Source organism: Aulostomus chinensis, chromosome 1 (genome assembly GCF_037954235.1).
Source record: "Aulostomus chinensis isolate RoL2024-O1b breed Wild chromosome 1, RoL_Achi_v1.0, whole genome shotgun sequence".
Taxonomy (NCBI): Eukaryota; Metazoa; Chordata; class Actinopteri; order Syngnathiformes; family Aulostomidae; genus Aulostomus; species Aulostomus chinensis.
This window is the reverse complement of record NC_141320.1, coordinates 237,760-309,699: the sequence shown is the minus strand read 5'-3', so window position 1 is coordinate 309,699 and position 71,940 is coordinate 237,760. Positions and strand designations below refer to the sequence as shown.

Genomic DNA, 71,940 nt, shown 5'->3' with positions numbered 1-71,940 from the left:
ATTCTTCCGACATCACTGTCGCAATATTTTGTGGTTCGTAGCAACTCTTACTACATTATTGTTGCATTATTTTAAGGTTCGTAGCAACTCTTACTACATTACTGTCAGCATCACTTTGAGTTTATTAGCAGCTATCACTACATTACTGTTAGCATCATTTTGAGTTGTTGAGATATTCTCATGACATCACTGTAGCATTAAATTCAGTTCATTAGCAACTCTATCTACATGACTGTCAGCATCACTTTAAGGTTGTTCGAAACTCTTACTACATTACTGTAAGCATTACTGAGTTTCTTAGCAACTATCACTACATTACTGTTAGCATCATCTTGAGTTCATTAGCAATTCTTCCGACATCACTGTCGCAATATTTTGAGGTTCGTAGCAACTTTTACTACATTACTTTCGCATTATTTTGAGGTTTGTAGCAACACTTACTACATGACTGTCACCATCACTTTGAGGTTATTCGAAAGTTTCACTCCATTGCTGTTAGCATCATTTTTAGTTCATTAGCAATTCTTACTATATCACTGTCACATCATTTTGAGATCATTAGCAATTTTTCCGACATCACTGTCGCATTTTTTTGAGGTTCGTAGCAACTCTTAGTACAAGACTGTCAGCATCACTTTGAGGTTATTCGAAACGTTCACTCCATTACTGTTAGCATCATTTTGAGTTCATGAGCAATTCTTACTAAATCACTTTCGCATCATTTTGAGATCTTTAGCAATTCTTCCGACATCACTGTCGCAATATTTTGAGGTTCGTAGCAACTTTTTACTTCATGACTGTCAGCATCACTTAGAGGTTATTCGAAACACTTACTACATTACTGTAAGCATCACTGACTTGATTAGCAACTATCACTACATTACTGTTAGCATCATTTTGAGTTCATGAGCAATTCTTCCGACATCACTGTCGCAATATTTTGAGGTTCGTAGCAACTTTTACTACATTACTGTCGCATTATTTTGAGGTTCGTAGCAACACTTACTACATGACTGTCAGCATCACTTTGAGGTTATTGGAAACTTTCAGTCCATTACTGTTAGCATCATTTTGAGTTCATTCGCAATTCTTCTGACATCACTGTCGCATTATTTTGAGGTTCGTAGCAACTCTTACTACATTACTGTCAGCATCATTTTGAGTTTTTGAGCAATTCTCACGACATCACTGTAGCATTAAATTGAGTTCATTAGCAACTCTTACGAAATGACTATCAGCATCACTTTGAGGTTGTTCGAAACTCTTACTACATTACTGTAAGCATCACTGAGTTGAATAGCAACTATCACTACATTACTGTTAGCATCATTTTGAGTTCATTAGCAATTCTTCCGACATCACTGTCGCAATATTTTGAGGTTCGGAGCAACTTTTACTACATTACTGTCGCCTTGTTTTGAGGTTCGTAGCAACTCTTACTACATGACTGTCAGCATCACTTTGAGGTTATTGGAGACTTTCACTCCATTACTGTTAGCATCATCTTGAGTTCATTAGCAATTCTTACTACATCACTGTCGCATCATTTTGAGATCATTACCAATTCTTCTGACATCACTGTCGCATCATTTTGACATCTTTAGCAATTCTTCTGACATCACTGTCGCAATATTTTGAGGTTCGTAGCAACTTTTACTACATTACTTTCGCATTATTTTGAGGTTTGTAGCAACACTTACTACATGACTGTCACCATCACTTTGAGGTTATTCGAAAGTTTCACTCCATTGCTGTTAGCATCATTTTTAGTTCATTAGCAATTCTTACTATATCACTGTCACATCATTTTGAGATCATTAGCAATTTTTCCGACATCACTGTCGCATTTTTTTGAGGTTCGTAGCAACTCTTAGTACAAGACTGTCAGCATCACTTTGAGGTTATTCGAAACGTTCACTCCATTACTGTTAGCATCATTTTGAGTTCATGAGCAATTCTTACTAAATCACTTTCGCATCATTTTGAGATCTTTAGCAATTCTTCCGACATCACTGTCGCAATATTTTGAGGTTCGTAGCAACTTTTTACTACATGACTGTCAGCATCACTTAGAGGTTATTCGAAACACTTACTACATTACTGTAAGCATCACTGACTTGATTAGCAACTATCACTACATTACTGTTAGCATCATTTTGAGTTCATGAGCAATTCTTCCGACATCACTGTCGCAATATTTTGAGGTTCGTAGCAACTTTTACTACATTACTGTCGCATTATTTTGAGGTTCGTAGCAACACTTACTACATGACTGTCAGCATCACTTTGAGGTTATTGGAAACTTTCAGTCCATTACTGTTAGCATCATTTTGAGTTCATTCGCAATTCTTCTGACATCACTGTCGCATTATTTTGAGGTTCGTAGCAACTCTTACTACATTACTGTCAGCATCACATTGAGTTTTTTAGCAACTATCACTACATTACTGTTAGCATCATTTTGAGTTTTTGAGCAATTCTCACGACATCACTGTAGCATTGAATTGAGTTCATTAGCAACTCTTACTCAATGACTATCAGCATCACTTTGAGGTTGTTCGAAACTCTTACTACATTACTGTAACCATCACTGAGTTGAATAGCAACTATCACTACATTACTGTTAGCATCATTTTGAGTTCATTAGCAATTCTTCCGACATCACTGTCGCAATATTTTGAGGTTCGGAGCAACTTTTACTACATTACTGTCGCCTTGTTTTGAGGTTCGTAGCAACTCTTACTACATGACTGTCAGCATCACTTTGAGGTTATTGGAGACTTTCACTCCATTACTGTTAGCATCATCTTGAGTTCATTAGCAATTCTTACTACATCACTGTCGCATCATTTTGAGATCATTACCAATTCTTCTGACATCACTGTCGCATCATTTTGACATCTTTAGCAATTCTTCTGACATCACTGTCGCAATATTTTGAGGTTCGTAGCAACTTTTACTACATTACTGTCGCCTTGTTTTGAGTTTCGTAGCAACTCTTACTACATGACTGTCAGCATCACTTTGAGGTTATTGGAAACTTTCACTCCATTACTGTTAGCATCACTTAGTTTATTAGCAACTATCACTACATTACTGTTACCATCATTTTGAGTTGTTGAGCAATTCTCACGACATCACTGTAGCATTAAATTGAGTTCATTCGCACCTCTTACTAAATGACTGTCAGCATCACTTTGAGGTTGTTCGAAACTCTTTCTACATTACTTTAAGCTTCACTGAGTTTCTTAGCAACTATCACTCCATTACTGTTAGCATCATCTTGAGTTCATTAGCAATTCTTCCGACATCACTGTCGCAATATTTTGAGGTTCGTAGCAACTTTTACTACATTACTGTCGCATTATTTTGAGGTTCGTAGCAACTCTTAGTACATGACTGTCAGCATGACTTTGAGGTTATTCGAAACGTTCACTCCATTACTGTTAGCATCATCTTGAGATCATTAGCAATTCTTCCGACATCACTTTCGCAATATTTTGAGGTTCGTAGCAACTTTTACTACATTACTGTCGCATTATTTTGAGGTTCGTAGCAACTCTTAGTACATGACTGTCAGCATGACTTTGAGGTTATTCGAAACGTTCACTCCATTACTGTTAGCATCATTTTGAGTTCATGAGCAATTCTTACTAAATCACTGTAGCATCATTTTGAGATCATTAGCAATTCTTCTGACATCACTGTCGCATTATTTTGAGGTTCGTAGCAACTCTTCCTACATGACTGTCAGCATCACTTTGAGGTTATTCGAAACACTTACTACATTACTGTTAGCATCATTTTGAGTTCATTAGCAATTCTTACTACATCACTGTCGCATCATTTTGAGATCATTAGCAATTCTTCTTACGTCACTGTCACATTATTTTGAGGTTCGTAGCAACTCTTACTACATTATTGTTGCATTATTTTAAAGTTCGTAGCAACTCTTACTACATTACTTTCAGCATCACTTTGAGTTTTTTAGCAACTATCACTACATTACTGTTAGCATCATTTTGAGTTTATGACAATTCTCACGACATCACTGTAGTATTAAATATAGTTCATTCGCAACTCTTACAAAATGACTGTCAGCATCACTTTGAGGTTGTTCGAAACACTTACTACATTACTGTAAGCATTACTGAGTTTCTTAGCAACTATCACTACATTACTGTTAGCATCATCTTGAGTTCATTAGCAATTCTTCCGACATCACTGTCGCAATATTTTGAGGTTCGTAGCAACTTTTACTACATTACTTTCGCATTATTTTGAGGTTTGTAGCAACACTTACTACATGACTGTCACCATCACTTTGAGGTTATTCGAAAGTTTCACTCCATTGCTGTTAGCATCATTTTTAGTTCATTAGCAATTCTTACTATATCACTGTCACATCATTTTGAGATCATTAGCAATTTTTCCGACATCACTGTCGCATTTTTTTGAGGTTCGTAGCAACTCTTAGTACAAGACTGTCAGCATCACTTTGAGGTTATTCGAAACGTTCACTCCATTACTGTTAGCATCATTTTGAGTTCATGAGCAATTCTTACTAAATCACTTTCGCATCATTTTGAGATCTTTAGCAATTCTTCCGACATCACTGTCGCAATATTTTGAGGTTCGTAGCAACTTTTTACTTCATGACTGTCAGCATCACTTAGAGGTTATTCGAAACACTTACTACATTACTGTAAGCATCACTGACTTGATTAGCAACTATCACTACATTACTGTTAGCATCATTTTGAGTTCATGAGCAATTCTTCCGACATCACTGTCGCAATATTTTGAGGTTCGTAGCAACTTTTACTACATTACTGTCGCATTATTTTGAGGTTCGTAGCAACACTTACTACATGACTGTCAGCATCACTTTGAGGTTATTGGAAACTTTCAGTCCATTACTGTTAGCATCATTTTGAGTTCATTCGCAATTCTTCTGACATCACTGTCGCATTATTTTGAGGTTCGTAGCAACTCTTACTACATTACTGTCAGCATCATTTTGAGTTTTTGAGCAATTCTCACGACATCACTGTAGCATTAAATTGAGTTCATTAGCAACTCTTACGAAATGACTATCAGCATCACTTTGAGGTTGTTCGAAACTCTTACTACATTACTGTAAGCATCACTGAGTTGAATAGCAACTATCACTACATTACTGTTAGCATCATTTTGAGTTCATTAGCAATTCTTCCGACATCACTGTCGCAATATTTTGAGGTTCGGAGCAACTTTTACTACATTACTGTCGCCTTGTTTTGAGGTTCGTAGCAACTCTTACTACATGACTGTCAGCATCACTTTGAGGTTATTGGAGACTTTCACTCCATTACTGTTAGCATCATCTTGAGTTCATTAGCAATTCTTACTACATCACTGTCGCATCATTTTGAGATCATTACCAATTCTTCTGACATCACTGTCGCATCATTTTGACATCTTTAGCAATTCTTCTGACATCACTGTCGCAATATTTTGAGGTTCGTAGCAACTTTTACTACATTACTTTCGCATTATTTTGAGGTTTGTAGCAACACTTACTACATGACTGTCACCATCACTTTGAGGTTATTCGAAAGTTTCACTCCATTGCTGTTAGCATCATTTTTAGTTCATTAGCAATTCTTACTATATCACTGTCACATCATTTTGAGATCATTAGCAATTTTTCCGACATCACTGTCGCATTTTTTTGAGGTTCGTAGCAACTCTTAGTACAAGACTGTCAGCATCACTTTGAGGTTATTCGAAACGTTCACTCCATTACTGTTAGCATCATTTTGAGTTCATGAGCAATTCTTACTAAATCACTTTCGCATCATTTTGAGATCTTTAGCAATTCTTCCGACATCACTGTCGCAATATTTTGAGGTTCGTAGCAACTTTTTACTACATGACTGTCAGCATCACTTAGAGGTTATTCGAAACACTTACTACATTACTGTAAGCATCACTGACTTGATTAGCAACTATCACTACATTACTGTTAGCATCATTTTGAGTTCATGAGCAATTCTTCCGACATCACTGTCGCAATATTTTGAGGTTCGTAGCAACTTTTACTACATTACTGTCGCATTATTTTGAGGTTCGTAGCAACACTTACTACATGACTGTCAGCATCACTTTGAGGTTATTGGAAACTTTCAGTCCATTACTGTTAGCATCATTTTGAGTTCATTCGCAATTCTTCTGACATCACTGTCGCATTATTTTGAGGTTCGTAGCAACTCTTACTACATTACTGTCAGCATCACATTGAGTTTTTTAGCAACTATCACTACATTACTGTTAGCATCATTTTGAGTTTTTGAGCAATTCTCACGACATCACTGTAGCATTGAATTGAGTTCATTAGCAACTCTTACTCAATGACTATCAGCATCACTTTGAGGTTGTTCGAAACTCTTACTACATTACTGTAACCATCACTGAGTTGAATAGCAACTATCACTACATTACTGTTAGCATCATTTTGAGTTCATTAGCAATTCTTCCGACATCACTGTCGCAATATTTTGAGGTTCGGAGCAACTTTTACTACATTACTGTCGCCTTGTTTTGAGGTTCGTAGCAACTCTTACTACATGACTGTCAGCATCACTTTGAGGTTATTGGAGACTTTCACTCCATTACTGTTAGCATCATCTTGAGTTCATTAGCAATTCTTACTACATCACTGTCGCATCATTTTGAGATCATTACCAATTCTTCTGACATCACTGTCGCATCATTTTGACATCTTTAGCAATTCTTCTGACATCACTGTCGCAATATTTTGAGGTTCGTAGCAACTTTTACTACATTACTGTCGCCTTGTTTTGAGTTTCGTAGCAACTCTTACTACATGACTGTCAGCATCACTTTGAGGTTATTGGAAACTTTCACTCCATTACTGTTAGCATCACTTAGTTTATTAGCAACTATCACTACATTACTGTTACCATCATTTTGAGTTGTTGAGCAATTCTCACGACATCACTGTAGCATTAAATTGAGTTCATTCGCACCTCTTACTAAATGACTGTCAGCATCACTTTGAGGTTGTTCGAAACTCTTTCTACATTACTTTAAGCTTCACTGAGTTTCTTAGCAACTATCACTCCATTACTGTTAGCATCATCTTGAGTTCATTAGCAATTCTTCCGACATCACTGTCGCAATATTTTGAGGTTCGTAGCAACTTTTACTACATTACTGTCGCATTATTTTGAGGTTCGTAGCAACTCTTAGTACATGACTGTCAGCATGACTTTGAGGTTATTCGAAACGTTCACTCCATTACTGTTAGCATCATTTTGAGATCATTAGCAATTCTTCTTACGTCACTGTCGCATTATTTTGAGGTTCGTAGCAACTCTTAGTACATGACTGTCAGCATGACTTTGAGGTTATTCGAAACGTTCACTCCATTACTGTTAGCATCATTTTGAGTTCATGAGCAATTCTTACTAAATCACTTTCGCATCATTTTGAGATCATTAGCAATTCTTCTGACATCACTGTCGCATTATTTTGAGGTTCGTAGCAACTCTTCCTACATGACTGTCAGCATCACTTTGAGGTTATTCGAAACACTTACTACATTACTGTTAGCATCATTTTGAGTTCATTAGCAATTCTTACTACATCACTGTCGCATCATTTTGAGATCATTAGCAATTCTTCTTACGTCACTGTCACATTATTTTGAGGTTCGTAGCAACTCTTACTACATTATTGTTGCATTATTTTAAAGTTCGTAGCAACTCTTACTACATTACTTTCAGCATCACTTTGAGTTTTTTAGCAACTATCACTACATTACTGTTAGCATCATTTTGAGTTTATGACAATTCTCACGACATCACTGTAGTATTAAATATAGTTCATTCGCAACTCTTACAAAATGACTGTCAGCATCACTTTGAGGTTGTTCGAAACACTTACTACATTACTGTAAGCATCACTGACTTGATTAGCAACTACCACTACATTACTGTTAGCATCATCTTGAGTTCATTAGCATTACTTCCGACATCACTGTCGCAATATTTTGAGGTTCGTAGCAACTTTTACTACATTACTGTCGCATTATTTTGAGGTTCGTAGCAACTCTTACTACATGACTGTCAGCATCACTTTGAGGTTATTCGAAACACTTACTACATTACTATAAGCATGACTGAGTTGATTAGCAACTATCACTACATTACTGTTAGCATCATCTTGAGTTCATTAGCAATTCTTCCGACATCACTGTCGCAATATTTTGAGGTTCGTAGCAACTTTTACTACATTACTGTCGCATTATTTTGAGGTTCGTAGCAACACTTACTACATGACTGTAAGCATCACTTTGGGGTTTTTTGAAAGTTTCACTGCATTACTGTTAGCATCATTTTGAGTTCATTGCCAATTCTTACTACATCACTGTCGCAACATTTTGAGGTTCGTAGCAACTCTTCCTAATGACTGTCACCATCACTTTGAGGTTATTCAAAACACTTACTACATTACTATAAGCATCACTGAGTTGATTACCAACTATCACTACATTACTGTTAGCATCATTTTAAGTTCATTAGCAATTCTTCCTACATCACTGTCGCAATATTTTGAGGTTTGTAGCAACTCTTACTACTTGACTGTCAGCATCACTTTGAGGTTATTCGAAACACTAACTACATTACTGTAAGCATCACTGAGTTGATTAGCAAGTATCACTACATTACTGTTAGCATCATTTTGAGTTCATTAGCAATTCTTCCAACATCACTGTCGCAATATGTTGAGGTTCGTAGCAACTTTTACTACATTACTGTCGCATTATTTTGAGGTTCATAGCAACTTTTACTACATGACTTTCAGCATCATTTGAAATTGTTCGAAACTCTTACTACATAACTGTAAGCCTCACTGAGTTTATTAGCAACTATCACTACATTACTGTTAGTGATGGAGTCAGAATTGCTAATGAACTCAAAATGATGCTGTCACATCATTTTGAGATCATTAGCAATTCTTCCGACATCACTGTCGCATTTTTTGGAGGTTCGTAGCAACTCTTACTACATTACAATTGCATTGTTTTGAGGTTAGTAGCAACTCTTACTACATGACTGTCAGCATCACTTTGAGGTTGTTCGAAACTTTCACTTCATTACTGAAAGAATCACTGAGTTTATAGCAACTATCACTACATTACTGTTAGCATCATTTTGAGTTCATTAGCAATTCTTCCGACATCACTGTAGCATTATTTTGTGGTTAGTAGCAACTCTTACTACACGACTGTCAGCATCACTTTGAGGTTGTTCGAAACACTTTCTACATTACATTTAGCATCTTTTTTAGTTCATTTGCAATTCTTAATCCATTACTGTCACATCACTTTGAGATCATTAGCAATTCTTCAAACATTACTGTTGCATTATTTTGAGGTTGGTAGCAACTCTTACTACATTAGTGTCAGCATCACTTTGAGTTTTTTAGCAACTATCACTACATTACTGTTAGCATCATTTTTAGTTCATTAGCAATTCTTATGACATCACTGTCGCATCATTTTCAGATCATTAGGAATTCTTCCGACATCACTGTCGCATTATTTTGAGGTTCGTAGCAACTTTTACTCCATTACTGTAGCATTATTTTTAGGTTAGTAGCAACTCTTACTACATGACTGTCAGCATCACTTTGAGGTTATTCGAAACTTTCACTACATTTCTGTTCGCCTCATTTTGAGTTCATGAGCAGTTTTTACAACATCATTGTAGCATTATTTTGAGGTTATTAGCAACTCTTCCTCCATTACTGTCGCATCATTTTGAGTTCATTAGCAATTCTTCCGACATCACTGTAGCATTATTTTGAGGTTTTGAGGTACCTTTGTTTGGAACCGATCTGCTGACCAGCGAGACGCCACCACGCACGGCTGTCGGCTCTGTAAAGGAGGGAGAGGAAGTGGAAAGGACGGAGAAGGGTCGGACCAGGTCTACTTCTAGGTGACCACTCACTATCGTCGGCCACACTGCCCCTCACGGTGGGGAGTGTAGCGCCATCCTGCCACAGTACATTTGTTTCATTCTTTTGCTCTTGCACTTTAATTAAAATGGACTGGACTTGAGAATGTTTTGTTTCAAAATATAGATGAATTCCCAGATTTATAGGTAGCATGAGTATGAAGTTGCACTTGCACCCGGTGGGAAAATGTCCTCTGCATTTGACTCTCACTATGTAGGAGCAGTGGTAGCAGTGTCAGCCTGGGGGCTTGGTCAAGATCAATGACAGGAGTAGCAGACAGGTAATATCCATAGCATGCTTGTTGTTTGAGAGGAGTAAGGGTACACTGTTGGTCTCTCACCTGATGCGCTGTCATCAGCACAAATGATCTGTTCCTAAACATCAAAATCTACCATCCCCCCTGATTGTTTTTTACAACTGGAGTACTGGTTAACACTTTAGAAAGCCTTCATTCAGAGCTGTGAAGAACCTTGAACCTGATATCCCAGACATCAAAGTGGGCCACTAACTGGCCAGATGAAGCTATGCTAGGCTGCTGTACTCTGAAGAGCTAAAGTAGCAGCTTCTGAGAGGGATGCTAACCTGGATGTGTTCATCTCCTGCTTGAATATCAGCGGCCCAACTTGGAGCTCTGACAGCCTCCAGCTTGTTGTTCCTGTTTCTGCTTCAGTCAACAGGGAACTCCAACCTGCAGTAGAATCTTCAACAACAATGGAATAGAAAAGTGAGGAAGAAAAACTAGAATAAAATTACAAAGCTGAGAAATGTTCATGAAGAAGAAAGGCACACGTTATGATTGAGGCCAGAAACTAAAACTCCACACCAAATGTACTTTGACTTGTAGGGTAATGAACTTGAATGTGTTGAAACAGCAGATCAATGAATCCACTACCACACAACAAGATGATGACCCCCTACCACAAGATGGCGTCACAGATCCTGACGGTCTGTGCAGGAAACACCGAGCAAAACATTACAACAAAGCTCCTGTTGTTCCCTACAGGAAAAACTGTGGCTCTGATGAGAAGAAGGATCCCAGCGTCCTCTGAGGATCCATGGCCGCACCATTGGGTAGCAGGATGATGGGGTCGGCACCAGGAGGAACGCTGGTGTCTCCGATGCAGGGAAGATGGAGCAGTGAAGAGGCCACATTGTGGCGTCCTAAAGAGGACATTTGGTGGAGCCTGAGACAGCAAACATCACGCCCCCTTCATCAGAAGAACCACAGCACCAGAAGAAAGAATCCTGGCAGTGACGACAGGGAGGATCAGGGTGACCTCCTCACCTCCACCTTTGAACCTTCAAATGAACTTCAAAAAGCTTTAGAGTGGAGAAGGATTTTAAAACATTTTATTGTTTTTTCCTTTCATTCTCATTTGTGCGATTGTCTGATTTATTAGAAATAAACACTGTCTGCTGGGTTTACATTGACTGTGATTCTCTTTTTGCATGCAAGTTGAAAGTTCTGCCAATAAAAACGACAAGTATTTGAAGACCAAAGGAAGAACCCCCAAAGTCAGGACCCTGAGATCAAAGTGAGAGCTCTGATCTCAGAGGTCTGGGATATTTCCCATCCCATGGCCCTTCAAATAAGAGCCCTGTGTCACTGTCTCAAAGTTTTCAACCGTATTTGTTTGTTAAATTAAAACCAGACGACCACTGTGGTCCTTTTTACACGGTAAGTAAAGCACAGATGCCCTGGTGGACCTGTTGGCACCCTGGACTTTGAATCCAGTGACCTGAGTCCAAGTCTCAGTTCCAGCAGATCTCCTGCAGCCTTCAGCAGAGCTGCCATGTTTCTCTGTAGAGAACTAAGTGATGCTCTCAGCAGGTTGAGGGCACCACCAACAAGTGAGGTATGAACCTCTGACTTCCTTCTTGTCAAACAGGAAACTCCTAATACCTCATTTGAGTAAAGTACCTCATATTCCTGACATCCAAGTAGTAGTGAAGTGGAGGAAGAAGGGAGGAGATCTCCAACAGGATCCTTCTTTCCTCTGTCCTCCTTGATCTCATGGATCACCACAGTCAAGGGGAGACCCAAGCTCCTGGATGGATCTGGCACTCAGGAACTGCTGAGTTTTCCAGTGGACTTTGTTCCATCCATGGTTCAGGAACAGGACTCCTCCTGGTTAACCTGGTATCTTTCCACCCAACTGTGGGTTCTTGGAGAATTTTTCATGTCGTGTCAAGAAATCAGGCTGGTGGGTTTTTCAATGAGAGAAATTCTGGTAACTTAATTAAGTGGCATGTTTGTTGAAGCCGTAATTAACTGATAAATTAAGGAAGGCCTGGCCAGTCTTTGCTCCCAGGTCATACGATGGAGTTAGAAAGTCCTGAATAAATCTGGAGTTCCTTGATTTCCTTGTGGTTCATGATCCTTTTGCCAATGTAGTCTGGAACAAGAGCAAGATGAACCTCCAAATATCAACAGGTTGATTGCAGGTGATGTCAAGTGGTATTTTGAGGAACCACCTCCTTGTGTTTGGTTCCATGGTGGAAGGGTGAGAACTCTGGATCCAGTGATCCCAGTTCAAGTCTTGGTGGGACCTTCCTGTCTGGAAGGTGTCCCATGTAACAAACTGATCAAGAGATGCAATGTGGTTCTAATGTTCTGGTTCATTTCTTGTCCTTTAGAAAAATGAAAATCATTTCTTACTGCCATGAACTCAGACTGTGTGTTTAATGTTAACAATAAATGCAACAACTAAGGAGCCAGTAGCTCCTGTGGAAAAAATTCTACTTTGTCAGTGAATTAATTCAGTCTGCAACTGTCAGTGTCTGTCAGGATGGCCGAGCGGTCTAAGGCGCTGCGTTCAGGTCGCAGTCTCTCCTGGAGGCGTGGGTTCGAATCCCACTTCTGACAAAGGACATTTTCTCCACATTCCTATGCATCCACAGTGGTAAATTCCAAACCCAGTTGAAGCTGCTCTCCACTGATGGGAGTGAGTGGTTGAACTGGCAGCAGAGGAGGCAAAGGAGTTTCCCTGTGATGTCCCAACATCGCCTGGTTTCCTCCAACATGGAGCAGCCACCAAACTCTAACTTCAATGTTGGATCAAAGTCTGCTGAAGAAATGTGTTTTCTCTCAATTCACATTTTGTCCATTAACTTCATAATCAGAGTCTCCATCTCATCACATGACTAAAGTCTGGGTTCTGTATTGGTGGTAAAATATCCTTCCATGCCCCTCACTAGTTTGCACACAGAAAAGCATATTTTACTGGTTTCAGATCTCTTAGCTTGTTCTCTCTCTTAAAGCAGCTGAGGCAGCTTTCATTGTGTGATTTATTTTGAAATATAAATATGGAACAGAACCATTGGAATAAGATGTCAGGACATTTGAAGGAATGTCAATCTCCTGTTGAAATGTTGCAGTGTGCAGCTGAGGCTCTCTGGCAGTGGCACCAGGAGCCACAATGGCAGAACCTGGACCCTCCTGGAGGAGAACCACAGGTGAGGGCCTTCTTGGCTCCAGATTGATGGAAATCAAGTGTCTGAGGCTGTTAGCAGCCATGAAGTTGATCTGGTTGGCACTGGTATTTGTTCTTGCTGCAGCTCAGGAGTGATTCAGGAGAAGAGTTTCAGAACAGCCAAGGTTGGGGACTGGAATTTTAGAATTTCCCCTGGAACCAAACAACCTTGGAGGGTAAAAGCTCCAATCATAGCCACTCAGATGCAGCAGCAGAAGAAGCTGTCATCCACCCTGACAGTCAGAGCATCAAGTCAAGGAAACATCACCATCTTGTAGTTCCAAACCTCCACCTGTCAGATTCAGCTACGTCTTATTGTGGGACTTTAAACTTGAACACAATGGAATTTGGACAAGGAGTTTTCCTTCCAGTCCAAACATCATCGTCCAGCCTCCAACCAGAGGTCCATCAGTTATCATGGAGCCACAGGTGGAGTCTGGGTTCTTTTCAAGAAGGAGACGGCAATGACAGTCCTGCCAAGTGACATGACTGACATGACTGGATGACTTCAGTCACGTGACTGGATGACTTCAGTCACATGACTATATGACAGTGTAGATGCCAATGTAGAGGTTGGGGAAATAGTCTCTGAGAATCCAGCTTGAACCCACAGCCTCCTTGTTTTCCAAAAACCCAAACAGCGACCATCAGTCTCCCTCCAATCCTGTACTTGGGTAAACAACAAAAACAGAGTCAAAGTCTCTGGCAACATATTTGTTTCCTGTAGGGTTTCTTCATGTATGTGTGGTGTACCTGCTTTCCCAGAGGACTGCCATCTTTGTTCTGTGGGCTGACATGTTTTAGTGTCAGCACAGGTCATAGCGCTGAGACTGAACTCTCATTCTCCTCCAAGTAGTATTTCCACCTCACACTCCTGCAGATATTCAAGTGAACAGGGAACACAAATTTATGCACAACTTCTCCTGTGTATTCATCCACAGTCACTAAACAACAACCAAACCAAACAAAAGGGGGTTTGCTAGCATGGCGATCAGCTGTAGTTCACCATCTTATCCAGGTCACATGACTCAGGAGTAGCGTGGCCGTCTGGCAACCAAAGGGTGGCTGGTTTGATCCTCACTTTCTCCAGTGACCATGTCAAAGTGTCCTTGAGTGAGATACTGAACCCCTAAATACTTCTGATGAGTAGGTTGGCTCCTTGCATGGCAGCCTTCAGCATCAGTGTGTGAGTGTGTGAATGAGAGGACATTGTTCAGCTCTTTGAGTGCTGCTGAGGTAGAAAGGCTCTGTACAAACTGAGTCCTTTTACCATTTCTTTCCTGCTTCTAGCAGCGCTGTTGTCACTTCCTGTGACCGTGGAGGAAAGGGGTCCCCCTTCAGAATCAGTTTGATATCATTGTTACTTCCTCTTCAACATGCCTTTAGCAGACCAATTCACTGACTAGCTCAGTGAGGTAGTGTGGCCGAGTGGTCTAAGGCGCTGGATTAAGGCTCCAGTCTCTGAGGAGGCGTGGGTTCAAATCCCACCACTGCCATCATGTCACTGGAGAGGTGTGGCAGGTCTCTTACAGCCTCTACTCTCTCTTCCACTGAGGTCTTCAAACCTGTGACCAAAAGAAGAACCCTCCTCTGAGTCCACAGACCTGAGCACCACTGCTCTGACTACCAGGTTACCTCTTGGTTATCAGGGTGAAGTCATGGTGAGGTAGTCAGTTGTTCCTTTGTTTTTTGACAGAGGCTTCATTGTGAATTAAATAATTTTAATTCTTTACTTGTAGTTTCACGCTGTTTCGACTGAAAAAGGCCAGTTCCTGGAGAAGATCTTCTAGGGGTCCAGGTTAAAGCGGTGCCCCAGCTGGCACCAGGTGCTGACCCAGGTCCTGCATGAGAGATACTGTCAGTTCTGTTCTGCCCTGCTCACAACCACAGGCTGGTGTTGAGGCCTGCAGCAACCAGGGCCCCAGTCACCAAGAGTATAAAAGCTGGTCATTGTGGCAGTGGGAGGAGTCAAAATGAAGACAGACCAATGTGAGCAGGACGTTACTGGAGAAGTCAGAAGAACTTGACCATGTTTCCTACAGTACCCAGGAGGCCTGGTAGTTGTTGAAGGAAGCTCCAAAAGCAAAGAGCAGACAGCAGGACATCAAAAGAAAAGATCCAGACACTAAAACTACAAGTAGAAACAAGAAGAAATACTAAAAGCTTTGGAAAGATACTACAAGGTTGGATATACATTATTATATACACTACTATTCTCATTGAACCTCCTCCCGTGGGACTGGACGGGCGGAGCAGGGAGCCAGCAAAATTCTAGTTCCTGCTAACAGCGATCGTGACAAAGACCACGTCATTGTCCAAACACCAAACTGTTCCTTTAATGAGAGGCTACATTCAAAGATACATTTCTTCATAGTGACACAATCAGACATTTTAAAAAGGAATGAACCCGTTTTTCAAAATAAAGCTTTAAAGATGTTCAAATGTTGAGTTACTGCAAAAATACCCAAAGTACTTCATACTGACTACTAATCTCCACCTTCATTTCTGAAATGTTGAGATGCTCTAGAACTCAAACACATCACAAGTTGCTTTGAAAGCAAATCTTTTCCCATTCCCAGCGTTGAGCTGCCATCTCAGGGTTTCCATGAGCGATCAGTGGCATTAAAGTACGAGTGTAGGATTTTTAGCAGGTACCATGAATGCTAACACAGAGAGAACCAGGTCATTACTTCCACCAGAGATTCATCAGGATTTGTTGTTTATTCTGCAGTATAATTTCATTTTAGTAACTCATAGGGGTGCCACGATACACTAATTTCACGGTACGGTACGATACACGATATGGAGGTCACGATAACGATACGATACGATATTAAAGAAATGTTTTTTTAAGGTAATTTTTTGGAATATATTTTATTTAAAAGATACAAAATATTAAACAAAAGTGCTTTTGCCATATTTTTCAATTTAGTTACACTTTATGTAACAGGCAAGCCTGGCCAACCATTATGAATAAACTTGACACAAGTAGCTCACAAACTTAACTAAAAGCATGCATCATCAGTTTCTTCTTTCCTTAAAAGTAAAATTATTTTGCTACAAACTCAGCTTAATAGTGTGTCTTCCAGAAATTGAACAAGTACAACAAAAAATAAATTAACTGTTACTATGAAACGTCCAAAACTCAAAATGCCAACATATCAATTAGCAGTAGGCTGATCAATGATCAATGATCACTTATTATCAGTAGGCTTTGTTAAAGCTCATCACAGAGCTAAGGGTATCAAGCCACATGCCCCAGCCTCGTCAGGAGGGAGGACCACATTCTTCTTGAGGAATACTAGCATGTCCACATTTTCTGGCAGCAGTTGGGATCTTTGGGCAGTAACGATGTCCCCTGCAGTAGAAAATACACGTTCACTTGGAACTGAGGTAGCAGGGATGGAAAGATAAGCTTTCGCAAGACGAGACAGCAAAGGACACTGAAAACAGTTCTCTTTCCACCACTTCAAGGGGCAACTGGTGAGTGGGATGGATGCCTCTCTTCTGTACATGCCAATCTCTCTCTCTACTCCCTCTCTGAACAGTTCTTCTGGCACAGCAGAAATTGAGTCCCCAAGTAGATCTTCAAGTGCTGTCTTCTTGGAAGCAGGCTCTTCCAGTTGCAGCCCAGCCCCCTGTCCTTCATCTGGCGGATCTTCACCGGCTGCTCCCCTGGCATTAGTCTCCTCATCTGTGGTCTAAGAGTAGAAAGACTGGCATCAGTGCATGATCCTTCCTTTAGACAAGCAACAAAGCCCCCCTCCTCAACACACATTTACTCTGAAACTGTCTCGAAACACACACACACACACACACACACACACACACACACACACACACACACACGATTAACCAACGAAGGAATTGTGGAAGATGAAAAGAAGAAAGACATGGGCCTACCAGATTTACTGTTTCCTGGATCCTGAGGAAGACAGCCTCACGCTGGTCATGGTTTAGCTGAGGTAGACCCCGAAACCTGGGGTCCAGCGCTGTGCACTCCAGCAGACGGTCATACACACCCCCCTGTATCTTTCTGAGATATTGTTGAGGATTTCTCTCGTTGTTTCAGCTATGGCAGGGGAATCATCTGGGTGTGGCGCCATGCTCTGTTAGAAAAACAATAAATAACAATTTGCTTTAGTTGTAGCACTTACAATATGAACACAAAGCATTGAAACAGACAAAGCAAAAATAAGAACAGGGAAAACAGGTAAAGAACAATATAAAAAGCAGTGGTAGTATTCATTTAAATTAGGCCTACCTGTTCGATCATGCTTTTGAGTGGCACAATAAGAGACATGGTGGGAGCCTTCTCGTCACACATGACCACAGTTGCAGTTTTGAGGGGTTGGAGGAGTTTCACCAGGTCTCCAGCAAGTGAGAAGTCTCTTCTGTCCAGGGTATTGACGTCCCGGGCGTTGCGTTTGATCTCAGGGCTGGTGAGAGTTGCTCCGATGGTGGCTTGCTGCTCCAGATATCTTTCCAACATGTCCAGGCTGGAGTTCCACCGAGTTGGTACATCCGTGATCAGCTTGCGCGATGGCAGCTGTAACTGCTTCTGTTTGGACTCCAACACGGCCTCAGCAGGGGGACTCTTGTGGAAAAAAGTACTCACGCGCCTCACTCTCCCGAGTAAACGGCTGATGGGCCCAACACGAAAGCCAGCCTGAGATGCCAGATTGGCGCTATGTGCAAAGCACTTGATGTGGAGCTCGAAGCCCGCCTCGCGCACAGCCACATCCATATTGCGAGCGTTGTCAGTGACGATTGCGATCACATGGTTTGCCCTCTGAAGTTCCCATTCAGCAAGGGCTTTACACAGGACGTCTACAATGTTGACGCCGATCAGTAAATACGTACGTTTACGATTTAAATAGCACCTGTCAAGGAAAAAGTAACAAAGTGCTTCACAAAGCAATTTTCACAAAACAAGAATAATCTGCATTAACCAGCAGTACTGCATCAGCCCTACCTGTGTGGGACTCGGAGATGGGACGCGTTTGGAGCACATTTTCCATTTCCCAGTCGTTGTTGATACCGTGTGCTGTGATTGTGATGTAGCTCTTTGTGCTTCTTGAAGTCCAGCCGTCCGTTGTAATCGCGATGCTTTCTGTCTCTTGAAGGGTCTGTTTGACTCTGGCCTTCGTCTCTTCATAGATTTTAGGGACTACTTTAGTGCTAAAATGCGTACGTGATGGGACAGTGTATTTCAGGTCCATCCTCCTGAGTAAACGCCTGACCGACGGATCTTCCACAATAGAAAATGGTCTCTTACCATATGCGATCATGTAGCCAATATCCCGTGTAATTGCCATCGCTCTTGGACTTGATGGTGGAAGTTGAGGGGCAAATCTGGTTGTCAGCGTCGTCTGGCCTTTGGGGAGTGATGCTCTGTTTGCAGTAGCAGGCGCTAATTTAATTTCTCTGTGGTGGAGCTGCATATGACTGCATGTTGGACGTGTTCGAAAGGGTGTACGGCAAATCGTCTTGCAAAGTTTGCAGATCGTTCTTGTTTTGTCTGCAACTCGTTCTCCATTTTTCTTCTCAACTGGGAAACCGAAATGGTGCCATACAAGGGATTTAAAAGAAATGGGGGCATCTTCAATTTCAATGTTGTCTGAATTAGTGTCCATCTTCCATGTGCTCGCTCCGAAATGTCAACAAATTAACAGGAAGGGAGGGGTGACTGACGCGGGTCAGAGTGCAGACCACTACATAGTTCAGAGCGCCATCTTGTGTTGAAAATAAATGACTATAGTCAAGAAGAGAAGAATGGCTTTTTCAGAGATTGAAATGATCAGTTATCGCAAAACAATTTTACAGCTCTAGCACGACCTATCGTGGCACTCCTAGTAGAGAACATACACTCCAAATAGTCAAACACAAGGGTGGTGATCAAGTAGAGCCTCTACATGGAAACAAAAGCACTGACGACTTTAAAAGAGGACAGAAAGTTTATTAAAAGACAAGTTTATAAAGATCGTTAAAAGGTGTGTAGACGACTGTTTACACTTTAATTCAGCTGTAGAAGAAGAAGACCTTCACTGTGAAAACTCATCCTGTGTTACAGCCGCCCCTCCAGGACGGTCAGGGACCAACTTCAGTCCTGGTCCTGATCCACCGGAAATCCAACCAATTCCTCCCATAGGAACCATGTATTTGTTTGAGTGGTGCCCAGCAGCACAGCACCCTGCCTGAGCGTAGTAGGAAGTGTAGGAGCCAGTACTGAGCGTGTACTGCATGTGTACTACTACTAAAGGTACTTCACCGGAGGCTCCAGCTGATGTCCCATATGTCTCCATCAGCTGGATGACATCACTGATATCAGAGACTCCGCCCACTCATTTATTTTCACACATCTCAAAGACAATTCAGTGTTTGATCAGGGATCAATACATCACTATAAAGATCAGTACTTGGTGCCAAGTGGATCTTTGATGGTGACCTCAGAGAAATCAGATCAGCCCTCACACCCTCCTATCCAATGGTGGCTCCATGATTTCAGCTTCATCCTGTCTCTTTCCTGCTGTGTTTTCTCCTCTCTTTGTCTCTGTTCCTGCAGTCACACTGGATAGTTCCTGTGTGAAGGGGACCAACAAAGTGGTGGTGGATGCGTTGTCCAGAGTTCCTTCAGTGTGGAAATTGATAGTGAACTGTTTTCCTGTCTCTGGTTCTCCTCTTGTCTTTTCCTAGCCTCCTACATCATTGCTTTCTGGGTGCACCGGTCAATGCGGTACCTTGGGACAAGAGATGCTGGACCACCGGAGCAGCCACTGGTTCACCTCCTGATAGGTTTACCTCATCTGTACAGAACAATGGGTGATGTACATGGTTTGAGGGGGTTTGGTTAATCATCATTTTGGCTTTTAAAAAAAATGCATTTCAGGTACTTTGGTGCCGTGACTTGCTTCCAGACCCCTTTCTTGAGGGTGTGTGTGTGTGTGTGTGTGTGTGTGTGGGGGGGGGTATAAAGGTCCCATGGCTGGTGCCTTTCATGCTGTTCCTTGTGTTGCAGCAGGTATCTGGAGGGTGGGAGGCTGTTCGTTCCTCCTAGTTGAAGCTCCTGGGCCCAGTGCTCTCTACATACAGAACCCGCCTTGCTGGCCGGGAGCCTCTCTTCCTCCTCATCCATTGTCTCTTTTATTTTCAGCAGACAACATCTCTTCTTTCCACCTCCCTTACACACATGCACACATGAGCCCACACCACCAACTGGACTGATGTTCACATCACATTGTTGTCTGAGTTCAATTTTGGTTCATCGTTGTGTTTTTTCATGAAATAAATTCATTTTTTGGCCGTCAACCTGTGTCTCCCACTCTTGTCACGCTTCAAAGCCACATCTTGCAAAGGAGGTTTCTTCCCAGTTTGCGTTCTCATGTGTCTTTTCAGATGTCCCTTTTCTGAGAATCTTTTACCACAAACTGAGCAGGGAAATGGTTTCTCCCCAGTATGAGTTCTCATGTGTGTTTTCAGATCTCCCTGAACTGAGAATCTTTTGCCACAAAGTGAGCAGGGATATGGTTTCTCCCCAGTGTGAGTTCTCATGTGTCTTTTCAGATGCCCCTTTTCTGAAAATCTTGTGCCACAAACAGAGCAGGGAAATGGTTTCTCCCCAGTGTGTGTTCTCATGTGTCTATTCAGATATCCCTTTTCTGAAAACCTTCCGCCACAAACTGAGCAGGGAAATGGTTTCTCCCCAGTGTGTGTTCTCATGTGTGTTTTCAGATCTCCCTTAACTGAGAATCTTTTGCCACAAACTGAACAGGGATATGGTTTCTCCCCAGTGTGTGTTCTCATGTGTCTTTTCAGATGCCCCCTTTCTGAAAATCTTGTGCCACAAACTGAGCAGGGATATGGTTTCTCCCCTGTGTGATTCTAGATGTTCCTTAACTGAGAATCTTGTGCCACAAACTGAGCATGGGAATGGTTTCTCCCCAGTGTGCGTTCTCATGTGTCTTTTCAGATGCCCCTTTTCTGAAAATCTTGTGCCACAAACTGAGCAGGGGAATGGTTTCTCCCCTGTGTGTGTTCTCATGTGTCTTTTCAGATATCCCTTTTCTGAAAACCTTCCTCCACAAACTGAGCATGGGAACAGTTTCTCCCCAGTGTGTGTTCTCATGTGTACATCCAAACTCCTTCTGTTTCTAAAACCTTTACTGCATGTTGAGCACCTAAAGGGACGCTCATCCTCACTGACTTCAAGCTCAGCTTCAGAAGAGTCTGACATCTGGTCTTCAGTCTGGGGTTGTACAAGTGGATCTGGATCTACCTTGCTGGCTGGTTCTGGTTCTGGTTCTCCACTCTCTTCTCCATCAGCTTCTGTTTTCAGAGGATGAACTGGGCTGCTGCTCAGAGACTCTTCTTTCAAGTTCTCCTCAGTGAGACTCTGATGAAGCTGTGGGAACTGAGGTTTCTCTTCGTCCCCTTCACTCTTCACAGGGACCAGAGTGAAGGGGAACGTGGTGATGTCAGCCTCCTCCTACCCTTGAAGCTGCCCTCCCTCCTCACTGATCCTGAGCTCCTCCCACTCCTCTTTAATGTGGGGGGGCTCTGGGTCCTGCAGCTCAGGGGGGAATGTCTTCTTTAATCACCAGCAGCTGCTCCACATCTGCAGGACACAAACAGCAACATCAGAAATCTCTTCATTTGACTCTGAAACAGCGGAGCAACAGACAGAAACAGAAATCAACTCAATGAAAAGAGACGTCCTGCTACTGACGACCAGTCAGCAAACTGGGAATAGAAACGCTGGCTTCAGATGCTTGGATCAACGTTGTGTCACCCAGGTCAAAGGTCATAGGTCCCCTCTGCTGAATGGTTTTGTCCATTCATGATCACATCTGCTAGTCAGAATGTTCATTTCTAGAATGAGACCCTGTAGGAGAATGAGAGTTCAGTCCCTAGAACCAGAGGGAACCTGTACCGATGCTAAACATGTCAGCCCACCTACACTCACAGCCAGGGAGGTGCTGGCCACTGGGAGAAGTGGAATGATTCCCTAATGGCCAGTCCAGCCCAGGCCAACCAGGCAGGGGAGAAAAAAAGGTTGTTTTTAATGGGCTGATATAATTTCCAGTGTACAGGATCATCTTTTAACAAGGTAGCACCGTAGCAGCCTCCAGAAGAACGACACAAGGACACCAACATGCACAGCATGCTGGGCCAGCCTGTCACACACGACTCAGTTAGCAGGAGTTAGCAACACAGTGTGAATGTCCCCTCAGCTTGGTCTTGTCTTGGTTCAGTCCAATGGTAACATGCTTCTGATGCCTGTCAATGGGAGTGTTCTTAACATTGACCATTGACAGTGATTCACACCTCAAGTCTCCTAAAATGCTCTCCCTGGCGCGCGGCTGAGGGCCTCAGTAGTTGAACTTCCTGGACTGAATTAGGGGCCCAGCACGTCCCTGCACACCCACGTACAGTCAGCCAAGATCCAAGATAAGAACAATCTGGGAATGACCATCCCTTCCTGGTAGATCATCAAGCCAAACACACACACACACACACACACACACACACACACACACACACACACACACACACACACACACACACACACACACACACACAGAGCCTGTCTTCAGTATAAAGCTGTGTTCTGTCTCGTTGGAAGACATCTCTGACTGTGTTGTTAGCAGGGCTGCTGTGAATCAAGAGGTTCTCCATCGATACCTGAGTCTCCATCACTGATTCCTCTCCTCCACCTCTTTCTGACACAACAATCCTGACACTGACAGTCTGGGTTGGAGCTGAGCAAAGTTGGATCTGGTCTCTGGATCTGGACTGAAACTGCATTGAAATGATCAACAGAGCTTCATTGGTGTCTGCAGGAGTTCTACCTTTGTAGTTTGTCCACTAAAGCTGCTGTAACTTTAGTGAATTCTGACGGGACTCATTTGCATATCATGTGACTTGCTGCAGGAGACAGAGAGACTGCTGAGGTGAGTGTGTGTGTGTGTGTGTGTGTGTGTGTGTGTGTGTGTGTGTGTGTGTGTGTGTGTGTGTGTGTGCGTGCTGCCTGAGTCCCACCAACATTGTGCTGCCTGCTCTTTGACTTTGTCTCAGGGGTTTTTCCAGCTGGTCTGGACCACTTGGTCTGATGAAGCTCCAGCTAGAATTCCTGGACTGTTTCTGAGCTACGAAAACCTCCCTTTATGTTGGGAACAATGCAGCAGGTCCCTGCGGGGACTCACCTGCTCTGTCCAGCCTGACTCGGGGCTTCAGCACGGCATCGAGCAGCAACCTCTGCCGGTGGTTCTCCCGCTCGTACTCCGCCACGGTTTCCTCCAGCAGAGCCACGATCTGCTCCGCGGCCGCCGCCAGCCGCTCGGTGAGCAGCGCTCTCAGCACCGGGACTCCAGCCGCTGAGTCTCCTTCTCCCAGCTGCAGCAGGAAGTCTTCAGCGGCGGCGAGGATCCGCTCCTGGACCGACACCCGCAGCAGCTGCGCGGCGCACATGTTGAGGTTCTACCGGCTGAACTCAGAGGTGAGAGAACTTTCATTCTGATCTGAGAGCAGCAACAAAGCCACTGAGAAAAACTGAACCACTGTCAGAGTCGGCACAGCATCAGCAGTCAGGCTGTGTTCACACTGGGAGAAACCATCGGACAGAAACCTCCCTCAGTCACACTGAAGGAACCTGAACTGACTGCTGCAGCTGGGACACACACACACACACACACACACACACACACACACACACACACACACACACACACACACACACACACACACAGCAGGAAATCAGTCCATCACAGGACCAACACATAGAGACAGACAACCATTCACTCTCACAGTCACACCTACAGTCAATTTAGAGAATCAATCAGCCTCGTCCTCTCTTGATGTCTTTGGACTGTGGGAGGAAGCTGGAGAACCAGAGAGAACCCACACAGGAACAGGGAGAACATGGAGACTCACACAGAAAGATCCTGTTCTCCAGCCAGGACTGGAACCCTGAACCTTCTTGCTGTGAGGTATTTTTATCTCACAAGTGGAAAAATGTAGAATCTTCATGTCATTACATGTCGTTCTCCATTGGGTCACTGGGGGGCAGCACCTACCTGCATCACCAATATGAGCCTTCAGTCTGTCAGGGGGTAGAATTCAGTCACCACCAATGACATCAGAGTCAGAGTTTAGACATCAAAGACAGACATTAAAGCCTCTCTGATAAAACAAAAATATACTGCAATATTTTTTTTCAAAAGCGAGACCCTCTTTATTCTCTAGTTTAATCTGCTGCAATAATAATGAGCATCTTTGTCAGTCTACTGATGAATGTCAGATATCTTTGATAACCAAACCTGTACGTTTGTCTCAGTTTGACTGGAAGTCTCATTCATTCATTTCTCCTCCATGATTTCCTGCAATGATTTCCTGGTTCTGCTCCATTCAGGTTCAGAGAGCTGAGATTAAAATCACTCAGGAATAAAAGAGGAGACACCAACAAGTCAGCATGGAAGAGGAGCAGCTTTTCAAACTGGTCACCCTGGCTGCTGGTCTGGGCCTCCCTTTGCCTCGGTGCTCCTTGAACCAGTGAAGGTCCTGGTCCAGTCTTCTCCACTGAGTCCTTGTCAACAGGGAGCACCTCCCCAGCAGAGAGGTGCAGGGCAAAGGAAAGGAAAACTCCAACCAGAATGAACGCTGCACTAAAAACTGCCCTCCATTTCTTGAGGGGAACGTTGGGTCTTCCTCAGGCAAATGGCAGTCAGCAGTGGCTCAACATCTGAACTGAGCCCAGACCTGGTCAGCTGATCATTGACCAGCTCAGCCCCTCCCACTCATGACGAAGACCTTGAAAACCCCAACATCACCTCCTCCGCCTCAGTCTGGCGTGTATGGATGGAGGGCTGTGACGTCAGCAGCGATGACATCACTGACACAAACACACTGATCTCTGACTGGTTTGGTCTGAGTGGGATTCAGTGACATCACACAACCTGCACCAGATGAAGGGGCGGGGCATCCAGGAGCTGTGACATCACTGGTGACTCTTGTTGGGCCGCCTTCTTGGCCAAAGTGGAGGAGAACAGGACCCAAATACAGACGGGGGAGAGGAGCGTTCAACAAAAGGAGGCTTGAATGATGAAAAGACAAAGAACAACAAAGGAACTCAAAGTACCAACAGAGGAGAAAAGACAAAGTAGCAAACAAAAGCCAAACTTCCACTGGAAACTTGGAGGAGCTGGAACAGGAGGGAGAGAACATGAGGCTGAGAACCCTGGAGAATGAGAGGTGGACAAATCCACCAGCGCAGCATCAGGAGAGCAAAGAAACCAGAAGGAGCTTTGAGGAGCTGCTGACATGCAGCCAGGGAGCGTCTGCCTGAGATGGGAGGAGCTGCTCATCCACCCTGATGGAGAAGCAGCCATCTTGCTCTTCTGACGCCGACCGGCAGAAGGAACAGACGAGGTGAGGGGCCTCACGTTGTCATGGCAACATGGAAACATTCCACTCTGTCAGCGGTGCCTCCATCAGACGCACTTTGTCTTTGTGAAGATCAAAGTGAAAGGAAATAATAAAATAAAACAATGAAGGCTGCATGAACTGAGTGACACACTTGAGGATGACATCAGCGAAATGTGTGATGTCACACTGCTGAGTCGTGAGGTCACCACCAGAGAACAAATGAGTGATGAGATGCTGATTATTTACTCTCTACTTTAAATGATCTCACTCTCTTCCAGCTTGAAGAAGTTTGAGGATGAATGAAGTCAAGAACTGGAAAAATGTAGAACGTTCATGTCATTACATGTTGTTCTCCATTGGGTCACTAGGGGGCAGCACCTACCTGCAACTCCTGTGAGCCCTCAGTCTCACCTCATTTTCAGGCTCCAACTAAAATGAAGCTTCAACTCTTCTGAATCCTCTCCACCTGTCAGATCTGTTTGAAACTTCCAGGTTTGATCAACATCCCAGTCTGAACACATCTACAGGTCAGCAGTGACCACAGCGCCACCTACTGGCAACAGGAAATGACAGATTTGACACTGAGATGTCCTCGTCATGGCGTGATGGAGAGTTCTGATGATTCATCAGCACAATCAGACTCTGAGAACTCCTCCCTGCATGGTTGATGAGGGTCAAAGTTCCCATGTGTCTCACTTCAGGAGGAGGACCAGAGATTTTAGGCTCACGTGAGTGGTTGATTCTAATGCAAGAATAACAGACCACAGACTAGTTAGTGAATAAAACTGCCGACTTCTTTATAGACAGAAAACGTCAGAAAAACAAAAACAAGTGGTACCAAACCCTTTACATCCACACCCATTCAATAAAGGAGTCTCCCTCCAACCAACAGACAGAAACCAAACCTCAGGAGAATCAGGTTATTGACCTCTTTTGAGTCTTATTTGAAGTTAACCCGACTTATTTGAGTTGAGATTTAATTTGGTGGCTGGATTTCTATGATTGTTTGTTTACTTCACGGTGTCTATTTGAGTTTCCTCAGTCTAGGTTCTCATTTGATCTTGGTTCAGCCTATTTATGAGTTTTAGTTCTACGTTCCCTCTTCCTGTTGGTTTGTTTCACCGGCTCTATCCAAGCTTGAACTCCCTTTCAACAACCCACTCATGTAACACCGATTTGGCACACAATCAGGAAACGTGAACAAAACAAAGTCATAAAAATAAAACTCAGTGCCAAAGTATTTCAATTTACAACTCAATCTCACAAATCAATGATCAGAGTCTCTCCCGTTCATCACCAGTCTTTTCGTTCAGTCCGTTATCAGTCCAAAAGAAATTCAAGGTGTCTCTGTGAAACCTGTCAGTTCTGTCCTACCACAATCCCACCGTCAGGGTCAGTGTCACCTGGGTGGGTGAGGTTTGCAGCGCCATTTTCCACTCCGACTCTCTCTCTCCTGTGGGTGGCTCGCCATCTTTTCTCCACAGCGTCAGGTGTGTTCGCACACCAGTGATCCCGCCTACAAAACCTGGCCAAATCCTCGTTCACAACGCAATCAACACAATCCAGAATCATGGACAGCAGTTGAGTCCAGTGTCTTCTCAAAAAATGAAGGGACCAAGGAGAAGACCTCAAAAGAGTCTGCTTTGTTTACTCTTTCCTCTCTCATTCTCGAGTCGTCCGTCTGCTTTAGTTTAGTTTATTTATATTTGTACAGCACTTTTCATTCAGAGACTGCAACACAAAGTGCTTCACAGAACTGAGAGAAAACAGGCAACATTCAATAAAATATAAAACAATACAATAAATACATGTTAAGAACCCGGCCTTCCCAACCCACATGACCACATACATGCACACACTACCCCCCAGACACACACACGCATACACACAACCACACACTGACTGTAAGTAGGAACATGGCAGGGCACTGAAAATCCTAGTGAGGAAAGACCACCTATGGGAGCCATCCTCACCAGGAGGTGCCACAGCCCACAACCACAGGGAGCGCCACCACCCAGACCCCCCGACCCGGACAGACCGGGTACACTCCACATATAATGCAGAGCCCCCCAGCTCTCCGGGCCTGGACGATCCCAAGGACGACGCCCCCGCAGGCGGACCAGACACACCTCCCAGTGTGGAGGGCTCCCACCAGGAAACACTGGAGCTAAAAACTAAAAGACTAAAAGAAGGTAGAGTAGGAAAGAACAGAAATTACAATCATATTAAAATATCAGAATGACATAAAATACATATAAAATCTAAAAGTTTAAGAGCTAATAAAAAAGTAGAATAAAATAATTAAAAGACTAAAGTAACAATAAGATATCGTGATAAAATGAAAGGATAAGAGAGACTAAGTCAGTTAAAAGCTAAGCTAAAAAGGGAAGTCTTGAGCCTCCTTTTAAAAACATCAACAGTCTCGCGGTCCTGATGTTCTCTGGCAGGCTGTTCCAGAACTTTGGGCCATAATGGCTGGATGCAGCCTCCCCGTGGGTTTTAGTTCTGACTCTTGGAATGACTAAAAGGCCGGTGCCAGAGGACCTCAGGGTCCGCGAAGGTTGATATGACAAAAGCAGTTCAGATAAATAAGGTGGGCCAAGACCATTAAGACACTTAAAAACTACTAAAAGAACCTTAAAATTGATCCTGAAACACACGGGGAGCTGATGCAGCGACTTTAAAACTGGTGTAATGAGCTCCCGCCCTCTGGTCCTCGTCAGCACACGTGCTGCAGAATTCTGGAGTCATTGTAGATTGTAGATGGTTGTTTTGGGGAGACCAGAGAGCAGCAGGGCACTACAAGAATCTGAACGACTGGAAATAAAAGCATGCATCAGCACCTCCGTGTTGGCCTGAGAGGAACGGGCGATTCTGGCTCTGTTCTTAAGATGATAAAAACCTCTCTTAGTTATGTTCTTGACATGTGGAATGAAATTCAGCTCAGAGTCCAAAATGACACCCAGGTTCTTTACAGATTGTGAAGGTGATGTGATCCTTTGATGAGTTTAGGATCACTCAGAGATCAAAGACTGAAGCAGGAGATCAATGAACAAAATTCAGACATCAAAGACAGAATTCAGACATCAAAGACAGAATTCAGACATCAAACACATCCCTGATGGAGGCTACACCCCCCCCCAGACAGTTTCCATTTAAGTCGTAAGTTTTATTTGTACAGCGCCAAATCACAACAAATGTTATCTCATGACACTTCACAAGTAGAGCAGGTCCAGCGCCTCACTCCTTCAATCAGTTTCTTCTCCGCTTCGAGGACCCTGACACCCCCCCCCCCAGCACCAGACTCACACCACCACCTGACGACACGCCCCTCAGTGTGACCACAGCAGACGTGAGGAAGACCTTTCAGGGAATCAACCCTCGCAAAGCTGCAGGCCCAGACAACATCCCAGGGTGAGGACTGAAGGACTGTGCACAACAGCTGTCCAAGGTGCTGGCGGACATCTTCAACACCTCACGGGCGCTGCCATCTGTCCCCACCTGCCTAAAGACTGCCACTATTGTCCCTGTCCCCAAGTGCTCCACAGTGACAGGCCAAAATGACTACCGAACCATTGCACTCACCCCAGTAGTCATGAAGTACTTTGAGAGGCTGGTCAAGGCCCACATAGAGGCCTCCATCAGTGTCTCTGTGGACCCCCACCAGTACGCCTACAGGCAACACCGCTCCACTGATGACGCCATTTCACCAGTGGTCCACAGAGCCCTCACCCATCTGGAGAGCAGGAACTCCTATGTCCGCCATCTCTTCCTGGACTTCTCCTCTGCCTTCAACGCCATCATCTCACATGGGGGACCTGTTCAGTGGACCTGAGGACTGGTGACCTGTTCAGGGTGAACCCTGCCTCTCACCAAATGTCACCCCCCCATAACCTTTAACAAATCAGTGGTACAGAAAATGGATGGAGTGACTGATTCACTGCAGAGGCACAGTGATGTTATTAATGGAGGAGTCTTTTCATTAAAGACTGAAGCTCCATACAAGACAGAGTCTGTAGACAAGAACATCACAACCTGGGAAGCTCTCACTTCTTTGGACAGACAGCTTTGATTTCAGCTTCTACCTCTGTAAAATTGAAAGTAAAGTAAATTGAGCACCTGTGAAGGTAAAACTGATGATGTCATGACTTGTTCAGTCCTCCAACGTTAAAGTCCAACAAGCTTTTGATTGGCTCTGATTCTCTGTGGCAAAATCCTACAAGAGGAAACAGAAAATCTTGAGGTTGTCTCACTTTTTTTGAAAGAAACTCAGCACAGGACAGTGATAGGAGGCTTGTTTCCTTGATGTGGGCTTCACCTCCACTGTTGTCCACATTTAAATGCTGGCTGATGCTGGTCCCCTGTTGAAACCTGGACCAGACCAGGGACCTTCAGACCTTCAGTCTAACGCTGTTCCAGCATTGGATGAAAGAGACTGGTGCTCTCGTCTTCTTCAACATTGACTTGTTCTATCAGGACAAGAGAATCTGAGCTTGGATGTCATTTAGCAGTCAAAGGCTTGTTAAACTGGTCAACATCAGCTGGTGTTCACTCTGATGATGTAGCGATGGTCTGGATTCTTCTTTCTGGAGCACCAAGCTGCTGGGAAGAAGCCTGATGATATCAGAGTTGTGTTCAGTGGCTCCTGCTGGGTCCATTTCTGACAAATGGGCTCCAAAGAGTTCATCTGTTTCAGAGGTCAGGGTTGCTGTCGGCAGACGAGGTGGCCGAGTGGTTAAGGCGATGGACTGCTAATCCATTGTGCTCTGCACGCGTGGGTTCGAATCCCATCCTCGTCGCAAGTGTCTCTAGTTTCTGCTCCTAGATTATGGAATTACTGTGAGGCTTTTAACTGACACAGATACCAGTTGAGTCAACTTCCCTTTCATAACCTGACCAAAACAACTCTGAAATCCAGAGCTCGCATGTGTCAATCACCTCTGGAGAAGGTCCTGCCCCCTTAGAGCCATAAATCCTCCCATCAGTGAAGAAAACTGAAGACGCCTCTTGGATGAGAGCTGAAGCGTCTTCTAGAAACCTGAAACAGTCCACTCAGTACGTTTAAATAATTCTACAATCCTACAGTTTCATTGAGCTTTTGTCCAAAGCCACGTGCATGTATCACATGTATATAATATATATCTGACACTCTTTCATCTACTCATTGACCAAAAATACAGTCTAATACCAGTAAATTTGTGCAGAAGAAAACGTTATTTGTGCTGCTTCTTTATTTATTTATTTAGTTTAGTTCGTATTTTTTAATGTATTTTCTTTCAGTTCACATTTTGTCCATTAACTTCATAATCAGAGTCGCCATCTCATCACATGACTAAAGTCTGGGTTCTGTATTGGTGGTAAAATATCCTTCCATGCCCCTCACTAGTTTGCACACAGAAAAGCATTTTTTACTGGTTTCAGATCTCTTAGCTTGTTCGCTCTCTTAAACCAGCTGTGGCAGCTTTCATTGTGTGATCGTTGTCGTCATCTTCCACTTATTCCTTACTAGTAAGGGTCGCGGGGTGTAGAGCCTATACCAGCATCTACGGGCAAGAGGCGGGGTTCACCCTGGACAGGTCGCCAGTCCATCGCAGGGCCAACATACAGAGACAAACAACCATTCGCACTCACATTCATACCTACAGTCAATTTAGAGTATCAATCAGCCTCGTCCCCAAATTGCATGTCTTTGGATGGTGGGAGGAAGCTGGAGTACCAGAGAGAACCCACACAGGAACAGGGAGAACATGGAGACTCACACAGAAAGATACTGTGCCAGAGCTGGGACTCGAACCCGGAACCTTTTTGCTGTGAGGCCACAGTGCTGACCACTGCACCACTGCACCACCGTGCACCCCTCATTGTATGATATATTTTGAAATATAAATATGGAACAGAACCATTGGAATAAGATGTCAGGACATTTGAAGGAATGTCAATCTCCTGTTGAAATGTTGCAGTGTGCAGCTGAGGCTCTCTGGCAGTGGCACCAGGAGCCCCAATGGCAGAACCTGGACCCTCCTGGAGGAGAACCACAGGTGAGTGCCTTCTTGGCTCCAGATTGATGGAAATCAAGTGTCTGAGGCTGTTAGCAGCCATTAAGTTGATCTGGTTGGCACTGGTATTTGTTCTTGCTGCAGCTCAGGAGTGATTCAGGAGAAGAGTTTCAGAACAGCCAAGGTTGGGGACTGGAATTTTAAAATTTCCCCTGGAACCAGACAACCTTGGGAGGTAAAACCTCCAATCCTAGCCACTCAGATGCAGCAGCAGAAGAAGCTGTCATCCACCCTGACAGTCAGAGCATCAAGTCAAGGAAACATCACCATCTTGTAGTTCCAAACCTTCACCTGTCAGATTCAGCTACTTCTTATTGTGGGACTTTAAACTTGAACACAATGGAATTTGGACAAGGAGTTTTCCTTCCAGTCCAAACATCATCGTCCAGCCTCCAACCAGAGGTCCATCAGTTATCATGGAGCCACAGGTGGAGTCTGGATTCTTTTCTAGAATGAGACGGCAATGACAGTCCTGCCAAATGACATCACTGACATGACAGGATGACTTCAGTCACGTGACTGGATGACTTCAGTCACGTGACTGGATGACTTCAGTCACATGACTGGATGACTTCAGTCACATGACTGGATGACTTCAGTCACGTGACTGGATGACTTCAGTCACATGACAGGATGACTTCAGTCACGTGACTGGATGACTTCAGTCACATGACTGGATGACAGTGTAGATGCAAATGTAGAGGTTGGGGAAATCGTCTCTGAGAATCCAGCTTGAACCCACAGCCTCCTTGTTTTCCAAAAACCCAAACAGCGACCATCAGTCTCCCTCCAATCCTGTACTTGGGTAAACAACAAAAACAGAGTAAAAGTCTCTGGCAACATATTTGTTTCCTGTAGGGTTTCTTCATGTATGTGTGGTGTACCTGCTTTCCCAGAGGACTGCCATCTTTGTTCTGTGGGCTGACATGTTTTAGTGTCAGCACAGGTCATAGCGCTGAGACTGAACTCTCATTCTCCTCCAAGTATTATTTCCACCTCACACTCCTGCATATATTCAAGTGAACAGGGAACACAAATTTATGCTCAACTTCTCCTGTGTATTCATCCACAGTCACTAAACAACAACCAAACCAAACAAAAGGGGTTTGCTAGCATGGCGATCAGCTGTAGTTCACCATCTTATCCAGGTCACATGACTCAGGAGTAGCATGGCCGTCTGGCAACCAAAGGGTGGCTGGTTTGATCCTCACTTTCTCCAGTGACCATGTCAAAGTGTCCTTGAGTAAGATACTGGACCCCTAAATACTTCTGATGAGTAGGTTGGCTCCTTGCATGGCAGCCTTCAGCATCAGTGTGTGAGTGTGTGAATGAGAGGACATTGTTCAGCTCTTTGAGTGCTGCTGAGGTAGAAAGGCTCTGTACAAACTGAGTCCTTTTACCATTTCTTTCCTGCTTCTAGCAGCGCTGTCGTCACTTCCTGTGACCGTGGAGGGAAGGGGTCCCCCTTCAGAATAAGTTTGATATCATTGTTACTTCCTCTTCAACATGCCTTTAGCAGACCAACTCAGAGAGCAGCACAGTGAGGTAGTGTGGCCGAGCGGTTGAAGGCGCTGGATTAAGGCTCCAGTCTCTAAGGAGGCGTGGGTTCAAATCCCACCACTGCCATCATGTCCCAGGTCACTGGAGAGGTGTGGCTCTCACAGCCTTTCCTTTCACTTCCACAGGTATCTTCAAACCTGTGACCAAAAGAAGAAGTAGGTCCTGAAAACTCTCCAGCTGGTCCAGAACGCTGCGGCCCGCGTGTTGACTAGAACTAGTAGACAGTACTCCTGTACTGGCTTCTCTGCATGGCTACCTGTCAAATTTAGGATAGAATTCTAAATTCTCCTTCTACCATCAAAGTCTTCAACAGTCAGGCTCCTTCATCCCTGACAGAGCTCATAGTCCCCTATTATCCAGCTAGAACCCTTCGCTCCCAGGATGCAGGGTTACTGGTGTTTCCTAGAGTTCTAAAAGTAGACTGGGAGCCAGAGCCTTCAGCTATCAGGCTCCCCTCCAGTGGAACCGTCTCCCAGTTTCAGTCCAGGATGCAGACACCCTCTCGACCTTTAAGAGCGGACTAAAGACCTTCCTTTTTGATCAGGCTTATAGTTGGGCTGCTGAGGGTGGCCCTTAGATATGCTGCTATAGGCTTAGGCTGCTGGGGGATCTCCCATGGTGCACTGGGCTTCTCTCTACTCCTCTCTGTCCTCCTTTATTTGTCATTTATAAATCATACTCAGATGTGTCACTAACTCCCTCTCCCTTCATCCCAGATGTCGGTGCTGCTGGAGGAGGCTGCAGACCTGAAGAGGCTCAAGCTGCCACCCGTAGCTCCACCTGCTCACCGTCTGTCCATCAGTCTCTTCACTTCTCTCTCTCTTTATCTCTGTCCCTCTCTTTCCTTCTGTATATCTGTCTTCCTCCATTCTCTGTCTTTGTCTCTGCCCCGCTCTCCTGCTCTCTTTCCCCCCAACCGGTCAAAGCAGAAGGCCATCCCCACTGATCCTGGATCTGCTCGATGTTCCTGCCTGTTAAAAGGAAGGTTTTTGTCACCACTGTTGAAGGATGTGCTGCTGGTGGAGAACTGTTGGGTGGAGGTTCATTGAAGGAGTTTGGTGCTGGACCTGCTCTACTAGTGAAGAGTCATGAGAGAACTTTGTTGTGATTTGGTTCAATACAAATAAAACTGACTTGACTTGACTACATCTATATACATGTACATCTCTATAGGTTTATCTTTACATCTCTATAACAACATCTTGTCTTATTATGGCAAAAGGTTTCTGAGGTTTGTACAGTAACTTGGGGGGGGGGGTACCACAGCATTAGCTGTTTCCCATGGACTCTGCATCATTCACAACTCCTAAGCAGGTTACTAAAACAATATTATGAAGAATAATAATCATTTACAATATTTTCATAAAGCAGCAAACCGACAGATCCTTGTCCCTGATTCTTCTGTCTCTGCCCTCCATGCAGGTCCTACCTCAGACGGTGCTCACAGTGGTTCTCAGTGAGCTCAGGGAGCTTGTGAGGATAACCAGACACATGAAAAACTAGAGGGAACATTGGCTGGAGCTCAGTGTCTCCTGATGTACATGGCAGGGCAGCTGCTGCTGATGTCATCAAAATGAGCCCTGGAATCACAAGGTTTGCTGTGACGAGAGGCACTGACATCAAGACATGTTTGGAGCTGTTTATGGTTGATGGTTCTGTTCATGCCACTGTCACTACAAAGAGTCAGCATTGCTGTGACAAACCTCAAAGGAAAAAAAGTCCATGGTGACAAGTGGAAAGACATTGATGAGGGACACCTGGATGCTTCTATTGGTGTTCTTCTTCTTCCTGGAGTGTTCAGATCCTGCAGTGAGGCCACTGATCGTCTCTGGGACGCATCGACAGGCAGAAATATTTTCCGGGCCACAAGGCCAATTCAGAACTTTCAACGAACATCAAGAGTCCTCAGATTTGACGACAGAGACACCGGAGCAAGAACTGACAAGCTTGCCCCCATTGGGGATGTCTGGGAAAGATGGGTGCAGCTCCTTGCACCAACATTCAACCCAGGGCCAGAGGTGAGAGTGGATGAACGTCTTGTCCCTTTCTGAGGAAAATGCCCCTTCCAGCAGTCCATGCCCAGTAACCAGGAAGGACGGCAGAGCAGAGTTTGTGTTCTGGCCTGTTCTGCTTTTCATTTAGTGTTTATATTAAAGTTCTGTTGCTGAAAAAAAGACTTTTATGCCAAACCCAAAGGTTCATTTTATCATTTTTTTAATTGAAATCGAGGGTTTACTGACTAAAAAAAGGTCCAGAGGCCCACAACAAAATATTCAAATCAATATTTCCATGGATAAGGAAGCCTACCAAGGAAACCAAGAGATGGAAACAACTTGGATGATAGAAAATTGTTTTTAGTGAATTTTACAGCTGATCGAAGATGTGGGTCAAAACTGACCGTTACCATAGAGATGGGAACAGAAAACTCAAATGGAAGCTCAAAAGGGGACTGAGCTCCAATGGTAGAGTGCTAGCTTAGCATGTGAGAGGTAGAGGGATCCATGCCCTCATTCTCCAGAATACTTCAGCTTGTTCTGTTGATCAGAGGAGCTGCTGGGTGATGAATGCTGATGTTTGTCCACTGGTGTGATAAAGTGTCCCCTGTTACTGAGATGAGGATGAACACCTGCTCAGGTCAAAGCTGCAATCAAACCAGGGACTCTGAACCTCCCACACAGTGAAGGAGTTTGTCCTGCAGGTTGATGGACGCTTATTAAGTTCTATCTTTGATCAAATATAAGAAATGTAAAATAATTCAACATTGATTGCATTTCCCTCCTTTCTTTGGTGCCCTCAGACTTTCTGAGAACTGTAGGAGGAACTGCTCTCTGTTCTGTGTTTGTTCTGCTCAATGTAGGAAGGAACGAAGGAACGGAGCTCTAAGTTTTCCAGTTCCTACATCAGTGAACAGACTTTCTGTGCTGCAAGGAACCAAAGCTACTAAGGAGGATTACAGTTTGTCCTTGCAGGAGTCAGTGACTTCATAGAGTCAAACAAAGGGTTGAACCTGAATGAGACAGTCACCCTTCAACATGGGGCCATGGCAGAGTGAACCAAGAACACTGCAATGGGGGTGAGAGTGGAGCCATGATGGACTCACAGTTCATCACCTCCACCATCATGTGGACCACCTGATCACCTCTCCTTCAACCTCTAAATAACTCATTCCCTGACCGGGAATCGAACCCGGGCCGCGGCGGTGAGAGCGCCGAATCCTAGCCACTAGACCATCAGGGACCACACTGAGCTCTCCAACAACAGAGACTATAGACAATGACTCAAGAACACAGGACTCTGTTGTCTCAGCTTGAGATGCAGAGGGTCCACCAAAACCACCAGACACCTCAGCCTCCTAAAGACAGTCCACCCCCAGGATCCTGCCCCCCTCTGCTCCAACTCAGCCCTCCATTCATAACTGACTTTGTCTCAGTCTCTTCACAATGCCAGTCACTGAAACACTGACAATGTGATGGGGCTTCCTGTCTTTACTGCATTTTCTTCAAAGGATCCTGTGTGTCTTCTTTCTCTCTGTCTGTACTGGAGTGTGGTACCAGGCCCAGCTTGAACGGGTGACTGTGTCTGAGTGGGTCGAGGCTGGGCTGCAGGTATTGGGAGGTTAGAACCCATCTGTGAGGCTCCAGGTGGAGCGATCACCTGTGAGGGTCCAGGGACAGCAGGAAGCTGCACAGATGGTAAAGACATGGAAGGGAGACAGGTGGTGCTGGAGCAGTGACAGGAAGTGTCTGGCATTTTGGTTCATCCTGTGAGCTGACGTGAGGTTGTGGTTTTGCCTCCAGCCTCACCTCCTCATCAGTGTTCAAAAGGTTCAAAGGTGAAAAAATGGGATTCAACCAAACAGCTGGAATGAAGAGTTGGTAACACTTGCAGAGCTGCAGGGAGCTGGACAGGTCTCACCGTGGGGGGATTTGTCCTACAGATCCTGCTGAAGTGGCTCCTCCTCCTGAGACCTGCAATGCTGGCTGGACCTTTGGAAAAAGAACACAACAAATCTTCATAAACATTTACTTCAGCAGGAACACACAAGAAGGTGGGACTGGTTCCTTTTTCATGTTCACTTTTTTGTCGTCTTGGTTCATGTTTTGGTTGTCAAAGTTAATTCTGAATATTTGTGGAAAGTTCGCCTGCCTTTACTTGTACCAATACTTCCTTTAGTAACAAATTAAAAAGCTCAAGCTAAACTTCAGTCAGGACAACCATTCTTTCTCATTCTTAGGCCTCTGTTTTATGTCCATGACCATCCTGTCTGTCACCTTTTGTGATGGAGACATCGGTTGATGACATCAGCAACGGTCCTCAACCTAACTGCCTCTGCCAGAAGCGAGCTGTCATCTGTCTCAGGGGACACAGTCGGGTGGACCGGGGCGGATGAGGGCCTGCTGCTTCCTTGAAATATTTCTAAATATTTCAGTTGCAACTGTATAGTGATGGTGGCTCAGTTTAGAGCTGTCAATCAATGTTAATAATTGATCTTAGCATCTGGAGATTATTTTAGGAACACAAATACTTTTACTTCATTCTGAGGATGAGCAGACGTTCAATATAATTCTCATTTCCTGGTCAAAGACTCCTGCTAGTCAGAGAGGATCTGGGCTGGATTGGAAAGCTTCAGAGAGGGAAACCTTCACTCTGGACTGGACTGAGAACGGAGCAGCCTCAGCTTCCTGGAGCCTGACTTGCCTCTGTGGTCTAAGGTTGTGAGGGCTGACATCACAGTGAAACTCCTGAGATCACAGAACCTTTGAGATCACAGGCTGACTTCCTTTTTTCCCTAAAATGAAGAATAATAATTAAAAAAAATGTTGTGTCTGTGTTTGTGTTGCTGCATCAGTTAAACAATGACTCTGACAGAGGGGGTGTAGCTCAGTGGTAGAGCGCATGCTTTGCATGTATGAGGCCCCGGGTTCAATCCCCGGCATCTCCAGCTGGTCCTTTGGAGCCTTCATCTTAACAGCTAAATTGATCCTTAAATGTGACAACAGTCGATAACAAACTACCAGAAGAGAAACCAGTCTGTTGCATATCAAAGGATTTGTAGCTGGGTCAGTGTGACTGTGAGCCTTCATAGCCAGCATGAAGGAGCTGGTTTTATCTTTGGAGGGGAAATCCCACACACAGCTGCTCTCAGTTCCAAATGTGTGTGTCCTCACTCCTCCGTCCTCCTGCTGCCCTCAGAATACAGACACAATTCAACCTGGCAAGTTTGGAGCATAGAAGTGCTCCTGAAGAGATGTGTGTCAGCCCACAGCTGGCTGTTCTTACCTGGAACCTCAAGATGAAACTGCTTCCACAGATGGGAAATGAATCTGATGTTGACTTTTGGACAAATCACCTGTTCATCAGTTCATCATCACTTCCATCCATTTCTGCTGCTTATCTTGTTATAGAAAGGAGTCTATCTGCTGTGTGACTGAGGCAGTTACTGTGAGCTGCTGCATGTCTCAGTGTGTGTGTGTGGGGGGGGGGGCTGTGTGTGACTGGTCGGCTGCCAAGGATTATTGATGAGATCAATCATGATCAGCTCAGAGATCACGGCACAGAAGAAGGAGACTTTTTGATTTTTGGGGGTTCAGTTTCTAAGTCAGACACATCATCACAATTTGAAGTTTTCCTCCAGTAAAAAACAAAACAACACAAAACCAAACAAAAACATGATTTGACTTTTGATGTCTACCTTTTTTGGAAATTGTGAGTCCAACAAGCAGGAGGCCGTTTGAGCTTGGAAACTGTGAAGCATCACCAGTAACTGCTGGTTAATTTACAGTTGTTTCCTCCAAAAAGTTTAAAATGAACTCAATGCTGAATCCCTCGTCGTCATCACTGAGCTGCAGAATTGGTCCATGCAGGAGGCTGAGCAGGTCTTCCTCTCTGGTCCAGTGTCTCAGCACAGGTCAGAGTAGAGAACTAAAACATGAACACAAATCTTTATCAGCTGTTTACTGATATCAGTGACTACCTTCAAGTAAGAGTGTTAGTGAATGGACCCTTTTTAAAGTTTATGTTATAATGTTTGAAAAATGATGCTCAAAAAAACACTATAAAAGTGTTTGTGGTAAAATGATTCCGTAGATTTTATTGCCATTTTAAGAGTTCAAGCGTATTTTGATGACATTGTTTGATATCATGACTCACAGTTACTTTAGCAGGACCATCGTGACTTGAAATCTTCCTCATCATCCCATATCGACCCTCAACCCCTCACACAGAACCAGGAGCCCTCAACTGAAGGAACCTTTAAAACTGAGAAGTTGGACAGGAAGCAGTATTTTGGTGGAACGAACCTTTAAAACTATAAATTAGAAAGTATTTTGGTGGAACGAACCTTTAAAACTATACATTAGAAAGTATTTTGGTGGAACGAACCTTTAAAACTGTAAATTAGAAAGTATTTTGGTGGAATGAACCTTTAAAACTATAAATTTAAAAGTATTTTGGTGGAATGAACCTTTAAAACTATAAATTTAAAACTATTTTGGTGGAATGATCCTTTAAAACTATAAATTAGAAAGTATTTTGGTGGAATGAACCTTTAAAACTATAAATTAGAAAGTATTTTGGTGGAATGAACCTTTAAAACTATAACTTGTTTGAAAGTATTTTGGAGGAATTGGAATAATCCTTTTATACAGTTGTCAGAAATTAAAAGACAGGAAGTAGTATTTTGGTGGAATAAACCTTTAATACTGTAGTTCGAAAGGAGTAATTTGCTATCATCTAATTCGATAGGTGGCGCTGTCACCAAAAAACAAAAGTTCCAGAACTGCATTTTATCATCCAATTCAGTAGGTGGTGCTGTGGGATCCTGGAACTGCAGCTCTCTGGTGCTGCAGGATCTCCTCTTGGAAAGCCTCACAGTTCAGAGTCGTTCCAGAATCTAGGAGCAGAAACCAAAGTCTCCTACGACGAGGATGGGATTGGAACCCACGCCTGCAGAGCTCAATGGATCAGCAGTCCATCACCTTAACCACTCGGCCACCTCGTCTCCTGACCACCATGATGTGCTGCTTTCTCTGAGCCTTTGAAACAGTGAACTCTTTGGAGCCCATTTGTCAGAAATGGACCCAGCAGGAGCCACTGAACACAACTCTGACATCATCAGGCTTCTTCCCAGCAGCTTGGTGCTCCAGAAGGAAGAATCCAGACCATCGCTACATCATCAGAGTGAACACCAGCTGATGTTGACCAGTTTAACAAGCCTTTGACTGCTAAATGACATCCAAGCTCAGATTCTCTTGTCCTGGTAGAACAAGTCAATGTTGAAGAAGATGAGAAAACCAGTCTCTTTCATCCAATGCTGGAACAGCGTTAGACTGAAGGTCTGAAGGTCCCTGGTCTGGTCCAGGTTTCAACAGGGGACCAGCATCAGCCAGCATTTAAATGTGGACAACAGTGGAGGTGAAGCCCACATCAAGGAAACCAGCCTCCTATCACTGTCCTGTGCTGAGTTTCTTTAAAAAATGTGAGACAACCTCAAGAGTTTCTGTTTCCTGTGTTGGACTTTGGCTCAGAGAATCAGAGCCAATCAGAAGCTTGTTGGTCTTGGATGCTGGTCATCAGGAGCAATGAGGGGCTCAGTGTCTTGCTCAAGGACACTTCAACATGGTCACCAGCTGAAGTGAGAACTGAACCAGCAACTCTGCTAGACGGCCACTCTGCCTCCAGGCCGTGCCCCCCGAACCTGAATCATCATGATGTCATTATTTGTTGCTTTAATTCACCAAATGTGTGATGTGGTGAGTTTGTCAGGAGTTTAAAGACCAAAGTTGTGAACACACAGAGAAGTAAACCTGTCAAAGCTGCTTCACTTGATGAGTGAAACTGAGGAACTGATAGAAGAGCAACAAAGAAAATGGAGTCAGAAGGTCGTCTTCTTCACTGCTCAGTCACAACACACACACACACACACACACACACACACACACACACACACACAAATAGTTTGTCTTTGAGAGAGGACAAAAAATATTTGACTGTGCTGACATGAACTTTCATTGTCTAATTTCAGTCTCCTACAAATGTGTGTGAATGTGGTCGTTGTGGCCGAGTGGTGAAGGCGATGGACTAGAAATCCATTGGGGTCTCCCTGCTCAGGTTGGAGTCCTGCCAACAACGTTGAACTGTTGACAATTTAAATTTGACTCATTTTTCCTCCACACTGTCCTTCATCACAGCATTTAACATCAGGACTGCTCCCAGATCAGCTCCATGACCTCATCCCTGCACCAGAGTCCCGCCCAAGTTCATCAAAAACGGCCAAGCATAAATATATAATATGTATATTATGTGAACACACCTGTACAGGTGCGTTAGTGTGCTTAATAATAGAGAATGAGTGAAGGGTTTGTTCAGAGTGGAGTGCAGTACCACAGTCAGGCCAGCAGGTGGGGCTTTCATTGGTGCTGTCTACCTAATTGCGGTGTCTGTGCTCTGCCAGCAGAGGTCGTGCTTCCCCACGAATCTTCTAGGGTGTCTGAGTGGTGCCGCCATGTTTAGGTCGTAGCAGGAGGACGTAGGTTGGTACTTGGCAGTTCGGACGTAGCGAAAGTCATGTTATGAATGGAGGGCTGAGTTGGAGCAGAGGGGGCAGGATCCTGGGGGTGGACTGTCTTTAGGGGGCTGAGGTGTCTGGTGGTCTTGGTGGACCCTCTGCATCTCAAGCTGAGACCACAGAGTCCTGTGTTCTTGAGTCATTGTCTATAGTCTCTGTTGTTGGAGAGCTCAGTGTGGTCCCTGATGGTCTAGTGGCTAGGATTTGGTGCTCTCACCGCCGCGGCCCGGGTTCGATTCCCGGTCAGGGAATGAGTTATTTAGAGGTTGAGGGAGAGGTGATCAGGTGGTCCACATGATGGTGGAGGTGATGAACTGTGAATCCATCATGGCTCCACTCTCACCCCCATTGTAGTGTTCTTGGTTCACTCTGCCATGGCCCCATGTTGAAGAGTAACTGTCTCATTCAGGTTCAACCCTTTGTTAGACTCTATTAAGTCACTGACTCCCAAACTCTGTAATCCTCCTTAGTAGCTTTGGTTATTGATGATCTGCAATGGTTCGTGGGGGTGGAGCCTATCCCAGCAGCCCTCAGGTGAGGGGCGGGGTTTATCCTGGACAGGTCACCAGTCCATGGCAGGGCCAACACATCGACACAGATTGATTATAAAAATGTTCATCCCCAGTTTGAAGTTAGAGACAGGATTTAAGTGTGGAAGGTTTTTGTATCTTCAATTTAATTCTAAGTGTTGTAAACTGTTTCTAACAAACTCTACTGTTAAACAGTCAAAATGTTTTCTAACCAAGCTGAATGCTCTCATATACTTTTTAAAGTTGAGTTTCTCTCACATCCTCCTGAGATCAAAGACAGAATTCTAGGTACAAATAAATACACTATCAAAGCCCTGATGACATCATCATCAATTCTGACTTTGATCTGGAGGCTCTTGCTTTCTTGCTTCAAATAAAAAACATTGTTCCAGGGAAAAGTCTGCACATAAACACACACACACACACACACACACACACGCACACACACACACACACACACACACACACACAGCCTGTCTTTGGTATAAAATGGTCTGTCACGTTCTCTCATGTTGGAAGATTTCTCTGACTCCATTTTGAATACAGAGATTCTTCATCTGCCACCTGAGTCTTGATCCACTGATTCCTCTGATCCACCTCTTTCTGCTCCAACAAGGCTGACATGGATCAGGTGGGTCCATGTCATCCAATCAGGAGGTTTCTCCTCTCAGTTAATTTTCTTCATCCCAGTTTAGATTGATTCTTCTCAGCCTCATGAAGGAGCATCTGATCAGGTGTTTGGCTGCTTGTTGGTTGTAATTCCATAGATTTTAATCTCAGATGTTATAGAATTAATAAGAACATCTTAAAGACCTTTGTCCAACACTTGAAACTCACCTGTCTGTGGAGGCCCAACTGGCCTTTGGTAGTGAGGTGGTGGATGCATGTGAATGAAATGAGGCTGGTGTTGCTGTGAGGAGCCACTAGAGGGAGACACCTGTCGTTCCTCCCAGCTGACAATGAGGCTTCACAGCTGCATTTGAAGCTGTCCTTTATTGGTCCCAACTGTCTTGAGCTCAGGGGCCAAACTCACCAACAACACTTCCTCCTGGTCATGTGGTCTGTTTGTCAGGAGATTCAATCCAAAGTTGTTGACACACAAGAGAAGAAAACACGTCAAAGTTTGTTCATTTTTATGAATCAAACTGAAAATGAACAGAAGAGTGACAGTGAAAATGGATTCAAAAATAATAAATAATCATGAATAATGAATAAATACTCAGAATTTACTGGCATTTGACTGCATTTAGTGGTTAATCAGTAGATGAAAGAGGAACATATATATTCTATACATGTGATGTACGTACGTGGCTGTGGACAAAAGCGTCTGCTCAATGAAATTGTAGGATTGTAGAATTCTATAAATGTAGAATGTAATTGTAGAAATGCTCTCTCTCACCACCCCCAACGTCTGTGCCAGGGTCTCTGGCCAGTGGTCAATGGCTCATATCACCTGCCCAGGATGGATCCAGCTTGCTTGTCTTTGTAATTCTGCACTTATTAGAGACCTGGAAACAAAGGAATGCTGAAAAAGAGAAAATAGGACCTCACACAAATGGGCTTGTGACAGAAATTAAGATCATTTTGTGAATATCCATCCTCTTCAAATGTGTGTGTGAATGTGGTCGTTGTGGCTGAGTGGTGAAGGCGATGGACTAGAAATCCATTGGGGTCTCCCTGCTCAGGTTGGAGTCCTGCCAGCAACGTTAAACTGTTGATGTTCCATGTCAGGGTGAACGTCCTACCTGTGCCTGATTCAGTGTGGTGGCTCACACCTGAATTTATCCAAACAAGCTAACTTCTTAACACCAATCTACACAGTTTGAATCATCAAAACCTCAAACTGCAGTAAGATTTTTCAATTCTCTCATCCACAACAATCCTCATCAATAAAATCTGGAAGAAGGAACCGCAGAAAGTCTGCAGGAGAACGTAGACGAGTGCTGCCACCGACCCGTCATGGGGAGGACCGGTAACGTGGCGACCCCACTTCCCAAAAGAAGCCGACCGTCCAGCGCACCCTCATCACCCAATAAGGACCTCGGGGACATCCTGGACTCAGTTGACAGGAAACTAACAAGTTCCGATGCTTGACTCTCTCGTGGAAATCCTCCACGAAGAGCCTCCATGAGTCTCTGGGACTCAGCCAGCAAAAGGTGGCTTCACTGGCCGCTAGAAATCAAGCCCTTCAAGCCTCCAGCCTCCCATCACTGTTTCCTCCCTCTCAAATATGTATCCTGAAATATGGATTTGAGTCTTTAGATGCTGTAACGTCCAAAGATCATATTCTTATTGACCCTCCCCCTTCTTTGTTCCACCATGGAGAGAGGAGAACTCTATTCTAGTTGAGTGGATGAACATAGAGGGACTACACCTGGATCTCTGTGTTTAACAAACAATTGAGTTAAACATCAGGAGTCATGAGTTTGCTCAAAACTAATGACTTGGACTGAGTTCAATAAGTTCATAGCCAACAATTCTCCATCAGCAAGCACATCCTGCAAAAGCAATGATGACAATTTTCCTTTTGAAAAGCAGGGACATTGCGCAGATCCAGGATCAGTGGGAACGGCTGTTTGCTTTAAATGGTTGGGGAAAGAGTCGATTTATTGTCGAGTCAATGTTATTTATATTGTGCCACATCACAACAAAAGTTCTCTCAAGACACTTGACAGGTAGAGCAGGTCCAGAACCACACTCCTTCAATGAATTCACGTATGTGAAGATATTCAACTGATGTGACAAATTCTCATGACAATGAGTCCAGAGAACCTGTCAGCACTGACATTCCCCTGGTGTCAGTGAAGTCATGTCAACGGACCTGGGGCCTGTAGTTGGTGTCCATCCTTGATATCCTCACAAACAGGTCATCAAACTTGGCCCTCGTCAGCTTGAAGGACAGCTGGAAACGGCCTTCGTCCAGGCACAGTTCTTGGAGAAAGCGAGTTAAGAAATTAGAGTTCCAAGAAGCTTCTTCAGTTCGTTCAGTTTGGTCCTGGAGAACTGTTCAATGTGTCAGGACTTCAGAAGCTCCAATCCTCTCTAAGTTCTAGTGAGAGTGGAAGAGATTATAAATGAGAGAAGCAGGGCCCTCACTCAGAACTGAACCAGCTCAGTTGGGAGAGCCTTAGACTGAAGATCTAAAGGTCCCTGGTCCGATCCCAGGTTTCAGCAGAGGAGCAGCATTGACTTTACTTTCCAGTGGAGGAACTGCAGACATGAAGGAAACTAACATCTTGTCCTGTGCATTCTTACGACATTCAGGACATTTTTGGAGCCTCTTGTTGGATTTTGCCACAGAGAATCAGAGCCAATCAAAAGCATGGTGGACTTCAACATGGAGGACTGAACAAGTCAAGAAAGCATCAGTTTGACCTTCACAGGTGTTTCTGTTCCTGTCTCAATGCTGTAGAAAGAGCCTGAGGAGCTCAGACGGTAGAGCATCAGACTTTTAATCTGAGGGTCCAGGGTTCAAGTCCCTGTTCAGGTGCTGTGGAGGTTCCAGTGTTTGACAACATGGTACTGGATGAAGTTTAGTGTTGAACAAACTGTCATCATCAAAAGTAGAAGTGTTCTTGTCTCGCCACTGTGAGACAGTCGCTAGAAAAGTGACCAACAATAATTTCATGTGGCATACAATTAACAAAAGACTACAAATAACACTGGTCAAGTTAATTTTATTTATATTGCGCCAAATCACAACAAAGTTCTCTCATGACTCTTCACTAGTAGAGCAGGTCCAGCACCAAACTCCTTCAATGAACCTCCACCAACAATTCTCCATCAGCAGCACATCCTGCAACAGTGGTGATGAAAACCTTCCTATTAACAGGCAGGAACGTGGAGCAGATCCAGGATCAGTGGGGATGGCCTTCTGCTTTGACCGGTTGGGGGGAAAGAGAGCAGGAGAGCAGGGCAGAGACAAAGACAGATAATGGAGGAAGACAAATATGCAGATGGAAAGAGAGGGACAGAGATAAAGAGAGAGAGAAGTGAAGAGACTGGTGGACAGACAGGAGAAGTAGTGAAGGGTGAATGAGGCGTCATGAAGCCTGTGGACGCCATGACACTGTGTTACTGTCACTGAATACTGACACCTGCTGGACTGTAAACTTCCCTGCAGGCTTGACCGACTGAACTGACACTGATTTGATGACCCGTGAACACAATGAGATCATTGAAGTCTTTGCGTTCATACTGGATCGTTCCATGTCTTTGAACAATGGGACCATGATGTGAAAGTCTCAGTGAAAGTGATGGGAATGAGGACGCTTGTGGGCTCTGTTTTTACAAATTTTTATTAAAAAAAGAAGTTTTTCCAACGTTTTCAAATCAAGTCTGTTGGGTTTCTTGAAGCGATTTCTCCTGCCGTGGAGAACACACGCTCACATGGCCCTGATGATGACGGCCTGCACAGGAAGTCTGTGGCCAGCAGGAAGAGGCTGGGACAGGCAGTCTGCTGGCTCTTCAGTGCACCAGAGGATCTTGAGTCCGTCCAGTATCTGCTAGTATCGCTGTACTCGCTGTACTTGATGTACTTGATGTACTCGCTGTACTTGATGTACTCGCTGTACTTGATGTACTTGCTGGAGTTCCACTTCTTCCAAGTCTCCCCCACTTCATCATCCAAGTGCTGCCACAGGTCATTTAAAGAAAAAACAAACAAACAAACAAACCGTCCTTTTAGTACAATTTCCAAAAACCAACACGATGATGAACAACATGGCTGATGGGGCTGAGAGAGCTGTGATGGAAACGAAGCTGCAACAGACGCGCGAACCAGAGGGAGGAAACTACGGCGTTTCACTGCTTTACATTTAGAATCTCACGCCAAGCCGGAGAAGCAGGTCCTGAATCAGTCACGTGGTCACTGCTGGCTGGCGAGGCTTCGGACGTCACCACATACGTCATCAATACGCGCTTCACAAAACGAGAAGAAGACGCGGGAAGCTTTGAACACAACAAGGAAAGAAGGAGAAGTCCGTGAACCCCCGGCCTCGGTCTTTGTCTCCTGAAGGCTGAGTGGCGCCGGTAGAACCTCAACATGTGCGCCGCGCAGCTGCTGCTGGTGTCGGTCCAGGAGCGGATCCTCGCCGCCGCTGAAGACTTCCTGCTGCAGCTGGGAGAAGGAGACTCAGCGGCTGGAGTCCCGGTGCTGAGAGCGCTGCTCACTGAGCGGCTGGCGGCGGCCGCGGAGCAGATCGTGGCTCTGCTGGAGGAAACCTTAATCCAGCGCCTTAGACCGCTGGGCCACACTACCTCACTGTGCTGCTCTCTGAGTTGGTCTGCTAAAGGCATGTTGAAGAGGAAGTAACATCATGATATCAAACTTATTCTGAAGGGGGAGTGGGAATGAGAGTTCAGTCTCAGCGCTATGACCTGTGCTGACACTAAAACATGTCAGCCCACAGAACAAAGATGGCAGTCCTCTGGGAAAGCAGGTACACCACACATACATGAAGAAACCCTACAGGAAACAAATATGTTGCCAGAGACTTTGACTCTGTTTTTGTTGTTTACCCAAGTACAGGATTGGAGGGAGACTGATGGTCGCTGTTTGGGTTTTTGGAAAACAAGGAGGCTGTGGGTTCAAGCTGGATTCTCAGAGACTATTTCCCCAACCTCTACATTGGCATCTACACTGTCATCCAGTCATGTGACTGAAGTCATCCAGTCACGTGACTGAAGTCATCCAGTCATGTCAGTGATGTCACTTGGCAGGACTGTCATTGCCGTCTCATTCTAGAAAAGAATCCAGACTCCACATGTGGCTCCATGATAACTGATGGACCTCTGGTTGGAGGCTGGATGATGATGTTTGGACTGGAAGGAAAACTCCTTGTCCAAATTCCATTGTGTTCAAGTTTAAAGTCCCACAATAAGAAGTAGCTGAATCTGACAGGTGGAGGTTTGGAACTACAAGATGGTGATGTTTCCTTGACTTGATGCTCTGACTGTCAGGGTGGATGACAGCTTCTTCTGCTGCTGCATCTGAGTGGCTATGATTGGAGCTTTTACCCTCCAAGGTTGTCTGGTTCCAGGGGAAATTTTAAAATTCCAGTCCCCAACCTGGGCTGTTCTGAAACTCTTCTCCTGAATCACTCCTGAGCTGCAGCAAGAACAAATACCAGTGCCAACCAGATCAACTTCATGGCTGCTAACAGCCTCAGACACTTGATTTCCATCAATCTGGAGCCAAGAAGGCCCTCACCTGTGGTTCTCCTCCAGGAGGGTCCAGGTTCTGCCATTGTGGCTCCTGGTGCCACTGCCAGAGAGACTCAGCTGCACACTGCAACATTTCAACAGGAGATTGACATTCCTTCAAATGTCCTGACATCTGATTCCAATGGTTCTGTTCCATATTTATATTTTAAAATGAATCACACAATGAAAGCTGCCTCAGCTGGTTTAAGAGAGAGAACAAGCTAAGAGATCTGAAACCAGTAAAATATGCTTTTCTGTGTGCAAACTAGTGAGGGGCATGGAAGGATGTTTACCACCAATACAGAACCCAGACTTTAGTCATGTGATGAGATGGAGACTCTGATTATGAAGTTAATGGACAAAATGTGAATTGAAAGAAAACACATTTCTTCAGCAGACTTTGATCCAACATTGAAGTTAGAGTTTGGTGGCTGCTCCATGTTGGAGGAAACCAGGCCAATGTTGGACCATCACAGGGAAACTCCTTTGCCTCCTCTGCTGCCAGTTCAACCACTCACTCCCATCAGTGGAGAGCAGCTTCAACTGGGTTTGGAGTTTACCATTGTGGATGCATAGGAACGTGGAGAAAATGTCCTTTGTCAGAAGTGGGATTTGAAGCCACGCCTCCAGGAGAGACTGCGACCTGAACGCAGCGCCTTAGACCGCTCGGCCATCCTGACAGAAACTTGGATGCAGACTGAATTAATTCATTGACAAAGTAGAATTTTTTCCACAGGAGCTACTGGCTCCTTAGTTGTTGCATTTATTGTTAACATTAAACACACAGTCTGAGTTCATGGCAGGAAGAAATGAACCAGAACATTAGAACCACATTGCATCTCTTGATCAGTTTGTTACATGGGACACATTCCAGACAGGAAGGTCCTTCTGAGACTTGACCTGGGATCACTGGACCCAGAGTTCAGAGTGCTCACCCTTCCACCATGGAACCAAACACAAGGAGGAAGTTCCTCTAAATACCACTTGACATCACCTGCAATCAACCTGTTGCTATTTGGAGGTTCATCTTGCTCTTGTTCCAGACTACATGGACAAAAGGAACATGAACCACAAGGAAATCATGGAACTCCAGATTTATTCAGGACTTTCTAACTCCATCGTATGACCTGGGAGCAAAGACTGGCCACGCCTTCCTTAATTTATCAGTTAATTACTGCTTCAACAAACATGCCACTTAATTAAGTTACCAGAATTTCTCTCATTGAAAAACCCACCAGCCTGATTTCTTGACATGACATGAAAAATTCTCCAAGAACCCACAGTTGGGTGGAAAGATACCAGGTTAACCAGGAGGAGTCCTGTTCCTGAACCATGGATGGAACAAAGTCCACTGGAAAACTCAGCAGTTCCTGAGTGCCAGATCCATCCAGGAGCTTGGGTCTCCCCTTGACTGTGGTGATCCATGAGATCAAGGAGGACAGAGGGAAGAAGGATCCTGTTGGAGATCTCCTCCCTTCTTCCTCCACTTCACTACTACTTGGATGTCAGGAATATGAGGTACTTTACTCAAATGAGGTATTAGGAGTTTCCTGTTTGACAAGAAGGAAGTCAGAGGTTCATACCTCACTTGTTGGTGGTGCCCTCAACCTGCTGAGAGCATCACTTAGTTCTCTACAGAGAAACATGGCAGCTCTGCTGAAGGCTGCAGGAAACCTGCTGGAACTGAGACTTGGACTCAGGTCACTGGATTCAAAGTCCAGGGTGCCAACAGGTCCACCAGGGCATCTGTGCTTTACTTACCGTGTAAAAAGGACCACAGTGGTCGTCTGGTTTTAATTTAACAAACAAATACGGTTGAAAACTTTGAGACAGTGACACAGGGCTCTTATTTGAAGGGCCATGGGATGGGAAATATCCCAGACCTCTGAGATCAGAGCGCTCACTTTGATCTCAGGGTCCTGACTTTGGGGGTTCTTCCTTTGGTCTTCAAATACTTGTGTTTTTATTGGCAGAACTTTCAACTTGCATGCAAAAAGAGAATCACAGTCAATGTAAACCCAGCAGACAGTGTTTATTTCTAATAAATCAGACAATCGCACAAATGAGAATGAAAGGAAAAAACAATAAAATGTTTTAAAGTCCTTCTCCACTCTAAAGCTTTTTAAAGTTCATTTGAAGGTTCAAAGGTGGAGGTGAGGAGGTCACCCTGATCCTCCCTGTCGTCACTGCCAGGATTCTTTCTTCGGGTGCTGTGGTTCTTCTGATGAAGGGGGCGTGATGTTTGCTGTCTCAGGCTCCACCAAATGTCCTCTTTAGGACGCCACAATGTGGCCTCTTCACTGCTCCATCTTCCCTGCATCGGAGACACCAGGGTTCCTCCTGGTGCCCACCCCATCGTCCTTCTACCCAATGGTGCGGCCATGGATCCTCAGAGGAGGCTGGGATCCTTTTCTCATCAGAGCCACAGTTTTTCCTGTAGGGAACAACAGGAGCTTTGTTGTAATGTTTTGCTCGGTGTTTCCTGCACAGACCGTCAGGATCTGTGACGCCATCTTGTGGTAGGGGGTCATCATCTTATTGTGTGGTAGTGGATTCATTGATCTGCTGTTTCAACACATTCAAGTTCATTATCCTACAAATCAAAGTACATTTGGTGTGGAGTTTTAGTTTCTGGCCTCAATCATAACGTGTGCCTTTCTTCTTCATGAACATTTCTCAGCTTTGTAAGTTTATTCTAGTTTTTCTTCCTCACTTTTCTATTCCATTGTTGAAGATTCTACTGCAGGTTGGAGTTCCCTGTTGACTGAAGCAGAAACAGGAACAACAAGCTGGAGGCTGTCAGAGCTCCAAGTTGGGGGCTGATATTAAAGTAGGAGATGAACACATCCAGGTAAGCATCCCTCTCAGAAGCTGCTACTTTAGCTCTTCAGAATACAGCAGCCTAGCATAGCTTCATCTGGCCAGTTAGTGGCCCACTTTGATGTCTGGGATATCAGGTTCAAGGTTCTTCACAGCTCTGAATGAAGGCTTTCTAAAGTGTTAACCAGTACTCCAGTTGTAAAAAACAATCAGGGGGATGGTAGATTTTGATGTTTAGGAACAGATCATTTGTGCTGATGACAGCGCATCAGGTGAGAGACCAACAGTGTACCCTTACTCCTCTGAAACAACAAGCATGCTATGGATATTACCTGTCTGCTACTCCTGTCATTGATCTTGACCAAGCCCCCAGGCTGACACTGCTACCACTGCTCCTACATAGTTAGAGTCAAATGCAGAGGACATTTTCCCACCGGGTGCAAGTGCAACTTCATACTCATGCTACCTATAAATCTGGGAATTCATCTATATTTTGAAACAAAACATTCTCAAGTCAAGTCCATTTTAATTAAAGTGCAAGAGCAAAAGAATGAAACAAATGTACTGTGGCAGGATAGCGCTACACTCCTCACCATGAGGGGCAGTGTGGCAGACGATAGTGAGTGGTCACCTAGAAGTAGACCTGGTCCGACCCTTCTCCGTCCTTTCCACTTCCTCTCCCTCCTTTACGGAGCCGAAAGCCGTGCGTGGTGGCGTCTCGCTGGTCAGCAGATCGGTTACGAACAAAGGTACCTCAAAACCTCAAAATAATGCGACAGTGATGTCGGAAGAATTGCTCATGATCTCAAAATGATGCGACAGTGATGTCGTAAGAATTGCTAATGATCTCAAAATGATGCGACGGTGATGTCATAAGAATTGCTAATGAACTCAAAATGATGCTAACAGTAATGGAGTGAAAGTTTCGAATAACCTCAAAGTGATGCTGACAGTCATGTAGTAAGAGTCGCTTCGAACCTCCAAATAATGCGACAGTGATGTCGGAAGAATTGCTAATGAACTCAAAATGATGCTAAGCTAGTAAGTGTTTCGAACAACCTCAAAGTGATGCTGACAGTCGTGTAGTAAGAGTTGTTACTTACCACAAAATAATACTACAGTGATGTCAGAAGAATTGCTAATGAACTCAAAATGATGCTAACAGTAATGTAGTGAAAGTTTCGAATAACCTCAAAGTGATGCTGACAGTCATGTAGTAAGAGTTGCTACGAACCTCAAAATAATGCGACAGTCATGTTGGAAGAATTGCTAATAAACTCAAAATGATGCTAACAGTAATGTAGTGATAGTCGCTATAAACTCAGTGATATTTACAGAAATGTAGTAAATGTTTCGAACAACCTCAAAGTGATGCTGACAGTCGTGTAGAAAGAGTTGCTACGAACCTCAAAATAATACTACAGTGATGTCGGAAGATATGCTAATGAACTCAAAATGATTAACAGTAATGGAGTGAAAGTTTCGAATAACCTCAAAGTGATGCTGAATATCATGTAGTAAGTGTTGCTACGAACCTCAAAATATTGCGACAGTGATGTCGGAAGAATTGCTAATGAACTCATAATGTAGTGATAGTTGCTAATGAAATCAAAGTGATGCTGACAGTAATGTAGTAAGTGTTTCGAACAACTTCAAAGTGATCCTGACAGTCATGTACTAAGAGCTGCTACAAATCTCAAAATAATGCGACAGTGATGTCGGAAGAATTGCGAATGAACTTAAAATGATGCTAACAGTAATGTAGTGGGAGTTGCTAATCAAGTCAGTGATGCTTAAAGTAATGTAGTAAGTGTTTCGAATAACCTCAAAGTGATGCTGACAGTCATGTAGTAAGAGTTGCTACGAACCTCAAAATAATGCGACAGTAATGTAGTAAAAGTTGCTACGAACCTCAAAATATTGCGACAGTGATGTCGGAAGAATAGCTAAAAATCTCAAAATGATGCTAACAGTAATGGAGTGAACGTTTCGAATAACCTCAAAGTCATGCTGACAGTCATGTACTAAGAGTTGCTACGAACCTTAAAATAATGCAACAATAATGTAGTAAGAGTTGCTACGAACCTCAAAATATTGTGACAGTGATGTCGGAAGAATTGCCAATGATCTCAAAATGATGCGACAGTGATGTAGTAAGAATTGCTAATGAACTCAAAATGATGCTAACAGTAATGGAGTGAAACTTTCGAATAACCTCAAAGTGATGCTTACCATCATGTAGTAAGTGTTGCTACGAACCTCAAAATAATGCGACAGTAATGTAGTAAAAGTTGCTACGAACCTCAAAATATTGCGACAGTGATGTTGGAAGAATTGCTAATGAACTCAAGATGATGCTAACAGTCATGGAGTGATAGTTGCTAAGAAACTCAGTGATGCTTACAGTAATGTAGTAAGAGTTTCGAACAACCTCAAAGTGATGCTGACAGTCATTTAGTAAGAGTTGCTAATGAACTCAATTCAATGCTACAGTGATGTCGTGAGAATTGCTCATAAACTCAAAATGATGCTAACAGTAATGTAGTGATAGTTGCTAATAAACTCAAAGTGATGCTAACTATGTAGTAAGAGTTGCAACAAACCTTAAAATAATGCAACAATAATGTAGTAAGAGTTGCTACGAACCTCAAAATAATGCGACAGTGATGTTGGAAGAATTGCCTATGATCTCAAAATGATGCGACAGTGATGTAGTAAGAATTGCTCATGAACTCAAAATGATGCAAACAGGAATGCAGTAAAACTTTCAAATAACCTCAAAGTGATGCTGACAGTCATGTAGTAAGTGTTGCTAAAAACCTCAAAATAATGCGAAAGTAATGTAGTAAAAGTTGCTACGAACCTCAAAATATTGTGACAGTGATGTCGGAAGAATTGCTAATGATCTCAAAATGATGCGACAGTGATGTAGTAAGAATTGCTAATGAACTCAAAATGATGCTAACAGTAATGGAGTGAAACTTTCGAATAACCTCAAAGTGATGCTTACAGTAATGTAGTAAGAGTTGCTACGAACCTCAAAATAATGCGACAGTAATGTAGTAAAAGTTGCTACGAACCTCAAAATATTGCGACAGTGATGTCGGAAGAATTGCTAATGAACTCAAGATGATGCTAACAGTAATGTAGTGATAGTTGCTAAGAAACTCAGTGATGCTTACAGTAATGTAGTAAGAGTTTCGAAAAACCTCAAAGTGATGCTGACATGCATTTAGTAAGAGTTGCAAATGAACTCAATTTAATGCTACAGTGATGTCGTGAGAATTGCTCAACAACTCAAAATGATGCTAACAGTAATATAGTGATAGTTGCTCATAAACTCAAAGTGATGCTGACAGTAATGTAGTAAGAGTTACTACGAACCTTAAAATAATGCAACAATAATGTCGTAAGAGTTGCTACGAACCTCAAAATATTGCGACAGTGATGTCGGAAGAATTGCTAATGATCTCAAAATGATGCGACAGTGATGTAGTAAGAATTGCTAATGAACTCAAAATGATGCTAACAGTAATGGAGTGAAACTTTCGAATAACCTCAAAATGATGCTTACAGTCATGTAGTAAGTTTTGCTACGAACCTCAAAATAATGCGACAGTAATGTAGTAAAAGTTGCTACGAACCTCAAAATATTGCGACAGTGATGCCGGAAGAATTGCTAATAAACTCAAAGTGATGCTGACAGTCATGTAGTAAGAGTTGCTACGAACCTTAAAATAATGCAACAATAATGTAGTAAGAGTTGCTACGAACCTCAAAATAATGTGACAGTGATGTCAGAAGAATTGCTAATGATCTCAAAATGATGCGACAGTGATTTAGTAAGAATTGCTAATGAACTCAAAATGATGCTAACAGTAATGGAGTGAACGTTTCGAATAACTTAAAAGTCATGCTGACAGTCATGTAGTAAGTGTTGCTACCAACCTCAAAATAATGCGACAGCAATGTAGTAAAAGTTGCTACGAACCTCAAAATATTGCGACAGTGATGTCGGAAGAATTGCTAATGAACTCAAGATGATGCTACAGTGATGTCGTGAGAATTGCTCAACAACTCAAAATGATGCTAACAGTAATGTAGTGATAGTTGCTAATAAACTCAAAGTGATGCTGACAGTAATGTAGTAAGAGTTGCTACGAACCTTAAAATAATGCAACAGTAATGTAGTAAAAGTTGCTACGAACCTTAAAATAATGCAACAATAATGTACTAAGAGTTGCTACGAACCTCAAAATAATGTGACAGTGATGTCGGAAGAATTGCTAATGAACTCAAGATGATGCTAACAGTAATGCAGTGATAGTTGCTGAGAAACTCAGTGATGCTTACAGTAATGTAGTAAGAGTTTCGAACAACCTCAAAGTGATGCTGAAAGTCATTTAGTAAGAGTTGCTAATGAACTCAATTCAATGCTACAGTGATGTCGTGAGAATTGCTCATAAACTCAAAATGATGCGAACAGTAATGTAGTGATAGTTGCTAATAAACTCAAAGTGATGCTGACAGTCATGTAGTAAGAGTTGCTAGGAACCATAAAATAATGCAACAATAATGTAGTAAGAGTTGCTACGAACCTCAAAATAATGTGACAGTGATGTCGGAAGAATTGCTAATGATCTCAAAATGATGCGACAGTGATTTAGTAAGTATTGCTCATGAACTCAAAATGATGCTTACAGTAATGGAGTGAACGTTTCGAATAACCTCAAAGTGATGCTGACAGTCATGTACTAAGAGTTGCTACGAACTTCAAAATAATGCGACAGTAATGTCGTAAAAGTTGCTACGAACCTCAAAATATTGCGACAGTGATGTCGGAAGATTTGCTAATGAACTAAAAATGATGCTAACAGTAATGTAGTGATAGTTGCTAATCCAGTCAGTGATACTTACAGTAATGTAGTAAGTGTTTCGAACAACCTCAAAGTGATGCTGACAGTCATTTAGTAAGAGTTGCTACGAACCTCAAAATAATGTGACAGTGATGTCGGAAGAATTGCTAATGAACTCAAGATGATGCTAACAGTAATGCAGTGATAGTTGCTGAGAAACTCAGTGATGCTTACAGTAATGTAGTAAGAGTTTCGAACAACCTCAAAGTGATGCTGAAAGTCATTTAGTAAGAGTTGCTAATGAACTCAATTCAATGCTACAGTGATGTCGTGAGAATTGCTCATAAACTCAAAATGATGCGAACAGTAATGTAGTGATAGTTGCTAATAAACTCAAAGTGATGCTGACAGTCATGTAGTAAGAGTTGCTAGGAACCATAAAATAATGCAACAATAATGTAGTAAGAGTTGCTACGAACCTCAAAATAATGTGACAGTGATGTCGGAAGAATTGCTAATGATCTCAAAATGATGCGACAGTGATTTAGTAAGTATTGCTCATGAACTCAAAATGATGCTTACAGTAATGGAGTGAACGTTTCGAATAACCTCAAAGTGATGCTGACAGTCATGTACTAAGAGTTGCTACGAACTTCAAAATAATGCGACAGTAATGTAGTAAAAGTTGCTACGAACCTCAAAATATTGCGACAGTGATGTCGGAAGATTTGCTAATGAACTAAAAATGATGCTAACAGTAATGTAGTGATAGTTGCTAATCCAGTCAGTGATACTTACAGTAATGTAGTAAGTGTTTCGAACAACCTCAAAGTGATGCTGACAGTCATTTAGTAAGAGTTGCTACGAACCTCAAAATAATGCGACAGTGATGTCGGAAGAATTGCTAAAGATCTCAAAATGATGCGACAGTGATGTCGTAAGAATTGCTAATAAACTCAAAATGATGCTCACAGTAATGGAGTGAACGTTTCGAATAACCTCAAAGTGATGCTGACAGTCATGTACAAAGAGTTGCTACGAATCTTAAAATAATGCGACAGTAATGTAGTAAAAGTTGCTACGAACCTCAATATATTGCGACAGTGATGTTGGAAGAATTGCTAATGATCTCAAAATGATGCGACAGTGATGTAGTAAGAATTGCTAATGAACTCAAGATGATGCTAACAGTAATGGAGTGAAAATTTCGAATAACCTCAAAGTGATGCTGACAGTCATGTAGTAAGAGTTGCTACGAACCTCAAAATAATGCGACAGTAATGTAGTAAAAGTTGCTACGAACCTCAAAATATTGCGACGGTGATTTCGGAAGAACTGCTAATGATCTCAAAATGATGTGAAAGTGATGTAGTAAGAATTGCTAATGAACTCAAAATGATGCTAACAGTAATGGAGTGAAACTTTCGAATAAGCTCAAAGTGATGCTGAAAGTCATGTAGTAAGTGTTGCTACGAACCTCAAAATAATGCGACAGTAATGTAGTAAAAGTTGCTACGAACCTCAAAATATTGCGAAAGTGATTTCGGAAGAATTGCTAATGAACTCAAGATGATGCTAACAGTAATGTAGTGATAGTTGCTAAGAAACTCAGTGATGCTTACAGTAATGTAGTAAGAGTTTCGAACAACCTCAAAGTGATGCTGACAGTCATTTAGTAAGAGTTGCTAATGATCTCAAAATGATGCGACAGTGATGTAGTAAGAATTGCTCAACAACTCAAAATGATGCTAACAGTAATGTAGTGATAGTTGCTAATAAACTCAAAGTGATGCTGACAGTAATGTAGTAAGAGTTGCTACGAACCTCAAAATAATGCGACAGTAATGTCGTAAAAGTTGCTACGAACCTCAAAATATTGCAACAGTGATGTCGGAAGAATTGCTAATAAACTCAAAATGATGCTAACAGTAATGGAGTGATAGTTGCTAATCAACTCAGTGATGCTTACAGTAATGTAGTATGTGTTTCGAATTACCTCAAAGTGATGCTGACAGTCATGTAGTAACAGTTGCTACGAACCTCAAAATAATGCGACAGTGATGTCGGAAGAATTGCTAATGATCTCAAAATGATGCGACAGTGATGTAGGAAGAATTGCTAATGAACTCAAAATGATGCTAACAGTAATGTAGTGATAGTTGCTAATCAAGTCAGTGATGATTACAGTAATGTAGTAAGTGTTTCGAACAACCTCAAAGTGATGCTGACAGTTATGTAGTAAGAGTTGCTACGAACCTCAAAATGATGCGACAGTGATGTCAGAAGAATTGGTAATGATCTCAAAATGATGCAAACAGTAATGGAGTGAAACTTTCGAATAACCTCAAAGTGATGCTGACAGTCATGTAGTAAGTGTTGCTACAAACCTCAAAATAATGCAACAGTAATGTCGTAAAAGTTGCTACGAACCTCAAAATATTGCGACAGTGATGTCGGAAGAATTGCTAATAAACTCAAAATGATGCTAACAGTAATGTAGTGATAGTTGCTAATCAACTCAGTGATGCTTACAGTAATGTAGTAAGTGTGTCATGGTTTGCAGTTTGCAACACTAGTTTCTCCAAGGCACCCTGAATGCATCACCTCTCACTCCCTCAGCCAACCTCCTCTGCCAATCAGTCTCTATCACCTGCACCTGTCCCATAGCTATTTAGGTCTCCCTCTTCCTTCATTTTCTGCCAGATTGTTATGCTCGATGCCCAACTCTCCAGCGTTTTTCCTTGGACTGACTTCCCGGCTTCGACCCTGCCTTCTTCGACTACTCCCCCCTGCCTCAGCCCTGGTAACCACTTCTGCCTTGATTTGCTGCAAGACTGCCTCTGTTTTTGCCTGCCCATTATTGTGGTTACGTTCCTGGCATCCTCGGAATAAAGGCCATTACCGATTCAACTTCTGTTGCTCAGTGTGTTGCATTTGGGTCCATAACCCCCACCGTTTCAGTACAATCTGGCCAAACATGGACCCAGCACGCACTTCCCCTGCCCAAAATCGTTTTGAAATCATTGAAGGGGTCCTCCAGCAACATGAGGCCCTCATGGCATCTGCCTCAGCTGAGGCCAGACAGGCCGCAGCCACGCAAGAACAGGCTATCGGCTCTTTGGCTAACCAAGTGCACCAGTTAACTGCAACCATCGCCCAATTAACCCCGGTTAGCTCTGCCTCTGCCTCTGACCCTGCCCCTGCTCCTCCAGCAACCCCCGTTCTGGCCCCCGGGCCAGTTTCTGAACCAAGAATTGGAGCCCCTGAACGTTATGCTGGTGAGCCTGACGGTTGTAATCCATTCCTGACAAACTGCACTATCTTTTTTGCATTGCAACCTCTCACCTTTGCTTCTGAACAAGCTAAAGTAGCTTTTACCATCAATCAGCTAACAGGGAGAGCGAGGCTGTGGGGCACCGCTGAGTGGGATAAACAGACTCCGGCCTGTACTTCATTCGAGTCATTTGCTTCTGAGCTACGCAAAGTATTTGGGCAGGGTGTCCATTCAACGGATGCAGGGGGTCTCCTGAGTCTATGTCAGAAGGGTCAGTCTGTGTGTGATTTTTCGATAGATTTCCGCACGAAGGCCCGTGCTAGTGGCTGGAATGGGAGTGCTCTTCGTGATACTTTTCTGCATGGGCTGGCTGATTACATCAAGGATGAACTTGTGTCTTACCCCCTACCCCTTTCTCTCGATGATGTCATTGCTCTTGCTATAAACATTGACCTTCGCATCCAGGCTCGCAGGAGAGAGAAACAAGACACCTCCCGCTCATGTATCTGCTCATGCATCACGAGGCTCTGCTTCCAACTTGGCCCACTCTACAGCCATTCCTGAGCCCTTAACCAACAGCCTTGAACCCATGCAGTTAGGCCGCACCAGTCTGTCCCCTGAGGAACGTGAGCGGCGCCGCAAGTCAAATCTCTGTCTGTACTGTGGTCGACCAGACCACTTCATCTCTCACTGTCCAGTAAAAGGGGAGGGCTCATCAGTAGTGGAGGAGTTACTGGTGAGTCCATCCTCTTTTAAGGCCTCCTCTGTTTTTGATCGTCCCTTGTTTATAGCCAAGCTCCTTCTGCCGGAAGCCTCTCAAGTCCTGTCCACTTTTATTGATTCTGGAGCAGATGCGAATATAATTGACAAGGAGTTAGCTCTACAGCTGGGAATTAGTTTGTTACCCCTTCCTTGTTCTGTGCCTGCCAGGGCTCTGGATGGTCATCTGCTGGGGATGGTCACTCATCAGACCATACCAGTCCACCTACTCATGTCTGGAAATCACCACGAAACCATCCAGTTTTATGTCCTGCCCTCACCTCGCCTCCCTCTTATACTGGGCTACTCATGGCTTCGCCACCATAACCCCCATATTGACTGGTCGGCAGGGGTCATCCGTGGTTGGAGTTCCGCCTGCCATCAGGTCTGCCTGAAGCAGGCGGCTGCACTGCTCCGCTCTCCACCTCCCTGTGGCCAGCCTGATCTCTCTGGGGTCCCAGCCCAGTATCATGACCTTCGTGAGGTATTCAGCAAGGTTAAGGCCATGTCTCTACCCCCTCATCGTCCCTATGATTGCGCCATTGACCTTCTGCCGGGCACCACCCCTCCCAAGGGGCGCCTCTACCCCCTTTCTGGCCCTGAAAGGGGGGCCATGGAGACCTACATCAAGGACTCCCTGGCAGCTGGTCTCATTCGACTATCTTCATCCCCTGCTGGCGCTGGCTTCTTTTTTGTGGAAAAGAAGGACAAAACCCTCAGACCTTGCATCGATTACAGAGGCCTCAATGAGATAACCATAAAGAACAGGTACCCTTTGCCACTCATGTCATCAGCTTTCGAAATACTCCAGGGGGCCAGGGTCTTCACTAAACTGGATCTACGCAACGCATACCATTTGGTCCGCATCAGGGAGGGGGATGAGTGGAAAACAGCGTTCAACACCCCCACAGGCCATTATGAGTATCTTGTCATGCCTTTTGGTTTAACGAATGCCCCTGCTGTCTTCCAGGCTTTAGTTAATGATGTCCTGAGAGATATGCTGAACCACTCGGTTTTCGTTTATCTAGACGATATTTAGATTTTCTCCAAGTCTTTGGAGGAGCATATTCTTCATGTAAGGGCAGTCTTGCGACGACTTCTGGAAAACTCCTTGTTTGTCAAAGCTGAGAAGTGTGAGTTCCATGAATCCTCGGTCACCTTCCTTGGGTACATTGTGGCCCAGGGTAGTCTACAAATGGACCCCGATAAGATTTCAGCTGTAACAGCCTGGCCCGCCCCTGAGAATCGAAAACAGCTACAGCGCTTCCTGGGTTTTGCTAACTTTTATCGCCGCTTCATTCGTGGTTACAGCACGGTAGCTTCCCCCCTCACAGCCCTTACCTCATCCAAAATCCCATTCTCCTGGACCCCTGCAGCCAATAGGGCTTTTGAAACTTTGAAGGCACGCTTCACCACCGCTCCCATTCTGCATGTCCCTGACCCTGAAAGACAGTTTGTGGTTGAAGTGGATGCCTCTGATGTTGGAGTGGGGGCAGTGTTGTCTCAACGCTCAGCATCTGACCAGAAGCTCCACCCATGTGCCTTCTTCTCTCGCCGACTGAACCCTGCAGAACAGAACTACGACATTGGTAACAGAGAATTGCTAGCAGTAAAACTAGCTTTGGAGGAATGGCGGCATTGGCTGGAGGGAACCAAGGTTCCGTTCCTTGTCTGGACAGATCATAAAAACCTGGAGTACATCCGCACAGCCAAACGCCTAAATTCACGTCAAGCCCGCTGGTCACTCTTTTTTACACGCTTCAACTTTTCTCTCTCCTACCGCCCGGGGTCCAGAAATGTCAAGCCCGATGCTCTGTCCCGCCAATTTTCTAAAGACAATTCCCCTGTTGAGACCGCCCCTCTTCTGCCCCCTTCCTGTCTTGTTGCCTCCCTTTCCTGGGACATTGAAGAGAGAGTCAAAGCCGCTTCAGTCAACCAACCTGGACCAAGTGCTTGCCCCCCTGATCGTCTTTTTGTACCCGCTACATTAAGGTCAGAGGTCTTACAGTGGGCACATGCATCCAAGCTCACCTGTCACCCTGGGGCACACAGAACCAAGGAGTTCCTGTCTCGACGGTTCTGGTGGGCCACTATGGATGAGGATTGCGTGAGTTTGTCAAAGCCTGTCCGATTTGTAATCAACACAAACCATCTCATCAAGCTCCTGCTGGTCACCTTCATCCACTCCCCATACCCCATCGGCCCTGGTCACATATATCCCTGGATTTTGTAACTGGTCTTCCTCCCTCTGAAGGTAACACCACCGTACTCACCATAGTTGATAGGTTCAGTAAGATGGCACATTTCATTCCCCTTCCCAAACTCCCCACTGCTAAAGAGACTGCGGAACTCCTCCTTCAGCATGTTGTTCGCCTTCACGGAATCCCTGCCGATGTAGTTTCTGATCGAGGCCCCCAGTTCACATCCATTTTTTGGCGAGAGTTCTGTAGTTTGTTGGGGGCCTCTGTTAGCCTGTCCTCAGGTTTCCACCCCCAGTCAAATGGCCAATCCGAACGAATGAACCAAGATATGGAAACCACTCTCCGCTGTCTGGTGTCATCAAATCCCTCATCCTGGTCTAGACAATTGGTTTGGGTAGAATTTGCCCACAACACCCTGGTCAGTTCAGCCACCGGTCTCTCCCCTCTTCAATGTTCATATGGGTATCAGCCTCCTCTGTTCCCTGCCCTTGAAAAAGAGGCTTCTTGCCCTTCTGTGACCACTTTCATTCAGCGCTGCCAACGCACCTGGACACAAGCCCGCAGTTCCCTCCAACGCTCTGCCGATCGCTACTCCACTTCTGCCAACCGTCATCGATCACAAGCCCCTGCTTACCGGGTTGGACAAAAGGTTTGGCTTTCCACAAAAGACCTGCCTCTCCGTGTCGAATCCAATAAATTGGCACCCAGGTTCATTGGTCCATTCCCCATCGAAAGGATAATAAACCCCGTAGCAGTGAGACTTACGCTCCCTCGGTCGATGCGCATTCATCCCACCTTCCATGTTTCCAAAATCAAGCCTGCTCCAGAAAGTCCCTTGGTTCCTCCAACACCTCCTCCTCCCCCTCCTCGCATCATTGAAAGTGGCCCTGTGTATGCTGTCCGTCGCCTCCTTCGTTCTCGCCGCCAAGGGCGAGGCATACAGTATTTGGTTGACTGGGAAGGTTATGGCCCTGAAGAAAGGTCTTGGGTTCCTGCCTCTTTTATTGTTGACCCTCAACTCATTGCTGACTTTCACCAGAAGAACCCTGATCAGCCCTCTCTCACTTCCACCATGGTTAACTCTCGTCGATCTGTCCTCTCTCAACAGCATCACCTTTTTCCCCCAGTGCCACGTGATGGAGAGGAAAAGGAACCTCAGGACACTCTGGAGACTCTGATCTCTCAGGATGACATGGGTGGGACGGATGTTCCGAATGATCAGGATGGCTCTCTTGCCTGGACTCCCTCCCACCCCACCCCAGACATGGAATGGTCTGCTTCTCCTGAGTACTAGCCCCCCACCTGGTTCCCCCTCCTCCCTCCCTCCCCTGTTTTGGGACGTCGGGAGCCGTCCCTTGAGGGGGGGGTTCTGTCATGGTTTGCAGTTTGCAACACTAGTTTCTCCAAGGCACCCTGAATGCATCACCTCTCACTCCCTCAGCCAACCTCCTCTGCCAATCAGTCTCTATCACCTGCACCTGTCCCATAGCTATTTAGGTCTCCCTCTTCCTTCATTCTCTGCCAGATTGTTATGCTCGATGCCCAACTCTCCAGCGTTTTTCCTTGGACTGACTTCCCGGCTTCGACCCTGCCTGCTTCGACTACTCCCCCCTGCCTCAGCCCCGGTAACCACTTCTGCCTTGATTCGCTGCAAGACTGCCTCTGTTTTTGCCTGCCCATTATTGTGGTTATGTTCCTGGCATCCTCGGAATAAAGGCCATTACCGATTCAACTTCTGTTGCTCAGTGTGTTGCATTTGGGTCCATAACCCCCACCGTTTCAAAGTGTTTCAAATAACCTCAAAGTGATGCTGACAGTCATGTAGTAACAGTTGCTACGAACCTCAAAATAATGCGACAGTGATGTCGGAAGAATTTCTAATGATCTCAAAATGATGCGACAGTGATGTAGGAAGAATTGCTAATGAACTCAAAATGATGCTAACAGTAATGGAGTGATCGTTACTAATCAAGTCAGTGATGCGTACAGTAATGTAGTAAGTGTTTCGAACAACCTCAAAATGATGCTGACAGTCACGTAGTAAGAGTTGCTTCGAACCTCAAAATAATGCGACAGTGATTTAGTAAGAATTGCTAATGAACTCAATTTAATGGTACAGTGATGTCGTGAGAATTGCTCAACAACGCAAAATGATGTTAACAGTAATGTAGTGATAGTTGCTAATAAACTCAAAGTGATGCTGACAGTAATGTAGTAAGAGTTGCTACGAACCTTAAAATAATGCAACAATAATGTAGTAAGAGCTGCTACGAACCTCAAAATAATGCGACAGTGATGTCGGAAGAATTGCTAATAAACTTAAAATGATGCTAACAGTAATGTAGTGATAGTTGCTAATCAACTCAGTGAGGCTTACAGTAATGTAGTAAGTGTTTCGAACAACCTCAAAGTGATGGTGACAGTCATGTAGTAAGAGTTGCTAATGAACTCAATTCAATGCTACAGTGATGTCGTGAGAATTACTCATTAACTCAAAATGATGCTAACAGTAATGTAGTGATAGTTGCGAATAACCTCAAAGTGATGGTGACAGTCATGTAGTAAGAGTTGCTACGAACCTCAAAATAATGCGACAGTGATGTCGGAAAAATTGCTAAAGATCTCAAAATGATGCGACAGTGATTTAGAAAGAATTGCTCATGAACTCAAAATGATGCTAACAGTAATGGAGTGAACGTTTCGAATAACCTCAAAGTGATGCTGACAGTCTTGTACGAAGAGTTGCTACGAACCTCAAAATAATGCGACAGTAATGTAGTAAAAGTTGCTACGAACCTCAAAATATTGCGACAGTGATGTCGGAAGAATTGCTAATGATCTCAAAATGATGCTGACAGTAATGTAGTGATAGTTGCTAATCAACTCAGTGATGCTTACAGTAATGTAGTATGTGTTTCGAATTACCTCAAAGTGATGCTGACAGTCATGTAGTGACAGTTGCTACGAACCTCAAAATAATGCGACACTAATGTAGTAAAAGTTGCTACGAACCTCAAAATATTGCGACAGTGATGTCCGAAGAATTGCTAATGAACTCAAAATGATGCTAACAGTAATGTAGTGATAGTTGCTAATCAAGTCAGTGATGCGTACAGTAATGTAGTAAGTGTTTCGAACAACCTCAAAGTGATGCTGACAGTCACGTAGTAAGAGTTGCTTCGAACCTCAAAATACTGCGACAGTGATGTCAGAAGAATTGCTAAATATCTCAAAATGACGCGACAGTGATTTAGTAAGAATTGCTAATGAACTCAATTTAATGGTACAGTGATGTCTTGAGAATTGCTCAACAACGCAAAATGATGTTAACAGTAATGTAGTGATAGTTGCTAATAAACTCAAAGTGATGCTGACAGTAATGTAGTAAGAGTTGCTACGAACCTTAAAATAATGCAACAATAATGTAGTAAGAGTTGCTACGAAGCTCAAAATAATGCGACAGTGATGTCGGAAGAATTGCTAATGAACTTAAAATGATGCTAACAGTAATGTAGTGATAGTTGCGAATCAACTCAGTGAGGCTTACAGTAATGTAGTAAGTGTTTCGAACAACCTCAAAGTGATGGTGACAGTCATGTAGTAAGAGTTGCTAATGAACTCAATTCAATGCTACAGTGATGTCGTGAGAATTACTCATTAACTCAAAATGATGCTAACAGTAATGTAGTGATAGTTGCTAATAAACTCAAAGTGATGCTGACAGTCATGTAGTAAGAGTTGCTACGAACCTCAAAAAAATGCAACAGTAATTTAGTAAAAGTTGCTACAAACCTCAAAATATTGCGACAGTGATGTCGGAAGAATTGCTAATGATCTCAAAATGATGCGACAGTGATGTAGTAAGAATCGCTAATGAACTCAAAATGATGCTAACAGTAATGGAGTGAAACTTTCGAATAACCTCAAAGTGATGCTGACAGTCATGTCGTAAGTGTTACTACAAACCTCAAAATAATGCGACAGTCATGTAGTAAAAGTTGCTACGAACCTCAAAATATTGCGACATTGATGTCTGAAGAATTGCTAATGAACTTAAGATGATGCTAACAGTAATGTAGCGATAGTTGCTAAGAAACTCAGTGATGCTTAAAGTAATGTAGTAAGAGTTTCGAACAACCTCAAAGTGATGCTGACAGTCATTTAGTAAGAGTTGCTAATGAACTCAATTCAATGCTACAGTGATGTCGTGAGAATTGCTCAACAACTCAAAATGATGCTAACAGTTATGTAGTGATAGTTGCTAAAAAACTCAAAGTGATGCTGACAGTCATGTTGTAAGAGTTGCTACGAACCTCAAAATAATGCAACGGTAATGTAGTAAAAGTTGCTACAAACCTCAAAATATTGCGACAGTGATGTCAGAAGAATTGCTCATGATCTCAAAATGATGCGACAGTAATGTAGTGATAGTTGCTAATTAAGTCAGTGATGCTTACAGTAATGTAGTAAGAGTTTCGAACAACCTCAAAGTGATGCTGACAGTCATGAAGTAGGAGTTGCTATGAACCTCAAAATAATGCAACAGTGATGTCAGAAGAATTGCTAAAGACCTCAAAATGATGCGACAGTGATGTCAGAAGAATTTGTAATGAACTCAAAATGATGCTAATAGTAATGGAGTGAACGTTTCGAATAACCTCGAAGTGATGCTGACAGTCATTTACTAAGAGTTGCTACGAACCTCAAAATAATGCGACAGTAATGTAGTAAAAGTTGCTACGAACCTCAAAATATTGCGACAGTGATGTCGGAAGATTTGCTAATGAACCCAAAATGATGCTAACAGTAATGTCGTGGTAGTTGCTCATCAAGTCAGTGATGCTTACAGTAATGTAGTAAGTGTTTCGAACAACCTCAAAGTGATGCTGAAAGTCATGTAGTAAGAGTTGCTACGAACCTTAAAATAATGCAACAATAATGTAGTAAGAGTTGCGACAAACCTCAAAATAATGTGACAGTGATGTCAGAAGAATTGCTAATGATCTCAAAATGATGCGACAGTGATGGAGTAAGAATTGCTAATAACCTCAAAATGATCCTGACAGTCTTGTGAGCTTCATCAAGACCTAGGCCACTATTTGTGGTCATGCATCATTGTGGCTGACCAATGGTCCAACTTCATCAGTTAGTCAGTCAGAGACATTCGCATTTGTCGGCCTGGCCTGCTTCCAAAGACTAACACTTCTTTAGTTGATTTACCTGTGCAGCCATGTCACGCTCCTCTCGGCCACCTCCACGGTCAGACGCCAGGTTAAACCAGCCAATGGCGTAAGAATCACTCTCAGAATCTGAAGCGCTCGTAGCTGCAGGGTTTTTCCACTCAGCTTCTGTTGAGAGACAAAGTCCATCACTTGATTTACTCTCACCAACAGAAATGTGCAGTTTTCCACTCAGGACAGCTGCTGCATGCTGCTGTTTGTAAAAAGAAGGTCCAGTGGATCCGTTCAGTTCTACATTATTCAGCAGAGAGATGTCACCATTGAATAATGACCATATTTCCTACAATTATAGCTCAACCACAGAGGGACCAGGCTACTAGAATGACCTCTGTTTACTAGAAGTGCTTCTCCTATGGTGGTGAACTCCTCAGCTGTCAGTGGAGTCAAATCTGTCTTAGAGAGGCCAGAGGTTCCCACACTGGTTCCCTCTCATCATGCAGCCCTGACAGCTGTGTGTGCTGTTCCAGCGTGTTGGCACCTCACTGATGAGTTTCAGGGTTGGCCCTCCCATCTGTTGCTGCACCTGAGCCAGCTTCTCCTTGGCTGTAGTGCTGATCTGAAGGATGTGACAGTGTTCCTGGCTTTGTGTCTGATGATGGAAGTGGGGATCTGATCACAGGATTTTCTGACTCCTAGATTCAGACGATGTGCAGTGCAGACTGAGTGGTGAATTTGGAGCTGTCTAGTGGATGCTGTCATGTTTGGTGCTGCGTCGCTCACAAGACACTTGACTTTGTTGGTGATGGCCCAGTCCTCCATCATGCCTCTTTGGACTGGGGCCAAACTGTCAGCAGGGTGACTTTGTGGAAAGTCTTGCACTCCCAACACATTCATTCTCACTAATGCAGTGACAGGTCAGAGCCAAGGGAGCCTCCATGTCCACAGATGTCCACATGGCAGCTGGACTTCCTTTTTCACTCCTTCCCGTTCCTCCTGGTACTTTTTGGCCACCGTTTGTTTTGATGGTCTGAAAATGACACCCAGAGTAAATCAATACATTGAAATTAAAGAAGAAATAAACTGGAGATATCAACTACTGCTTTAGATCATTTCCACACAAACCTTCCTGGTTGGCAAACATATGAGGCTCAAGGATCTGAACCAGTTCCCTGAACCCTTCCCTCTCAACAGTGCTGAGGGGCTGGCAGTCCTTCAGGATGAAATTCAGCAGAGCCTCATCCAGCATCTGCTTCCTGGAAGCTGGATGGTTAAAGATGAAGGAGAGAAGAAATGAATAGGAATTAATGATCAATGAAGCAACTGTGAGTCAGTTGGAGAGTGGCTGTATACCTGAGTTCATCCTGGTGGATCTGGGACTTCATTCTCATGCCTGGCCCCATCATGCCTCAGCACTGAAGAGGTGCTTTTGTTGAGATGAGACGCTTCTGTCCAACAAATGCCACATTCAACCTGCAGAAAAGAACATGAGTGCTCAGCTAAAAGTTCCTTTCTTCATGGTGACTGGTGTTTCTTAGTCTTAGACCACCAGGTTTCCAATGAGGTGTATCGGATACGTTGTTGTGTGCCGCTGAAATCCGTCCAATTCCGGCGTTGTTTCCTCATGAAATATGTTTGCCTTAAAGCTCATTAAAGTGTTGAACCACAATATCGTTCACCATAAGTTAGTGAACTTCAAGATAACCTACTTCTACATTCCAGTCCCGGCTGCTCCTGTTCTGCTGCAGTCCAGAAAACAACAACCCGATACAATTGGCGCTCCTTCCCACAGCTCCGGCCCGGATCCGCATGGTTCCGCTGACTGACTGCGAGACGCGCTCCCTCAAGAGTGGCACAGCCCGATGGGGGTCCTTATCTGGCACGGGGGCGTAAAACAGGTGCGACTGGAAAGCCTGGTTTATTCTGCGTCGAGGGAACGCGTTGCTCTGCAATTCACCGCCAAGCCGCTAGGGGGTGTGGCTTTGTCTTTGTATTGTTTACGGGGCTCTTGTCGGATTCCTTGGTTTTCTTCCTGTCACAGACAACAATTGTTGGCCATTTGTCAGTCTTTGTAGTGCCGCCAATAATCCTTTCTTCGTCTTGGTCCATTTTTTCTTGGAGCTTTCACCACAGAAACTTTGAAAATGGCGGTCTTGTTGTGCCGCGACTGAACCGGAAAAGACGTTCTGAGCGGACCAATCACAGTCTTCGACGTTGACGTCACCCCGCGTCGACGTGACACGGAGGCTTGATTTTGTTGGGGTTTGCGTCGACGCGACGCAGAAGCATAAATCAGGCTTTAGTGGTTTAGAATCTCACGCCAAGACAGAGAACCAGGTCCTGAATCAGTCACGTGGTCACTGCCGGTCGGCGAGGCTTTGGACGTCACTAAATACGTCATCAATACGCGTTTTTCAAAACGAAATCCTGGATCACTCGACTCATCACTACCGCTGCTACCAGGTTAGCGAGTCTGGAGTGGCACAGAGAACAGAGCTTGGACTCTGCTCGTTTTGAAGAAGACGAAGAAGAAAAGAAGCGGAAGGCCTCGGTCTTTGTCTCCTGAAGGCTGAGTGGCGCCGGTAGAACCTCAACATGTGCGCAGCGCAGCTGCTGCGGGTGTCGGTCCAGGAGCGGATCCTCGCCGCCGCTGAAGACTTCCTGCTGCAGCTGGGAGAAGGAGACTCAGCGGCTGGAGTCCCGGTGCTGAGAGCGCTGCTCACCGAGCGGCTGGCGGCGGCCGCGGAGCACATCGTGGCTCTGCTGGAGGAAACCGTGGCGGAGTACGAGCGGGAGAACCGCCGGCAGAGGTTGCTGCTCGATGCCGTGCTGAAGCCCCGAGTCAGGCTGGACAGAGCAGGTGAGTCCCCCCACACTGACCAGAAGAACCGAGAGACCGCACTCCTGCCAGCAAGTGTCTCCGGTCTGGTCGTGTACGTAATCCGGGTCATTGTGTTCAGACCGTCTGAGCAGGAGTGGAACAACGGAGAAGTGTTTAACAGTTGACGGCTATTCGGTGTTGGTGGAGCCGTTAAACCTCCAAAGGCCCGGGACGCGCTGGGCGCCATCTTGGCTGCTTCCTGACCAACAAGTAGGTGGCGCTGTCCGGTTTCCGGAGGTCAGATCCAACTTTGCTCAGCTCCAACCCAGACTGTCACTGTCAGGATTGTTGTGTCAGAGAGGTGGAGGAGAGGAATCAGTGATGGAGACTCAGGTATCGATGGAGAACCTCTTGATTCACAGCAGCCCTGCTAACAACACAGTCAGAGATGTCTTCCAACGAGACAGAACACAGCTTTATACTGAAGACAGGCTGTGTGTGTGTGTGTGTGTGTGTGTGTGTGTGTCTTCTCTTTTTGTCTGGTGGTTGACATGTTGAGCATCAGTACAGGTCACCTCTGGTTCTAGTATTTGTGAATATTCTCAGTTTTCCAGGTCATCCTAATTCTCAAGCCAGGCAGCTGGACTCTCCTCTTGTAAGTGAAGACGTTTGGCCTCTCATCCAAGAAGCTCCTTCAGTTCTAAAATTCAGTGGAAGTATCAGGAACAGAACCACCCCAGGGGTGGAGGCAAAAACAAGTGGGGTCAGGCCAGAACGAGAGGCTCATCAGGTGGAGATGAGAGTCCTTGGCCTCAGTTCTGGGTTGTTACCCTCTTGGGGGGTCGTTCAGGTCACCTGAATGAAGGCGTGAAGGCTGGCTGCACCTCCTGGGGAGGGTCTGAGGCCGGCATTGTAGGTGGGTGCCAGGTGGTGTCTGAGGCTGAGGTTTTCTGTCTCATGGTGTTGTTGGGCTTAAAGTGCACAGGGATCTGATGTGTGTTAAAGATCCTTCTGAGTTTCTCTGAAACTCCTGCCACATATGGTCATGGGGGGGGGGGGGGCTCAGACACCATTTATGACCCCCCCACAATGCCATCTCTAGATCCACTGAGCTTTCACGCCTTCATTCAGGTGACCTGAACGACCCTGTTTCCATGCCCCTGGGGTGGTTCTCTACCTGAGACTTCCCACTGAATT

General features: G+C 44.2%; 1 protein-coding gene, 7 non-coding genes and 1 pseudogene across 8 annotated transcripts; 7 read left to right on the top strand and 2 right to left on the bottom strand.

Annotated features, from left to right (window-relative positions):
- The first annotated feature begins 12,809 nt into the window (after positions 1-12,809).
- On the top strand, positions 12,810-12,892 carry trnal-cag (transfer RNA leucine (anticodon CAG)). Its single transcript has one exon. It is a non-coding gene; the product is annotated as a tRNA-Leu (tRNA).
- A 2,021-nt stretch (positions 12,893-14,913) lies between these two features.
- On the top strand, positions 14,914-14,995 carry trnal-aag (transfer RNA leucine (anticodon AAG)). Its single transcript has one exon. It is a non-coding gene; the product is annotated as a tRNA-Leu (tRNA).
- A 2,033-nt stretch (positions 14,996-17,028) lies between these two features.
- LOC147269887 (E3 SUMO-protein ligase ZBED1-like) lies at positions 17,029-18,817 on the bottom strand. The gene is made up of 3 exons (XM_086204916.1): positions 18,475-18,817; positions 17,764-18,329; positions 17,029-17,193 (listed from the first exon to the last, which is right to left on the bottom strand). The coding sequence occupies exons 1-3, from the start codon at positions 18,815-18,817 to the stop codon at positions 17,029-17,031; spliced, it is 1,074 nt and encodes a 357-aa protein (XP_086061042.1).
- An 11,819-nt stretch (positions 18,818-30,636) lies between these two features.
- On the top strand, positions 30,637-30,718 carry trnas-gcu (transfer RNA serine (anticodon GCU)). The gene has a single exon. It is a non-coding gene; the product is annotated as a tRNA-Ser (tRNA).
- Positions 30,719-33,519: 2,801 nt separating this feature from the next.
- Positions 33,520-33,601, top strand: trnal-aag (transfer RNA leucine (anticodon AAG)). The gene has a single exon. It is a non-coding gene; the product is annotated as a tRNA-Leu (tRNA).
- A 3,099-nt stretch (positions 33,602-36,700) lies between these two features.
- On the bottom strand, positions 36,701-36,772 carry trnae-cuc (transfer RNA glutamic acid (anticodon CUC)). Its single transcript has one exon. It is a non-coding gene; the product is annotated as a tRNA-Glu (tRNA).
- A 1,633-nt stretch (positions 36,773-38,405) lies between these two features.
- trnaa-ugc (transfer RNA alanine (anticodon UGC)) lies at positions 38,406-38,477 on the top strand. The gene has a single exon. It is a non-coding gene; the product is annotated as a tRNA-Ala (tRNA).
- A 3,803-nt stretch (positions 38,478-42,280) lies between these two features.
- Positions 42,281-42,352, top strand: trnae-cuc (transfer RNA glutamic acid (anticodon CUC)). Its single transcript has one exon. It is a non-coding gene; the product is annotated as a tRNA-Glu (tRNA).
- Positions 42,353-63,061: 20,709 nt separating this feature from the next.
- On the top strand, positions 63,062-64,143 carry LOC147269881 (uncharacterized; annotated as a pseudogene).
- Positions 64,144-71,940: the final 7,797 nt, after the last annotated feature.

Bases quoted from the DNA above. Each gene is read 5' to 3' on its own strand.
- LOC147269887 (XM_086204916.1), bottom strand. From the start codon at position 18,817: ATGGCAATTACACGGGATATTGGCTACATGATCGCATATGGTAAGAGA. The intron at 18,330-18,474 runs GTAGGGCTGATG...TCAACATTGTAG, and splicing joins CATCTCCGAGTCCCACACAG to ACGTCCTGTGTAAAGCCCTT. The intron at 17,194-17,763 runs GTAGGCCTAATT...CTTAGACCACAG, and splicing joins TCAAAAGCATGATCGAACAG to ATGAGGAGACTAATGCCAGG.